This window comes from Hypanus sabinus, chromosome 31 (genome assembly GCF_030144855.1).
Source record: "Hypanus sabinus isolate sHypSab1 chromosome 31, sHypSab1.hap1, whole genome shotgun sequence".
In the NCBI taxonomy this organism is placed as follows: domain Eukaryota; kingdom Metazoa; phylum Chordata; class Chondrichthyes; order Myliobatiformes; family Dasyatidae; genus Hypanus; species Hypanus sabinus.
Window position 1 is genome coordinate 24,052,210 of NC_082736.1, and position 72,089 is coordinate 24,124,298.

General features: G+C 46.2%; 2 protein-coding genes across 4 annotated transcripts in view; both read left to right on the forward strand.

Annotated features, from left to right (window-relative positions):
- The first annotated feature begins 7,640 nt into the window (after positions 1 to 7,640).
- On the forward strand, positions 7,641 to 58,841 carry adssl (adenylosuccinate synthase, like). The gene is made up of 13 exons (XM_059955185.1): positions 7,641 to 7,878; positions 11,198 to 11,300; positions 12,849 to 12,917; positions 15,156 to 15,206; positions 16,150 to 16,216; positions 16,341 to 16,448; positions 36,635 to 36,716; positions 40,273 to 40,399; positions 53,409 to 53,563; positions 53,894 to 54,018; positions 55,832 to 55,929; positions 57,557 to 57,706; positions 58,174 to 58,841. Exons 1-13 carry the CDS (start codon positions 7,675 to 7,677, stop codon positions 58,224 to 58,226), a joined length of 1,392 nt encoding a protein of 463 aa, XP_059811168.1. The 5' UTR covers positions 7,641 to 7,674; the 3' UTR covers positions 58,227 to 58,841.
- Positions 58,842 to 67,269: 8,428 nt separating this feature from the next.
- Positions 67,270 to 72,089, forward strand: part of LOC132383965 (uncharacterized) — a 6,296-nt gene continuing 1,476 nt past the window's right edge. Inside the window, exons 1-2 of one of the 3 annotated variants that reach the window (XR_009508812.1) lie at positions 67,270 to 70,941; positions 71,890 to 72,089. The exon at positions 71,890 to 72,089 is cut by the window's right edge and continues 1,476 nt beyond it. Coding sequence is in view for 1 of the 3 variants with exons in the window: in XM_059955186.1 (XP_059811169.1) it covers positions 67,967 to 68,047; positions 68,120 to 69,034 (996 nt within the window). In the remaining 2 variants the exon portion in view is untranslated. The other 2 variants (XR_009508813.1, XM_059955186.1) reach the window with 2 other exon arrangements.

Below are 72,089 nucleotides of genomic sequence, written 5' to 3' on the forward strand. Positions count from 1 at the left end.
ACACCTTATATACCGGCTGGGTAGCCTCCAACCTGATGGCATGAACATTGACTTCTCTAACTTCCGTTAATGCCCCTCCTCCCCTTCTTACCCCATCCCTGATGTATTTAGTTTTTTTTCTCTCTCTCTGCCCATCACTCTGCCTATCTTCCATCTCCCTCTGGTGCTCCCCTCCCCCTTTCTTTCTCCCGAGGCCTCCCGTCCCAGGATCCTTTACCTTCTCCAGCTCTGTATCACTTTCGCCAATCACCTTTCCAGCTCTTAGCTTCATCTCACCCCCTCCGGTCTTCTCCTATCATTTTGCATTTTCCCCTCCCCCTCCTACTTTTAAATCTCTTACTATCTCTCCTTTCAGTGAGTCCTGACGAAGGGTCTCGGCCCGAAACGTCGACAGTGCTTCTCCCTGTAGATGCTGCCAGGCCTGCTGCGTTCCACCAGCATTTTGAATGGATACGACCCAATGGAAAAGTCAACCCCCCCCCAAACAGCGAGCATGTCAACAAGGAGTTCTGCCGCATGAAAATGGCGTCTGTCATTGTATACCCCACCCCCCCCATCCAGGCCATGCTCTCTTCTCGCTGTTACCATTAGGAACGAGGCACAGGAGCCTTAGCCACCCCCCCCCCGCCCCGTGCCACCTGATTCGGAAACTGCTATTCACCCCCGCTCCCCATAGTTTTGCAAACTCCTTTACAGTTCTGAAGGGAGATCACCAGCATTTCCCTTCCCCGAGGTTGCCCCGAGCCCCAGCATTTTCTGCTTCGGACTCTGATATCTCGCCCTGGGCTGCTCGGTTTGCTCTACCGCCACTGCTGTGTCCACAGTAGAAATCAGGGTGTCGCTTCATCAGCCCTGCCCTTACAGACAGCATCGTCCCCTCAGGGCTCAGATCTGCCCTCACAGACAGCATCGTCCCCTCAGGGCTCAGCCCTGCCCTTACAGACAGCATCGTCCCCTCAGGGCTCAGATCTGCCCTCACAGACAGCATCGTCCCCTCAGGGCTCAGAACTGCCCTCACAGACAGCATCGTCCCCTCAGGGCTCAGAACTGCCCTCACAGACAGCATCGTCCCCTCAGGGCTCAGAACTGCCCTTACAGACAGCATCGTGGTCTCAGGGCTCAGCCCTGCCCTTACAGACAGCATCGTCCCCTCAGGGCTCAGCCCTGCCCTTACAGACAGCATCGTCCCCTCAGGGCTCAGAACTGCCCTTACAGACAGCATCGTCCCCTCAGGGCTCAGCCCTGCCCTTACAGACAGCATCGTCCCCTCAGGGCTCAGCCCTGCCCTCACAGACAGCATCGTCCCCTCAGGGCTCAGCCCTGCCCTCACAGACAGCATCGTCCCCTCAGGGCTCAGCCCTGCCCTCACAGACAGCATCGTCCCCTCAGGGCTCAGCCCTGCCCTTACAGACAGCATTGTGCTCTCAGGGCTCAGAACTGCCCTCACAGACAGCATCGTCCCCTCAGGGCTCAGCCCTGCCCTTACAGACAGCATTGTGCTCTCAGGGCTCAGAACTGCCCTCACAGACAGCATCGTCCCCTCAGGGCTCAGAACTGCCCTCACAGACAGCATCGTCCCCTCAGGGCTCAGCCCTGCCCTCACAGACAGCATCGTCCCCTCAGGGCTCAGAACTGCCCTCACAGACAGCATCGTCCCCTCAGGGCTCAGCCCTGCCCTTACAGACAGCATCGTCCCCTCAGGGCTCAGAACTGCCCTCACAGACAGCATCGTCCCCTCAGGGCTCAGCCCTGCCCTCACAGACAGCATCGTCCCCTCAGGGCTCAGAACTGCCCTTACAGACAGCATCGTCCCCTCAGGGCTCAGAACTGCCCTCACAGACAGCATCGTCCCCTCAGGGCTCAGCCCTGCCCTCACAGACAGCATCGTCCCCTCAGGGCTCAGAACTGCCCTCACAGACAGCATCGTCCCCTCAGGGCTCAGCCCTGCCCTTACAGACAGCATCGTCCCCTCAGGGCTCAGAACTGCCCTTACAGACAGCATCGTCCCCTCAGGGCTCAGCCCTGCCCTCACAGACAGCATCGTCCCCTCAGGGCTCAGAACTGCCCTCACAGACAGCATCGTCCCCTCAGGGCTCAGCCCTGCCCTCACAGACAGCATCGTCCCCTCAAGGCTCAGCCCTGCCCTCACAGACAGCATCGTCCCCTCAGGGCTCAGAACTACCCTCACAGACAGCATCGTCCCCTCAGGGCTCAGCCCTGCCCTCACAGACAGCATCGTCCCCTCAGGGCTCAGAACTGCCCTCACAGACAGCATCGTCCCCTCAGGGCTCAGAACTGCCCTCACAGACAGCATCGTCCCCTCAGGGCTCAGAACTGCCCTCACAGACAGCATCGTCCCCTCAGGGCTCAGCCCTGCCCTCACAGACAGCATCGTCCCCTCAGGGCTCAGAACTGCCCTTACAGACAGCATCGTCCCCTCAGGGCACAGAACTGCCCTTACAGACAGCATCGTCCCCTCAGGGCACAGCCCTGCCCTTACAGACAGCATCGTCCCCTCAGGGCACAGCCCTGCCCTTACAGACAGCATCGTCCCCTCAGGGCTCAGCCCTGCCCTCACAGACAGCATCGTCCCCTCAGGGCTCAGAACTGCCCTTACAGACAGCATCGTCCCCTCAGGGCTCAGCCCTGCCCTTACAGACAGCATCGTCCCCTCAGGGCTCAGCCCTGCCCTCACAGACAGCATCGTCCCCTCAGGGCTCAGCCCTGCCCTCACAGACAGCATCGTCCCCTCAGGGCTCAGAACTGCCCTCACAGACAGCATCGTGCCCTCAGGGCTCAGAACTGCCCTTACAGACAGCATCGTCCCCTCAGGGCTCAGAACTGCCCTCACAGACAGCATCATCCCCTCAGGGCTCAGAACTGCCCTCACAGACAGCATCGTCCCCTCAGGGCTCAGCCCTGCCCTTACAGACAGCATCGTCCCCTCAGGGCTCAGAACTGCCCTTACAGACAGCATCGTGCCCTCAGGGCTCAGCCCTGCCCTCACAGACAGCATCGTCCCCTCAGGGCTCAGCCCTGCCCTCACAGACAGCATCATCCCCTCAGGGCTCAGAACTGCCCTTACAGACAGCATCGTCCCCTCAGGGCTCAGCCCTGCCCTCACAGACAGCATCGTCCCCTCAGGGCTCAGCCCTGCCCTCACAGACAGCATCGTCCCCTCAGGGCTCAGCCCTGCCCTTACAGACAGCATCGTCCCCTCAGGGCTCAGAACTGCCCTCACAGACAGCATCGTCCCCTCAGGGCTCAGCCCTGCCCTTACAGACAGCATCGTCCCCTCAGGGCTCAGAACTGCCCTCACAGACAGCATCGTCCCCTCAGGGCTCAGCCCTGCCCTTACAGACAGCATCGTCCCCTCAGGGCTCAGAACTGCCCTTACAGACAGCATCGTGGTCTCAGGGCTCAGAACTGCCCTTACAGACAGCATCGTCCCCTCAGGGCTCAGCCCTGCCCTCACAGACAGCATCGTCCCCTCAGGGCTCAGAACTGCCCTTACAGACAGCATCGTGCCCTCAGGGCTCAGCCCTGCCCTTACAGACAGCATCGTCCCCTCAGGGCTCAGAACTGCCCTTACAGACAGCATCGTGCCCTCAGGGCTCAGCCCTGCCCTCACAGACAGCATCGTCCCCTCAGGGCTCAGCCCTGCCCTCACAGACAGCATCGTCCCCTCAGGGCTCAGAACTGCCCTTACAGACAGCATCGTCCCCTCAGGGCTCAGCCCTGCCCTTACAGACAGCATCGTCCCCTCAGGGCTCAGAACTGCCCTCACAGACAGCATCGTCCCCTCAGGGCTCAGAACTGCCCTCACAGACAGCATCGTCCCCTCAGGGCTCAGAACTGCCCTTACAGACAGCATCGTCCCCTCAGGGCTCAGCCCTGCCCTCACAGACAGCATCGTCCCCTCAGGGCTCAGCCCTGCCCTCACAGACAGCATCGTCCCCTCAGGGCTCAGCCCTGCCCTTACAGACAGCATCGTGCCCTCAGGGCTCAGCCCTGCCCTCACAGACAGCATCGTCCCCTCAGGGCTCAGCCCTACCCTTACAGACAGCATCGTCCCCTCAGGGCTCAGCCCTGCCCTCACAGACAGCATCGTCCCCTCAGGGCTCAGCCCTGCCCTTACAGACAGCATCGTCCCCTCAGGGCTCAGAACTGCCCTCACAGACAGCATCGTCCCCTCAGGGCTCAGAACTGCCCTCACAGACAGCATCGTCCCCTCAGGGCTCAGCCCTGCCCTCACAGACAGCATCGTCCCCTCAGGGCTCAGAACTGCCCTCACAGACAGCATCGTCCCCTCAGGGCTCAGCCCTGCCCTCACAGACAGCATCGTCCCCTCAGGGCTCAGCCCTGCCCTCACAGACAGCATCGTCCCCTCAGGGCTCAGAACTGCCCTTACAGACAGCATCGTCCCCTCAGGGCTCAGAACTGCCCTTACAGACAGCATCGTCCCCTCAGGGCTCAGAACTGCCCTCACAGACAGCATCGTCCCCTCAGGGCTCAGAACTGCCCTTACAGACAGCATCGTCCCCTCAGGGCTCAGAACTGCCCTCACAGACAGCATCGTCCCCTCAGGGCTCAGAACTGCCCTCACAGACAGCATCGTCCCCTCAGGGCTCAGCCCTGCCCTTACAGACAGCATCGTCCCCTCAGGGCTCAGAACTGCCCTCACAGACAGCATCGTCCCCTCAGGGCTCAGAACTGCCCTTACAGACAGCATCGTCCCCTCAGGGCTCAGAACTGCCCTCACAGACAGCATCGTCCCCTCAGGGCTCAGCCCTGCCCTCACAGACAGCATCGTCCCCTCAGGGCTCAGAACTGCCCTCACAGACAGCATCGTCCCCTCAGGGCTCAGAACTGCCCTTACAGACAGCATCATCCCCTCAGGGCTCAGAACTGCCCTCACAGACAGCATCGTCCCCTCAGGGCTCAGAACTGCCCTTACAGACAGCATCGTCCCCTCAGGGCTCAGAACTGCCCTTACAGACAGCATCGTCCCCTCAGGGCTCAGCCCTGCCCTTACAGACAGCATCGTCCCCTCAGGGCTCAGAACTGCCCTTACAGACAGCATCGTCCCCTCAGGGCTCAGAACTGCCCTTACAGACAGCATCGTCCCCTCAGGGCTCAGCCCTGCCCTTACAGACAGCATCGTCCCCTCAGGGCTCAGAACTGCCCTCACAGACAGCATCGTCCCCTCAGGGCTCAGCCCTGCCCTCACAGACAGCATCGTCCCCTCAGGGCTCAGAACTGCCCTTACAGACAGCATCGTGCCCTCAGGGCTCAGCCCTGCCCTCACAGACAGCATCGTCCCCTCAGGGCTCAGAACTGCCCTTACAGACAGCATCGTCCCCTCAGGGCTCAGAACTGCCCTCACAGACAGCATCGTCCCCTCAGGGCTCAGCCCTGCCCTCACAGACAGCATCGTCCCCTCAGGGCTCAGCCCTGCCCTCACAGACAGCATCGTCCCCTCAGGGCTCAGCCCTGCCCTTACAGACAGCATCGTGCCCTCAGGGCTCAGAACTGCCCTCACAGACAGCATCGTCCCCTCAGGGCTCAGCCCTGCCCTCACAGACAGCATCGTCCCCTCAGGGCTCAGCCCTGCCCTCACAGACAGCATCGTGGTCTCAGGGCTCAGCCCTGCCCTTACAGACAACATCGTGGTCTCAGGGCTCTGCCCTGCCCTTACAGACAGCATCGTGCCCTCAGGGCTCAGCCCTGCCCTCACAGACAACATCGTGGTCTCAGGGCTCAGAACTGCCCTTACAGACAGCATCGTCCCCTCAGGGCTCAGCCCTGCCCTTACAGACAGCATCGTGGTCTCAGGGCTCAGAACTGCCCTTACAGACAGCATCATCCCCTCAGGGCTCAGCCCTGCCCTTACAGACAGCATCGTGGTCTCAGGGCTCAGAACTGCCCTCACAGACAGCATCGTCCCCTCAGGGCTCAGCCCTGCCCTTACAGACAGCATCGTCCCCTCAGGGCTCAGCCCTGCCCTTACAGACAGCATCGTGCTCTCTGGGCTCAGCAGATCCACATCTCTCTGGGTGAAAAAGTTTTCCTCAACTCCGTTTTAAATGGCCTACCCCTTATTCTTAAACTGTGGCCTCTGGTTCTGGACTCTCCCATCATCGGGAACATGTTTCCTACCTCTAGCGTGTCCAACCCCTTAATAATCTTACATGCTTCAATCAGATCCCCTCTCATTCTTCTAACTTCCATTGTATACAAGCCCAGTCGCTCCAATCTTTCAACATATGACTGTCCCGCCACCCCGGGAATTAACCTCGTGAACCTACGTTGCACTCCCTCAATAGCAAGAATGTCCTTCCTCAAATTTGGAGACCAAAACTGTACACAATACTCCAGGTGTGGTCTCACCATGGCCCTGTACAACTGCAGAAGGACCTCTTTGCTCCTATACTCAACTCCCCTTGTTGCCTGCTGTACCTGCATGCTTACCTTCAGTGACTGATGAACAAGGACACGTAGATCTTTCCCTTTTCCTAACCTGACACCGTTCAGATTAAACTGCATCTGCCATGCATCTGCCCACTCACCCAACCTGTCCAAGTCACCCTGCATTCTCCTAACATCCTCCTCATCTTTCACACTACCACCCAGCTTCAACAGTGTCTTTAAAAAGCCTTAGATAGGTGCATGGAGCTTAGAAAAATAGAGGACTATGCAATAGGGAAATTCTAGGCAGTCTCTAGGCTAGGTTACTTCTCTAGAAAATATATAAAGTATTTATATATATATTGCTCCATATTTATTCCAGTTTTTGCATTCTCTTGCGCTTGAATGTTCAGCCAGTTTGCTATAACACATTTACACCACACGCTGCAGCCACAAAGCTAACAGCATTGTGAAGGACCCCACGCACACCTCATACAAACTCTTCTCCCTCCTGCCATCTGGCAAAAGGTACCGAGGCATTCGGGCTCTCACGACCAGATTGTGCAACAGTTTCTTCCCCCAAGCCACCAGACTGCTCAATACCCAGAGTCTAGACAGACATCTACATCATTTATTATTACACTGTAATTTGTCTTCTGTGCCTATTGTCTTGTTTATTAATTACTGTACTGCCCTGAACTGTTTTATGCACTTTATGTAGTCCTCTGCCAGTCTGTAGTCTAGAGCAGTTTTTATGTTGTTTTATATAGTCTAGTTTAGCCTTCTGCTGTCTCACATAGTCTAGTGTGGTTTTGTGTTGTTTCATGTGGCACCAGGGTCCTGGAGGAACATTGTTTCGTTTTTACTGTGTACTGTGCCAGCAGTTTATGGTCGAAATGACAATAAACTTTACTTGACTTGGAAAAAGTAGGGAAGGAACCTATTAACGTTCCCCATTGCGGTGGGCAATTTTGAGACAATCCCTAAATCGTGCGGCGTGTTGGGCGGGTCAATGGGATGACGTAAAATGATCGACGCCGGGGTTAAACGTCCAATAAAGGGCACAGCTTGTGAAACAAAAGGTTATACGGTAGTTTCAGCGGGTCACTACATGGTCCGATTCCGAAGCGAACGAAAAATCAGATGCTGGTGTAATTTTAAGTCCGTTTTTTTAAGCGGGATGTCCGGGGTTGCTAGGGAACGCGGGCCTTCCGTTTCCGGTGGGGGGAGGGGCGGGCGCTTGGCGGTTAGCGTGGAGACGGTGTCATGGCGCTGATGCAGAACGGTTCGGGGCCGTGCAGCGAGGCCGGCGACAGCCCGCCCGGCGCCAAGCGCCTGCGGCCGGGCGAGCCCATCGCCGAGCCTGGGAACCGGGTGACGGTGGTGCTCGGCGCCCAGTGGGGAGACGAGGGCAAGGGCAAGGTGGTGGACCTGCTGGCCCAGGACGCCGAGCTGGTGTGCCGCTGCCAGGTGAGGGGTGGGCGGGCTTCTCCGCGGCATATATTATCATAATCGGGGCGGGTCGCGCGTGACGTCAGGCGGTCGTCATTTACATATCACTGGCTTCGGCCGGGTGAGTGGATGCAGCGCGCCTAATTTGCATAATTTATGCTATTTCCTCCTATTTATTGTATATTTTATACGGAGCCATTCCCCAGTGACCCGGATTAAATTTGCGCGCGCGTGTATGTCTGCATATATACTGTTACGTATATACGTGTGTGTGTGTGTATATATAAAATATATAGACCTGAATTGACTTTATTTCTTACATCCTTCACATACAAGAGTAAAAATCTTTACATATATATACGTATATATGTGTGTGTGTTACGCTTCCATCTAAATGTGCAATCAGTAATTTATAATAAATAGAACAGACAATGTACACTCAAATCAGCGTGTTGTCGTGTGGCCAAGTGATTAGGGTTCTTCCCTTGGACAGCATTGTGGAGAGGGAAGACTTGCAGTATGGCCAACTGCCAGTCTCCCATACAACCCTGTCCAGGCCTGCGCCCTGGAAACTCTGCAAGGTGAAAATCCATGGTCTATCAAGACTAACGGATGCCTACAAATTAGAGTAAATTAATCAATCTGATGGCCTGGTGGAAGAAGCTGTCCTGGAGCCTGTTGGTCCTGGCTTTTATGCTGCGGGACCGTTTCCCGGATGGCAGCAGTGGAATAGATTGTGGCTGGGATCCCCAGTGGTCCCACACACCTGTCTCTGTAAATGTCCTGAATAGTGGGAAGCTCACATCTACAGATGCGCTGGGCTGTCCGCACCACTCTCTGCAGAGTCCTGCGATTAAGGGAGGTACAGTTCCCGTACCGGGCAGTGATGCAGCCAGTCAGGATGCTCTCAATTGTGCCTCCGTAGAAAGTTCTCAGGTTTTGGGGCCCATACCAAACTTCTTCAACTGTCTGAGGTGAAAGAGACACTGTTGTGCCTTTTTCTCCACACAGCCGGTGTGTACAGACCACGTGAGATCCTCAGTGATACGTATGCTGAGGAACTTAAAGCTGTTCTCCCTCTCAACCCCAGATCCACTGATGTCAATAGGGGTTAGCCCGTCTCCATTCCTCCTGTAATCCAAAACCCGCTCTTTTGTTTTTGCAACATTGAGGTTGTTTTCTTGACACCACTGTGTCAGAGAGATGACTTCTTCCCTGTAGGTCACCTCGTTATTGTTTGAGATGAGGCCAATCAGCGTAGTGTCGTTGGCAAATCTAATTAGCAGATTGGAGCTGTGAGTGGTGACGCAGTCATGGGTATAGGAGGGGACTCAGTACACACACACACACACACACACACACAGACACACACACACACACACACACACACACACACACACACACACACACACACACACACACACACACACACACACACACACACACACTCTAATCGTTGGAAATCCAAGCAATACATGTAAAACTGGAGGAACTCATCAGGTCAGACAGCATCTATGGAAGTGAACAAACAGCCAACGCTTCAGGCCGAGACTGTCATTCAGGACTGAGGAGGAAGGTGAAAGAAGCCAGAGTAAAACAGGTTGGAGGGGGGGAAGGAGACTAGCTGGGGGATGTTAGGTGAAGCCAGGTGAGTGGGAAAGTTCGGGCTGGAGAGAAAGTAAAATCTGATCAGAGAGGAGAGTGGACTGTAGGAGAAAGGGAAGGAGGAGGGGAACGGGGGGGGGAGTGGAAGTGTCAGGCAGGTGAGAAGAAGGAAAAGGTCAAAGTGGTGAACTTGGGGGTGGGGGAGAGAATTTGTTCACCGGAAGGAGAAATCGATATTCGTAGTTGTGGGGGGTACCCAGGCATGGTGTTGCTCCATTCTGAAGGAGGCCTCATCTTGCCACAGGAGGAGGGGGAGGCCATGGATTGACACTCCCGAATGGGAATTAAAGTGCTCGGCCACCAGGAGGAGCGATATTAAAATGTTTGTATCTGATCATCTTTAGTAATGTTTGTAAATATCAGTATTTAAGTACATACATGTGTGTGTTTCTTAGTTCTTTAATTTTGTTTCTGTTGCTCATCTGATGCTATGTTCCTGCAATGCTGCCAGAAGAAAGATTTTAATTCCATCCGTGCATCCATTATTTGTGCAAATGGCAATGAACTTGATTTATAACGTTTTTGTGTGTGTGTGTGTGTGTGTGTATCTGTGTGTGTTTGTTTTTTGTTTTTGTCTCTGGTTTCCTGCCACATCCCTACAAGCTGTGGGTCGGGAGTTGCCCCAGTGTGTGCGTGAGATGTAAAATCTGAGTTGGTGGGAATGTGGGGTTGTTAAAATTTTGTTGGTGCAAATCAGTACAGACTGCACAGGCCAAAGGGCTTTCCTCGCGCTGTCTCTGGTACGAGTCAGTGCTCTGGGCAGGAATTCACCTGCTGTTAACAGAGAACTTGTAAAAGTCATTGGGAGCATTTCTTCTCTCCTGGACTCTTTTCCCCCCCAACACCCCATCCTTTCCAGTCCCAGTGAGGACCCTCAGCCCAAAACGATGGCTGTTTATTCCTCTCCATCGATGCTGCCCGATCTGCTGAGCTCCTCTTGAGAGTGCTGCTCTTAATTCAGGAGAAAACCCAGCAGGTGGCTGTGTTTTCTGTGGCTCCCCTAGTCTGTGTGGTACACTAAACAGACTTTGCATTGGGTGAAAAAGTCTCTGCCATGGGCGGCCCAGTCAGCCCTGTCCATCTGTTGTAAGTGCACACCTCTCGGTTCTGTGTTTTATTTAGCCCAACAAGCCATGCTGCCCAGCAACCCACCTATTTAACCCTAGCCTAGTCACAGCATCAGTTAACCTACTAACCAGTATGTCTTTGAGACTGCGGAAGGAAACTGGGACTCTGACCCTGAGATGTAATGGTCTCCCACTATCTGCTACGCTACCTTCTTGTACCACAGTGCTTTAGGAACAACTTCCATCAGATTTCCGAATGGACAAAGAACTCGCGAATGCCACTCACCACCTTTATTCTCCTTTTGCACTGCTGACTGTTCATACTTTTCCGATGATAATCTATAACACAGTTTGCGTTATTGGGCTGTATTTTTGCCGCAAAGCAACAGCTCCTCGACACACCAGGGATAATCTGATTCTGACGTTGCCTTACAGAATCACGAGGTGAACTTATTGTTTGGCAAGGTGGGACCAGGAGTCTTTTCTTGGGTCAGGGACTGAGTAAATTGGGCATGCGGGGAGTGCGCTCGTGATTAACAATCCCCTTGTATGTGCTTTTTCTCCTCTCTCCCCCCCCCCCCCACTGCCGTCCTGCCGAATCTCAGGGTGGAAACAATGCCGGGCACACGGTCGTGGTGGATTCGGTAGAGTACGACTTCCACCTCTTGCCCAGCGGCGTCATCAACAAGAATGCCACGTCCTTCATCGGTGAGTGTTTGCCGGCGAGCAGAGGGGAACAAGCAGTGGAGGGTGGCTAGGTCCCGTCTAACTCCTCCTTGACAGGAACACGGCTTCCTGTCACTTATGCATGGAGACGTGCGGCGAGACGCCTCGTCTATGCCAGTGACCAACACCGTCCGAGGAGCCTGCTTGGGGGCAGCCCGCAAGTCTCTCCATGCTTCCGGCGTCAACGTAGCACGCCCGCAGCTCACTATACCCAACCAAAGGCCAAAGTACATTTAGTATCAAAGTACGTATATGTTATACAACCTTGAGATTCGTCTCCTTACAGGCAGCCACGAAACAAAGAAACACAAAAGAACACGTTAAAAAAATCAGACCAGCAAACATCCTATGTGCGCAGAGAGAGAGAGAGAGAGAGAGAGAGATAAAACAAATCAGACTTAACCCTTTCTCTCCAATAGTTTTAATATTATTGAAATATTGTCTTAGTTGAAGATATCTGAAGTTTTGTTTCTCTAAGTGATACGTTTCTGTGAGTTGTTGAAAGGACTCCAAGCTCTTGATAGAGTATATTGTGCAGTATGAGGTGTCTACCATCCAGTTGTGCTGGAAGGAATTCTGTGTCATGTGCCACCCAACCTCGTATTCTTACATCTCTTTCAAAGGTTGGGTCTTTAAATTCTTTATGTCAGGTGTTTAGAGGGACTGTTGTCCACCCTGTCCGTTTACTTAAATGCTTCTTTGGGAGCGTTTTATCCCCCAGTAAAGATTGGAGAGGGATATTTGTTCTAAACCCTTCCTCTTTGCCTCACAATTAGGGTCGCACCAACAGCTCTGCTGCTCTATAAGTCTTCAAAGCAAATCCTGCTTTATCCTCAGGCAGCTGCAGTGTCTGAAATCTCATTCTTGGAGTCTGTTTTCCCCAAATAAATGTTGAAATCATTCTTTTCCATTCATTAAATTGCTTGAGAGGTACTTCAACAGGCCATGATTGAAAAAGAAAGAGCAATCTAGGTAATACATTCATCTTTATGGCTTCTATTCGATTATACAGATTCATTGGCAGCAGTGACCATCTATTTAAATCTGCCTTATCAGCTGTTATGGGAATATAATTATGTTCGCAGATATAGACAGGTATTTGCACTCCTGAGTATTTAATAATGTTACCTTTCCGTTTGAATTTACTCATTCTGTAAATCTTTTCTTGTAGTTGGTAATTAAAATTTAAAGTTCGGGTTTTATGTAAACTTAATTTACAGCCAGAGTAGGAACTGAATTCTTTCAGCAGGGATAATAATGTAGACAAACCTGCACTGGGATTGGTAAGAGTCACGAGAGTGTCACCCGCATATAAACGAATCTTATATTCTGTACCTATAACAGGACACCTGTTATAATCTTGTCTTCTCTAATTGCCTGGGCCAGCGGCTCGATAAAAAGAGTGAAAAGCGTGGGGCTTAGGGCCATAATCAACATATTAAAGAAATGTTTCAGTAAATATTAAGTAACAACGTTATTGTGAGCTTTGTATTGTGGAGTGTTGCTTTACTAATCCTCGTGTGTTTTCAGGCAATGGGGTGGTTATACACCTTCCTGGACTGTTCGAGGAAGCCGAGAAGAACCTTCGTAAGGGAAAAGGTACGCTTTTCTCTGTGTGTCGAGACATGAGATCAAGATTTTGAGGGGTGGAAAATCAAATAAGCCTGGAACAGGGTCATATTACATCATATGAAAATATTGAATAAATGGTCTCCATATCTTTTCAAATTTAATAGAAGTATCAAATACACCACTTCTAATTTTTTCTAAATTTAAACATAACATAGTTTGAGAAAACCAATGAAATACAGTGGGAGGATTAATTTCCTTCCAATTCAGTAAAATAGATCTAGCCATCAGAGTGAGAAATGCAATCATTCGACAGGTGGAAGAAGATAAATGCAGTAAGTCCATCATTGGTAAACCAAAAATTGCGGTAATAGGATGGGGTTGTAAATCGATGTTCAATACTGCAGAGATAAGATCAAAAATATCTTTCCAATATTTTTTCAAAAGCGGACATGACCAAAACATATGAGTTAAAGACATCTTATTTATGTTGAGAGGTTTGGAGTTGATGACACTGATGATTATGTATTCTTGTGAGATATTATAGACAGCCCTTTTTCTTTTTCTAGTTTTTCTTTCTTTTTTTCTTTTTTTGCTTTCTTTTTCTTTATTAGCTATTAGATTAGTAGTTTAGTTATTTTTGTATAATATATTTTTTCTTTTTTCTGTGTTTTTTTTATATTATATATTATGAAATACCTAGATTTACCTTGTTCATACATACACTGTATGGTTCATGTTTTGGGAAAACTCATTTATATTGTAATCATTGCTTATGTATTCTTTCATGTGCAATGGGAATTTGTATGTTTGTAATCCCTTTATTAATATATCAATTGTATTTTGTTCATGTTATTAATGATAATAAAAAGATTGAAAAAGATTTTGAGGGGTATAGATAGGATAAATGCAAGCAGGCATTTTCCACTGAGCAACATGCTCACAAACTGCAGGAGGAACTCAGAAAGCCAGGCAGCGTCTCCGGAGGGGGATAAATAGTCGTTTTTCCAGGCTGAAAGCCTTCATCGGGGCCACGGCCGTTCCCTTCCACGGATGCCGCCTGACCTACTGAGCTCCTCCACTTTGTGTGCGGTCACTCGATTTCCCACATCTGCGGAATCTCTCGTGTTTATACTCACCGAGGCTTTTGTCCTCCAGGAACGCAAAACGACAAAGCACATTTGTATCGCTGATTTAGAAACAAGCCAGGGAATTAAACTGCACATAGTTCCTCGATCTATTGTGTGGTTTGGTCCCGTGCCAGATAGTGCAGCTTCTAAATGCTCCAGTGGCGAGTCTATCTTTTATTCTCCCTCCGCCAGATGTCGTGTTTCTAAGGGGAACAAATAGAAAGATAAAATACAACCAGCCAGTGGTTTTCTTCTCTGTGCGTTCGAATCCAAGTCTGAATCTGCGGCTGGAGACATGAGAAGTCATACTGTCTTGGAGTTAGAGCAGGGGAGTCCACGGACCCCTCAGCTGATGCAGGGGTTCACGGCATAAAAAAGGTTGGGAAGCACTGGGTTAGAGGACTGCACGTGGAGGGAAGAATGAGGTTCATTGTGTTGAGTTCTGTGTTGTTCATTGATCAGATGGTTCAATTTAATGTCTGAGAATGTATACAGTACAGAACCAGAAATTCTTACTCTTCACAGACAGCCACGAAACAAAGAATCCCATAGAATGAAGACTAGGAACATCAGAACCCCGAAGTCCCCCTCCCTCCTCACGCACAAACAGCAGAAGTGTTGACCCCCCCCCCCCCACTCCACAGAGACCGTGATCTAGAGTCCATCCAAAACTACAGTTCATAACCTGGCACTTCGGTATCCAAGGCAGGCTCTCTCTCTCTCCGGCGAGGGAGAGAGAAGTCGCTCCCGCAATGAGAGCGGAGACCAGCGACGCGCTCCGACGTTACTACCTTCCGTGTCGCTTCTCCGAGCTCCCCCTCCAATCCCCCCAACTCGGGGACCGATGGGTTTCCACTGGCCGTCGGACAAGAGAGAGGTCACTTGAGCGTGGCCTTCTGACCTGTGTGGTGTGTGGTCAGTGGCGATAGCACATGCACGAGCTACGTTAGCTCCAGAACGTGTGGCGATACTTGCGGGCTCTCCCCCAGTACACCCTTGGGTGTGTTGGTCGTTAATGTAAACGATGCATTTCACTGTATTTAACGGTGTATACATGTTGCAAATAATCTTGTGTCAACTGAGAGGGATTGGCTGCAGTCCTAAAAAACCTGTTTGTTGTCTTGCTACCTCCCCACAGGTCTGGAAGGCTGGGAATCGAGGACAGTGATCTCGGACAGAGCCCACATCGGTGAGTTGGAGTAACTACGTTTGAGGGTTGTGTGGCTGGGTGGCAGTATTCATTTTCTCTTCATCGGAGTGGTCTTTGACCTAGAGGCGTTTAGCATTGTTCCTGCAGATGCTTTTCCACGGGAAAGCTGCGGCGTTGGTGATTGCTGGCCACCGGTTATTAAGTGCTGGGCGTCCGACCCCTTCCTTTCCCTGAGCCTTTCCCAGGACGTGTTTGTCGGTGCTCCCACCTCATGATTCCTGTGGCTGGACTGGGCCTAGGACACCTGGGAAGATGGATGCTGTTTGCAGTAATGGGAGAGACTGTTCTTCCCGTGAGGCAATTCTGAGTTAGATCTGGGCTGCTCTCCTCCTGCACCGTTCCTGTTGCCATCTTCCATAGGAGCAGAATTAGGCCGTCCACCCCATCAAGTCTGTGCTCCACCGTTCCATCGAGGCTGACTGCTTATTCTTCTCAACCCTGTTCCCACTCCCTAATCAGCCTCACTTCAAAGGCGCGTGTACATTGAAAATGCGTCGTTTTTGTCAATGACCAACACAGCCTGCAAAGGTCTAACTAATTAGAGAGGCATTTCTTGCAACACCGGTCAGGCAAACAGCACACATCTGAGCACAGGATTCTCTAATACTATTCAGATCATCAAGTCCACTCCGCTATTCCATCATGGCTGACCTATTATCCGTCTCTGCCTTCTCCCTCACGAATCCAGAACCTATCACCCTCTCTCCGCTTTAAGTACACCCAATGACTTGACCTCTGCAGCCATCTACGGCAGTGAATTCCACAGATTCATCAGCCCCCACCCCCCCGGCGAAAGAAATTCCTCCCCATAAAAAAGGAAACAAGAGCTCGGCCCAAGTGAGGGGATGGAGTGGACAAGAGTTGGGCTCAGCGATGACTTCTTAGTAACAAGCTCCTGTGGGCACTCTCCTCTGGTTTGCAGTGTTTGACTTCCACCAGGCAGTGGACGGGGCGCAGGAACAGCAGCGGCAGGAACAGGCTGGCAAAAAGTGAGTTCGCGCCCGCCCGAGCGCCTTGGTGCCTTTTTTAACCGGGGGACGCGGGAGTCTCCGTTCAGCCGCCCTGGCCCAGGCCACCTCTAACGCTTCTCTTCCCTCCCTCCCCCGCCGTCAGCCTGGGAACCACGAAGAAAGGGATCGGCCCGGTGTACGCTTCGAAAGCCTCCCGCACTGGCCTGCGCATCTGCGACCTGCTCGCGGACTTCGACGAGTTCACGAAGCGGTGAGTGGGGCGGGGGCGGAGCGACGAGTTGGTAACCAGGCTAGCAACCGGGTGCGCAGCTTGCTGTCGTCAGGGGAAAATGCGGCTGGTTTATTAAACCAGCCTGCTCCTTTACAGCCAGTTACTCCTGTCAGGGAATTGCCACCCCTCCTCTTGCCCACCACCCTCACTTCTACAGTTGTGTCACAACTCAGATCGAACTTATTCCTGGGATGTGGATGTCAGCGTTGTTCACCCCTACGGGTCCTCTCTAGCTTACCAGCACAGTCCGTAAATTGAACTGTTTGCGCAGCCAGGTGTGGTTGCCAAAGGCAACATTTCGTTAAATCTGGGCATCTCTCCATGATGCAGTGATGCTCTCTCAAACCAAATTCCCACACGGCACAAGATCCCTGCAGCTGCCGGCTAATCCAACCCACGGGCTTCCCAGCTGTCCGTCGCACAGGAGGGCTGTGAGTAAGTGGTGTGTTCGTAACTTGGGGAGGATTTGTATCAGAACATAGAACTGGCCCTTCGCCCCACGATGCTCTTAACCTACTCTGAGATCAATCTGACTCTTCCCTCCCACGATCCTCTCCATTTTTCTATCATCCCTGTGTTTATCTAAGAGTTCCTGAAGCACTTCCCCCACCCCCAGTATCTGCCTCTGCTCCCACCCCTGGTGGCAGGGTATTCCATGCACCCACCCACCCACCCACCACACTCTGTAGGAAAAAACCTTACCTCTGACGTCCCCCCCCACCACCATACAGGTGGCCCCTGCTTTTCGAACGTTCGCTTTACGATAGCTCGCTGTTACGAAAGATCTGTTTTCGCTGACCAAAGAGGATTTTCGCTTTTACGAAAAAAAGACGCCCGCTTTATACGTGTTTTTACCCCGAGAAACACTACAAAGACCGTGAACCCTTGTGCGGGCAGTTGTTTCCGCTTGCGTATTCTGGCTTCTGCCGACCTCGCCCCCCCCAGTCCTGATGAAGGGTGTCAGCCTGAAACATCGGCTTTTAAATAGACGCTGCCGGACCTGCTGAGTTGCTCCCTCACGTTGCTCCGGATCTGCAGAGTCTCCTGTGTTTCGTACTTTACCCTTCCCGGCTGAGCCTCTGAACTAGCCTCACTGGCAAGGGCCTGGCACTGTGCTTCTCAGCCCTGGAAGGTCGTTTCCCCCACCACCACCATCCAGCAGTATCTTGTTGCTGAGAGGAATGGTGTCAGGGCAGTCTTGCATTACCTGCTCGCTTGCTCGCTCAGTCTTTTCCCAGTGGCCGCCCATCCTGGGTGTAACCACTTCACTTTAACTGCTGTCGGAATTAGGTTCACTGTCGTTGGTAACTGTTGTGAGATTCGATGCCTTTGCAACAAATGCAGCAGTACATTGCATTGTGTAATAGCAGAGAATGAAAAACATATATCAGTAGATATATATATATATATATATCTGTATGTAATTAGTTTTGCTACAATAAGTGTATAGGACACTGGAAAAATGTTGAATTTCCCTTCCGGGATGAATAAAGTATCTATCTATCTATCTATCTATCTATCTATCTATTAAATAGTTAAATAAGCAGTGGGGTAGTGTTCATGGGTTCAATGTCCATTCAAGAATTGGATGGCAGAGGGGAAGAAGCTGTTCCTGAATCGCTGAGTGTGTGTCTTCAGGTTTCTGTCCCTCCTCCCTGATGGCAGAGGGGAAGAAGCTGTTCCTGAATCGTTGAGTGTGTGTCTTCAGGTTTCTGTCCCTCCTCCCTGATGGCAGAGGGGAAGAAGCTGTTCCTGAATCGCTGAGTGTGTGTCTTCAGGCTCCTGTACCTCCTCCCTGATGGTGGCAATGAGAAGAGGGCATGTCCTGGATGATGGGTGATGGACGCTGCCTTTCTGAGGCACTGCTCCTTGAAGATGTTCTGGGTACGAAGGAGGTTGATGCCCATGATGGAGCTGACTGAGTTCACAACTCTCTGCGGCTTATTTTGATTCTGTGCAGAAGGCGTGCCTGCCCATCCCGGATGGTGATACAGCCCGTCAGAACGCTCTCCACTGTATATCTGTAGAAGTTTGCCGGTGTTTTTGGTGACAAACCAAATCTCCTCCAACTTCTAATGAAGTATAGCTGCTGTCATGCCTTCTTTGTAACTACCTCTATATGCAGGGACCTCAATACGAGGTCTGATCCTCAGCATTCCAGCCGAGTTTAATTTTGACCCTGTCCAGTTCCAGTTCCTTCACACGGTGAGTCAGGAGCCGCAGCTGGGCACACTCCCTGCGGATGAAGTCACTGAGGACACTGGTAGTCTCTCTCTTTCCAGTCATTGCTCAAATTGCCATCCCAGCCACTCGAAGGAAGTCCTTGGCCACTCTTAACTAAAGCGTCATCGTTGGTACTCAGCCACGGCACTCACATCTCAAGCAAGGCCACTTCCCAAAAATGGACTCTTCCTTTCCATACCAACATAGAAAAACTGTTTTTTTATACAAGCTGTCGGCTCCTCCCCTCTGCTGCTGTGGCACTATAACTGGAAAAATGAGCTCTTAATTGAAAAACATTTCTTAAATGGCTGCTGGCTCCTCCCTTCTGTTCTGGCTGCTGCAACCAGGAAGAAAGAAAGGTCCCTCATGGGACATTCCTCAAGAGGATTAAGGTGCATGGGATCCATAATCGGTCGGTAGGATTCAGAATTAACCTGCTCACAGATGACAGGGTGGTGGCCGGTAGGACTGATTTTGGCGGGAGGTTTGTTCCACAGGGATCTCTGCTGTTCGTCGTGTATAAATGACCTAGAGGAACACACAGATTGGTGGGGGTGTTTAAGTTCTCAGACGATACAAAGCTTGCTGGTGTGTGGGTGGTTGCCAAAAGATACAGTAGGATATCGATCCACTGCCAATATGGGCGGAGAAGTGGCAGGTGGAGTTTAATCCAGGCACCCTTAAGGATCTTGAAATTCAAGATTTCAAGGCTGCAAAGGTTGAAAGGTTGATCAAGAAAGTGTACGACGAGGGGACATCACGTGATGACGTAGGATCGAGACGTGGAAATCCAGCTTTCCTGTAAAAAACTAGTAAAGTAATGTTTAAGTGAAGAAAGGTTAGTGAATACTTTCTAAAAAAAATTACTTATAAACTGCTCAGGATTGTCTTTAGATATGCCTCCTAAACAGAAGCCGAAGAAAACTACTACTTTGAAAACAGCACAAGTTTGAAAAGAACCAAGGCGGGCCACCACAATGGAGCCTCGGACTCAAGTGCATTTTACCTCCGGCGATACAGAACAGAACAGGGAACTGCGGCAACGTCAACAGTCTCCAAGAAGGAGCAACAGGAACTGCGCGTTCGTGAAGGAAGGGGCATGCGCAAACATGAGCAATTCAAACTGCAAATCCCAGCTACGATCAGAAGTGAAAGTGAACCCAAGATGGATTTGGATTCTCTGGACCACACAGATGAAGATGAGGAGGCAGAAGAAGAAGAACAACAGGAAGAGGTTGGAGGTGGAAGATCTGGAGACATAAGAAAAGCTTTGGTGCAAATAATGCATGAATTAAAAGAATTAAAAACATTAGAAGTAATAAAAGAAGATATTAAAAATATGAAGACTATGTTTGATAAAGTGGTGAAAAAACAGGAGAAAATGGACAAGAAAGTTTAAAAAGTTGGAAGAAATAACGGGAGACACCATTGACAGAGTGCATAAAATTGGATGATAATATTCTTGCCTGGACATCAGAAAGAAAACAGTTGTTGGAAAAAGTGGATGTGCTTGAAAATTTTAGCAGATCAAATAATATTAAGATTGTTGGTCTTAAAGAAGGTATAGAGGGAGAGGATCCAATAAAAAATTTTCAAAAATGGATCCCGGAAAATTTGGAAATGGAAGAAGGAAGCCAGTTAATTGAAATCGAAAGGGCTCATAGAGCCTTAAGACCAAAACGTCAACTTGATCAAAACCCATGATCAATCTTGATAAAAATGCTTAAGATATCAGGATAAAGAAAAGATCCTGAAGGCGGCTGCCCAATGTGCCAGAAAGAGAAACGAGCCATTGATGATAGAAGGGAAAACAGTTCTTTTCTATCTTGATAGAAGTTATGACCTTTTGAAGAGAAAGAAGGAATTTAACCCAGCAAAAAAAGTCTTATGGGAAAAGGGTTATAAATTTAAAAGCTAAAGATTTAAAAGTGAAACGGATTAAAGATGAAGACGGGGACAGTGAATGGAGTTGATGGACATTTAAGGACAGAAGAATATTTAAATATACTTTTAATTATATGATATGGGGGAGAAAGGTAAAAATTTGAGAAATATTAATCGAGAGTAGTGATTTTTTTTTCTTCTCTTATATATACTTTAAGTTACGGGGGAGCTGGGGGAACTTCAGATCGATCGCTACGGGATTCACGTGTATAATCATGGCGATTGCCATGACCCGTACAACGGAGGGGGATAATGTGTTTTTTTTCATTCACAACATTAGTAGGGGGGGTATTTTGTTTTTTTTTATAATCTATTTTTCTTTTTCTTTCTTTGCCTGGACGATCGGGGGGGGGGGGGGTGCGGGAGAGACACATAGCAACATGGAGAATTTATTTTTAATTCCCCAAGGTACTACAAGAGTTGAAATGTATATTATTATAGACTAATTTACTGAATTTTTAAAGTTTTAACGTTAATGGACTGGTGAAGAGAAAAAGAATTTTAACATACATTAAGAAAATGAAAATAAATATAGCTTTTTTACAAGAAACACGAGTCAGCTGGAGACGCTCATGGAGTGAGTACTGTTTTGAATTCGCTCCATAACCTTTACTTTTTTTAACCTTTGATCACCCTTATTCAGCTTATTTTTACCTATACCGAAAGTTTCTTTGTTAATTTTTTTTTGGATTTACTGCCAAGAGTTTGTTGTGAACTTTTGAAGATATGCAAACAGAAATGTCTCTCAGGTCTAAGGGATGGGATCCCGGACGCAATCCGAACGGTAACGGAAAAAAGCAGGCTCCGCCACAACAAACTCAATTAACTTTTGAATTGTTTATGGAGGTTTTGGATAAAAAATTTGCTGAACTACAACAATTTTTTAAAGAAGATATAAAGGCTTTTCAAGAGTACATGGTTAAGACGGATTTAGTAATTAAACAGCAACAAGCTCTTATTGCGTCTCTGCAAGAAGATGCTCGGAAGTGAGATTTGACTATTGAAAAACTGCAACAGGATTTAATTTCGACCATTAAGCTGATGGAAGCCCTTAAAGCCAAGAGTGATGATTTTGAGAATCGGTCTAGAAGACAGAACTTACGTATACTTGGTCTTCCAGACGGCATAGAAAAAGATGACCCTTCGAAATATTTTGCTCAACTTTTAAAAGAAGCGTTTCCGACGATTTTCCCGAATAACCCCCCTTTATTGGATCGGGCACATAGAATTCGGCGTCGATCACCGAGTGTTACAGACAAACCTTCGGTGGTAATTGTCGGGTTCCATTATGTACATGACAAAGAACAAATTATAAGAGCAGCTCGTCGAGCAGGAATGATTAAATTCAAAGAATTTTGCTTCCGCTTGGTCGAAGACTTTATTCCTGACCTTTTAAAAAGAAGGCTTCTTTTTAAACCGTTGATGGCTGAATGTTATGAGAAAAATCTGAAACCTGCGCTTCTAAACCCTGCGAAGCTCCGAATTTCTCCGTCGAATGCTCCACGACAGATTTTCATTTCAACTTCAGAAGCGAGAAAATATCTGGAGGAGAACTTCCCTACTGCTACAGACACCAGTCTCTAATAAATGAACGATTCTGATCATGTAAGATGGTTCTCGATCTCTTAAACCAGAATTAAAATCTGGTTATTGGTGTAGGTTCATCCTATACTATGTACTTAAGTTAAAGTGTGTTTGCGTCATATTAATTGTTTTGCCTTATACACTTTAATCATTTAACTACATACTTGTCCATTAACTTTGTTCCTTCGAAGGTATATTTTTAATTCTTTGAAGGTGAATTTTTCTTTGATTAAGATGGTGGTTTTTTGAAAAAGATTTTTGGTTTTGCTTAAGATGGCGTTATGTTTTTATTTTTTTCGCAACTTCCCTACAATGCATCGCTTATCATAGCTTAAATATTTTTTGTTTTGGCTGGGCTAGAGCCCGATTTATAATATTTTTTTTAGTGATTATATTTTTATTCTTTTTACAACTAACTATACTTAGAAATATGGTTTTTATTATAGCGATTTTAATTTTTAAAGTTGGGGTGATTCTTTTATATATATCCTTTATATATGGAGTGTTCTTCAGCTGACATGGGCGTAGGATTAGTTTTACTTTTTCTCTTTTTAAGCCATATTTTGGTTTTTTCTCTTTTTCTTGGGGGGTGGGGGGATGGTCTGTTTTCTAATTCTATTTTTTTTTGTACCAGTTTGTGTTAGTTTTTTTAGTTGGGCTGTTTTTGAACTTCAAATATGTCTGTGTTGTCGTCACTTCCGGGTCTTCTTATTACTTTTGTTCCTCTTCCGGGTGCATGAGTTTATGTTGGTTAACCCTTTCTATACCAAAGGGTTGATTATAGAATTATGGCTCAGACCATTAATTTTGCGTCTTGGAATACTAATGGTTTAAATCATCCAATTAAACGAAAGAAGATTTTCAAAGTATTCCAAAGACTTAATGCTCATATCATTTTTGTACAAGAAACTCATGTGAGGAAGGAGGACAAATTTCGTTTTCTTAGATTTTGGCGGGGTCAACAGTATCACGCAAATTCGAATGCTAAAGTAAAAGGAGTTTCAATTTTTATTGACTCCTCTATTTCATTTGTTCAACATGATATTTTTTCGGATCCGAATGGCATATTTTTGTTAATTACGGGTTTACTTTGTAATAAAAAAGGTTGCTTTGGTTAATGTTTATGCTCCAAATGTGGATTGTCCTGACTTTTTTAAGTCTTTATTTACTTCTTTACCCAATCTAAACAAATATAAGTTAATAATGGGTGGTGACTTTAATTGTTGTTTAAATCCTCTGATGGATAAATCTTTATCTATTCAGACTTTTCCTAATAAGTCGGCCACTTGTATTAACTCTTTTTTGACTGACAATGGAGTTTTTGATATTTGGAGATTCCGGCATCCTAATGACAAAGAGTTTTCTTTTTTCTCACATGTTTATCACTCTTATTCAAGAATTGATTATTTTTTTGTAGACTCTTGTTTTATTCCATTGGTAATCGGTTGTAACTATGATATTATAGCTATCTCTGATCATGCTCCATTATTACTTTCTATGAAATTTACGGATACAGCTTCTAATGCTAGACAATGGCGATTTGACTCTACCTTGTTGCAAGACTCTGACTTTATAAAATTTATGGAGGAGCAGATCGACTTCTTCTTTTCAACTAATTCTACAGATGATATTTCATGCGGAACACTTTGGGACACTTTTAAAGCGTATATACGTGGACAGATTATTTCTTATTCTGTTGGTTTGAGGAAACGTATTAAGATGGAAACTCTTTTATTGGTTGATAAAATTAAAGAGATTGATAAGAAATATTCGATTGCTCCTAGTAAGGAGCTTTACAAACAAAGGGTTGAACTTCAAATGGAACATAGTTTATTACTTACATCCTCGATTGAAAATCAATTAATGAAAACTAAATCTGATTTTTATATACATAGTGATAAATCTGGTAAACTGTTAGCTAGTCAATTGAAGAATGCTTTGGTTAAACGTCAAATCACTAAGATTGGTCAGCAGAATGGGAATCTAACAGTTAATCATGATGAGATAAATAAGGCATTTCAAGATTTCTATACCTCCCTGTATCAATCTGAATTTCCTCAAGATCATAATACCATGTCTGATTTTCTTGGGAAATTAAATTTTCCAAGATTATCATCTGATGATCTTTTGATATTGGATACTCCTATTACGGATGTAGAAATTAAGGGGGTTATTTCCTCAATGAATTCTGGGAAAGCACCGGGTCCAGATGGTTATACAGCTGAATTTTTAAAATTTTTTTCTGCTACTCTTTCCTCTTGGTTAGGTAAGGTTTTTGAGGAAGCCATTAGATTGGGGAATTTGCCACAATCTTTTTATAGAGCTTCCATTTCTCTAATATTGAAGAAAGATAAAGACCCTACTAACTGTGCTTCTTATAGACCTATATCTTTATTGAATGTAGACTCCAAGATTTTTTCCAAGTTACTGGCATCTAGATTGGAGAAGGTATTACCCAAAATTATTTCAGATGATCAAGCTGGTTTTATTAAAAATCGTTATTCTTTTTTTAACATTAGGAGATTGTTGAATATTGTTTATACTCCCTCACATGACACTTCAGAATGCGTGATTTCATTAGATGCGGAGAAAGCATTTGATAGAGTTGAATGGCCTTACTTATTTAATGTGTTGGAGAAGTTTAATTTTAGTCCGATATTTATATCATGGATCAAATTGATTTATCATACTCCAGTAGCCTCAGTGTTTACCAATAATCAAAGATCTCCCTTTTTTCGCCTATTTCGGGGCACTAGACAAGGATGTCCTTTTAGTCCATTACTATTTAACATTGCCTTAGAACCTTTGGCAATTGCCATCAGACAATCATAGGATATTTTGGGTATTAATCGTGGGACAGATATTCATAAGTTATCTTTGTATGCAGATGATTTATTACTATTCATTTCTAACCCGGAGAAATCCATCCCAGCAGTTTTATCATTATTGGCTCAATTTAGTGAGTTTTCTGGGTATAAGTTAAATCTTAATAAAAGTGAATTGTTTCCGTTGAATAAACGGGTCCCAATTTATGGAAATTTACCTTTTAAATTAGTTAATGACTCTTTTACTTATTTAGGGATCAAAATCACAAAAAACCATAAAGATTTATTTAGATTTAATTTTTTACCCTTAATTGATCAGATTAAAGGTTTGTTTACTAAATGGTCACCTTTATCTTTATCCCTAATAGGTAGGATTAATGCTATTAAGATGGTTATTTTACCTAAGTTTTTATATATTTTTCAAGCGATACCAATTTTTATCCCGAAATCTTTTTTTACTAATGTTGACTCTAAAATTTCTTCATATATATGGCAGAATAAAAATCCCAGGTTAGGTAAAACATATTTACAGAAGACAAAAAAGGAAGGTGGGTTAGCATTACCTAATTTCAGATTTTACTATTGGGCAGTTAATATTAGATATTTGTTATGTTGGTTGAAAGATGGGGGTGGATCTTTTGGCCCTTGTTGGGTGAGCTTAGAAACTAAATCGGTATCAGCTTATGCTCTGGGTTCTATTTTAGGGACTTTTCTCCCTTTTGCTCTTTCTAAATTGCCGAAACGAATTGACAACCTGATAGTTAAACATACTTTGCGTATATGGTTTCAATTTCGGAGATTTTTTGGGTTGACTCAATTCGTTTTAAATAGTTCTATTATATCTAATTGTTTTTTTCACCCTTCCATTATAGATCAAGCTTATTCGGCTTGGAAAACTAAGGGATTACTAAGATTTTCTGATTTATTTTTGGACAATTGTTTCATGTCTTTTGAGCAATTATCCAACAAATATAACTTGCCTAGATTTCATTTTTTTAGGTATTTACAGATTAGACATTTTTTAAGTTCTGTACTCTCTACGTTTCCAAATTTTGTGCCTTCAGATATCTTGGAGAGTTTATTTGAATTAGACCCTTTTCAAAAAGGGCTTATTTCTAAACTTTATAATATAATTATGAAGATACGTTCAGAGCCTCTTTATAAGACTAAAAAGGATTGGGAAAGAGAGCTTAGTCTTAGTATTTCTAGTGAGAATTGGGATAAAATTCTTCAATTAGTTAATACATCATCATTATGTGCCAAACATTCATTAATACAATTTAAGGTCGTACATAAGGCCCATATGTCCAAGGATAAATTAGCTCATTTTTACTCTCATATTAGTCCTATTTGTGATAGATGTCATTCTGAAATTGCGTCTTTAACTCATATGTTTTGGTCGTGTTCATTTTTGGAGAAATATTGGAAAGATATTTTTGATATTATTTCTGCGGTTTTGAATACCGATTTACAACCTCATCCTATTACCGCAATTTTTGGTTTACCAATGTTAGACTCACTGCATTTATCTTCTTCTGCCTGTTGAATGATTGCATTTCTAACTCTGATGGCTAGAAGATCTATATTGTTGAATTGGAAAGAAATTAATCCTCCCACTGTATTTAATTGGTTCTCTCAAACTATGTTATGTTTAAATTTAGAAAAAATTAGAAGTGATACTTTTGAGACTTCTATTAAATTTGAAAAGTTATGGAGACCATTTATTCAACATTTTCATATGATGTAATATGACCCTGTGCCAAGTTTATTTGATTTCCCAGCTTTCAGCTTATGTATTTTGAGAGGACCGGAAGTGACGGCATTGATGAATACTTATTTTTGTGAGATATTATAAACAGCCCCCTTTTTTTTCTCTCTCTTTTTTTTTGCTTCTTTTTTCTTCTATATTACTTATTAGTTATAGTTATTAGATTAGATTAGCTAGTTTTGCATTATATAATTTTTTTTTGTTTTTTTTTCTTTTTTTCTGTTTTCTTTATATCATACATTATGAAATATTTAGACTTACTATGTTCATACATATATTTTATGGCTTATGTCTTGGTAAACTCATTTATATTGTAACTATTATGTATGTTTTTTTTTCATATGTAATGGAATTTGTATGTTGGTAATTTTTTTATCAATATATCATTTGTATTCTGTCCATATTACTAATATTAATAAAAAGATTTAGAAAGAAAGAAAGAAAGAAACACATTTAACAGAGATAGAACACCAGAAATTAAAGAGACTTTGGGTCGGAAATGTTATTGCAGCTTCATTTAATTCAAAAGCGAGGGGAGTTGCAATTTTGGTTAATAAATCTTTACCAATTAAAATACAAAATGTATTAATTGATTCTGCGGGGAGATATGTAATTATATATTGTCAAATCTTTTCAGAACTATGGACTCTTATGAATATTTATGCACCAAGTGAAAACAATGTAAAATTTATAAAAGAAGCCTTTTTGAATTTGGCTGCCACACACGATAAAATATTAATAGGTGGAGACTTTAACTTTTGTCTAGACCCAGTTTTAGATAGGTCAACAAAGGTTGTTACAAAATCAAAAGTAGCAAAACTAACTTTATCATTGATGAAAGATTTAAATTTGATTGGTATATGGAGAAGAATTAATCCAAAAGAAAGAGATTATTCATTTTATTCAAATAGACATAAAACTTACTCAAGGATAGATTTTTTCCTATTATCAATGAATATTCAATACTGAGTGAAAAGTATGGAATATAAAGCAAGAATATTGTCAGATCATTCCCCCTTGATAATGACCATGATAATGATGGATAAGGAGGAATCGATTTACAGATGGAGATTTAGTTCAATATTATTAAAATGTAAAGATTTTTGTGATTTTTATGGAAAAACAGATTCAGTTTTTTTTTAGATACAAATTTACATTCAGTTGATGATAAATTTATATTATGGGAAGCGATGAAGGCATATTTGAGGGGCCAGATAATAAGTTATACTTCTAAAATTAAGAAGGAATATATGGTAGAAATAGATCAATTGGAAAAAGAGATTACAAAATTAGAAAAAGAATCTCAAAGATATATGACAGAAGAAAAACAAAAGCAACTTGTTAATAAGAAGCTACAATATAATACACTTCAGACATACTGAACAGAAAAAGCAATTATGAGAACTAAACAGAGATATTATGAACTAGGTGAAAGATCACACAAGATTCTTGCTTGGCAGTTAAAAACAGACCAAGCTTCCAAAATGATAAATACAATTAGAACAAGTGTAAATAAAATTACTTATAAACCTTTAGAAATTAATGAAACTTTTAAAAGTTTTTATTCTGAATTATATCAATCTGAATCACAAAATGATATTGTTGAGATAGAAAGGTTTTTATTACAAATAGCTCTCCCAAAATTGAATTCGGAAGAACAGAAGGGATTAGATATGCCTTTAATATTAAAAGAGGTCGAAGAAGCTTTAGGATCACTTCAGAGTAATAAATCTCCAGGAGAAGATGGTTTTCCACCCGAATTTTATGAAATATTTAAAGATTTATTAATTCCTCCTTTTATGGAGCTAATATAGCAAGCGGAAAGAATGCATAATCTTCCAGAATCTTTTTTGACAGCTATTTTAATAGTATTGCCAAAAAAAGATAGACATCTTTTAAAGCCAACATCATATAGACCTATTTCTTTGTTGAACTCGGACTGTAAAATAATAGCAAAGATTTTATCTAGTAGATTATCTAAATACTTAACAAAATTAATACAAATGGATCAAACAGGATTTATCAAAAATAGACAATCATCGAATAATGTAACTCAGTTACAGCATAATTCATCTGGCACAAAAGAGGGAGGAAATGAGTGTGGCAGTTGCTTTGGATGCAGAAAAAGCATTTGATGATTGGAATGGGATTTTTTATTTCAGGTATTGGAAAAATATGGATTAGGAGTATCTTTTATAAATTGGATTAAAACTTTAAATACTATTCCCAAAGCTAAAGTATTAACAAATGGCCAAATTTCAACATCATTTCAGTTAACAAGGTCAACTAGACAAGGTTGTCCATTATCACCTGCTTTATTTGTGTTGGCGATAGAACCATTAACTGGATTAATTAGAACTGATTCAGATATTATGGGTTTCAGAGTTAATCAGGAGGAATATAAGATTAACTTATTTGCTGACAATGTTCTGCTTTATCTAACAAACCCATTGTACGCCTTGCGTAAATTCTAGATTGGAAGAACATGGGAAAGTATCAGGGTACAAAATAAATTGGGATAAAAGTGAAATTCTACCCCTTACTAAAGGAGACTATAGTCAATGTTGATTAATAACTCAATTTAGATGGCCGATAAATGGTATAAAGTATTTAGGTATAAGCATTGATAATGATATAAATAATTTATATAAATTAAATTATTTGCCATTATTGAAAAAATTCAAGATCTTGATAAATGGATGATGTTACCAATAACGTTATTAGGTAGAGTCAATGCTGTAAAAATGAATATATTCCCTAGATCACAATATTTATTCCAAATACTACCAATACAATTACCGCAGAAGTTTTTTCAAGAGTTAAATAAATGTGTGAGAAATTTCCTTTGGAAAGGTAAGATGTCAAGAATATCGTTGGAAAAGTTGACATGGAAATTTGACCTAGGAGGGTTACAATGACCAAATTTTAAGAATTATTACAAAGCACATCAACTTAGATTTATTGCATTTTTTTTTGATCAAGATAAACCGGCATGGATTAGAATAGAGTTAAATAAGATAGGAGAAAATATACCAGAAGATTTTATATATAAATGGGAATCTAATTGGATACGGGAAAAGAAAGAATCTCCTATATTAAAACATTTGATTGATTTATGGAATAAGATAAATGTTGATGATGAGATAAAGAAATCTTTATTAGCAAAGAAACCTTTAATTCAAAATAAACATTCCTTTTACAATGGATAACCAACTTTTATATAACTGGTTTCAAAAAGGGATTAGATATATAGGAGACTGTTTTGAAGGAGGTAAATTAATGTCATTTGATCAATTAAAGAATAAATACAAAATATCAAATAACACTCTTTTTTGTTATTTCCAATTAAGGGCTTATTTAAGAGATAAACTGGGTCAAACAATGTTAATGCCGAAACCTAATGAAATAGAAACTTTAATTCAAAAAGGAAACATTTTAAAAATTATTTCTTGTATGTATAGTTTGATTCAAAAACAGGCAATTAAACAAGAAATTCATAAGTCAAGACAAAAATGGGAAACTGATTTGAATATTAAAATTGATGAAACAAGTTGGTCAAGACTATGTCTTGACAGTATGACAAATACAACAAATGTTTGACTAAGATTAGTACAATATAATTTTTTACATCAATTATATATTACACCACAAAAGAAATAGATTAAACCCAAATTTATCTGATCAATGTTTTCAATGTAATCAGGAAATTGGTACTTTTTTACATTCTACTTGGTCTTGTTTTAAAATTCATCCTGTTTGGACAAATTTAAGAGTTTTACTGGAACAAATTATTGGAACACAACTTCCACATAACCCAATATTATTTTTACTAGGTGATATTGAAGGGATAAAACCGAAACCCAAATTGAACAACTATCAGAAAGAATTCATAAAATTTGCATTGGCAGTAGCCAAAAAGGCTATTGCAGTTACTTGGAAATCGGATTCATACTTAATTATAGATTGTTGGAAGAATGAAATTTTCAGCTGCATTCCACTTGAAAAAAATACTTATAATTTAAGAAATAAATATATGTCTGAAAATTTGACACCCTTATTTACAAAAGATAGGATTAAATATATAGGTGCTCCGAAGATAAAATTATTGGTCACCTGGGGAAAGAAATAAATATATATATTAAAGCTATTTTGAACTCCATGGAGCATGTGGGGGTCTTCCAATATCCAGGTACTCTTTCTTTCTTTTTTCTAATTTTTTTTTTCTCTTTTTCATATATAGGGACATGTTGGAGGGGAGGGGGGGATGGCTGATATTATTTCTTTCTATTCTGTAACCTATTTGAAAATTCAATTAAAATTATTTTTAAAAAGGTGTACGACGTGCTTGCCATTATTTGTCAAGGCACTGAGTTTGAGTTAGGGAGTTGCGTTGAAGCTTTGTAAAACTTTAGTTGGGCCACTGGGTGGCGGGTTAGAGATGCGTCCCTACCAAAGGAAGTGTAAGGCCCTCCGCTAGCCTGCAGGTCACCCTTGGGCGAGGTGTAGCACCTGCTTAGCTCCCTCCCCCCCAATCAGGGTCATGTGAAGCCACGGGATCAGGTGGTGGGTGGTCGTACGAGCAGCCGGTGCATATCACAAGCCCTGGTTTTGTGACCACCGACGGCAGGCAGACAATCTCTGAAGAGCGTTGATAATGCCTGGGGGTGGGGGTGGGGGTCACTGCCCCAGAAGAAGGCAATGACAAGCCATTTCTGTAGAATTTGCCAAGATCAGTTGTGGTGAAGACCATGACCGTCCACGTCATACAACACAACACATGATGATGAGTTAGGCCACGTCCAGAGGATTGATTTTGATTCTGGCCCCCCCATTACAGGGAGGCTCAGGAGAGCATCAGAGGGCGTTAGGTTACTAGACTCAGGTTGTTTTCTCTGGAACGGTAGAGGCTGAAGAGATACTTGATTGTGAGGCATAGACAGCTGACATTTTCTTCCCCCCAGGGGGCATGTATTTAAGATGAGAGGAGGCAAGTTCAAAGGAGGTGGTTTATTTTTTAGCACCCCCTGCCAGGGCTGATGGCGGAGGCAAACAGGTTGAGAGGCATTTAAGGGGTTCTTAGGCATGTGACCGTGCAGAGAATGGAGGGATGTGGACATTGTGTTGGCAGAGGGGATTAGTTTGGCTCAGTGAGTCGGGCACAATGTGGTAGGTTCTGTGTGCTGTGCTGGTCCAGATTCCACACAGACAATGCCGGAGGCTGCTATCGAACCTGCGTCTCTGGAGGTGTGAGGCGGTGGATCCAGTTGCACCATCGTGCGGCTGTCTTTGTTCACAGTCCTGTCATTTCACCAGTGGCCGGGAATCTCTCCTTTGCCCTATAACTCTCATCTCTCTCATGGTGGTGAGCAGGTAACCACTGCTTGTTTTAAACAGCCCACTTGCTTTACAGATGTGCTCTAGCGAGGGGAGTCTGCTGACCCTGTCTCCGTTTGACCCACCAACATGGCTGACTCTCAGCAGCCCAGTCAGTGTGAGGGCAATTCAGGAAGGAGACTTGCCTGTGTGATACCTGCTTTATTAGGCTTGATATCTAATCAGCCAATCATGTGGCAGCAACTCAATGCATTAAAAAGCATGCAGACGTAGTCAAGAGGTTCAGTTGGCGTTCAGACCAATTAGAAGAAATGTGATCTGAGTGACTTTGACAGTGGAGTGATAGTCGGTGCCAGATGGGGTGGTTTGAGTATCTCAGAAACTGCTGATCTCCTGGGATTTTCACACACAACAGTCTCTAGAATTTACAGAGAATGGTGCGAGAAACAAAAAATAAAAACCCAGTGGGCGAAAGCGCCTTGTTCATGAGAGAGAGGTCAGAGGAGAACGACCAGACTGGTAGAAGCTGACAGGAAGGCGACAGTAACTCAAATATCCACACGTTACGACAGCGGTGTGCACAAGAGCATCTCTGAACGCACAACATGTCGAACCTTGAAGTGGACGGGCTGTGACGGCAGAACTCTAACGTGCACTCAGTGGCCACTTGATTAGGTACAGGAGGTACCTGATCGTGGCCACTGTGTGTGTGAAGTTATACATAGAACTACTGCACAGTAAAAGCCTTTTAGCCTACGATGCGCTGACCTTTCGACCTACTCTTAAGATCAATCTAACCCAGGCATGGGCAAACTACGGCCTGCGGGCCATATGCAGCCCGTTAAGCTTTTTAATCCGGCCCGCAGAACTTGATGAAATTATATTAATAAACCTTGTTAACGTTTTTTCCCCGCAATTCTGGCGTTTTCCCAATAGATGACGCACTCTATATACATTTGTGGCGACCCATTTCCTGGCACATCCGAACCGGCTCACAATTAGCCAGCGTTCCGGCGAAGGGAGATAGCCTGCGGGGATTTGCGAACACAGAGCTTTGGAGCCTCTGCGCCACGGGGGGGGGGGGGGGGCAGGTTGAGGGAGGCTTAAAAGTGAGGCTGGGGATTTCGAATAAAGTTTTTTTCTTCGACTGCAGTTACCGACTCCGTGTCATAATTTTAGCGCTGCATGTAGCACACCGCTACACATTGACCTTTGTTGAGGTGCAGCATATTACTCCACATTTGCGCTTTACTCTTTGTTCGGCTCGACCTATTTGTGTGAACAGGCGTTCAGCGTCATGAACATCAACAAAGCCAGCCACAGATCCAAGTTAACTGACCAACACCTCAGATCCATCCTGAGAAACGCCACAACAAAACTAAATCCAGACTTTGATGCACTGGCTAAAATGGAAGACCAACAACACTGTTCCCACTGAAATTAAAAATAAGTTTCTTTGTTGTGTTATGTAAAAAATGCATTTGAAAATATTTTTTTCAATAAGCCTTACATGTTACATGTCATTTCTGTTAAGTGATGGACATGAGTAGTGCGCAGGTGCACGTACGTTCTCAAAATAAAAAATAACTCGCTCTGTATACTGGCGCTCTCTCACTGTTCTGTCTTTGTGCTGGTCGTTGTTGAGTTTTGGCACAGGGGACAATTGAATAAGAAGGAGCAGGACAAGTAGACCTGCATCTCCTACCGTTTTTGAAATAAAGGCAGTCAGGAGGAGAGTGATGATGATAATGTCTTGAAGGATAACAGAATTTTCAGTGCTTTAAAATAATAACTGTTACTATTAAAAAAAGCTGTATTTTATTCATTTCAGTGTTTTAAAAGTCATTTCAATAAATAGCTAAATACCATGGGACTTCAAAGACAGATATTTTATTGTAATGCATTTGTTCATTTTCAATTGAAATTAAAGCACATGTTTTCTACATATCCCATGATATTTTATTTTCTCTTATGAGGTGTATTACCAAAACACTCCATCCATCTGCTCCTGGTCCGGCCCCCCTGTCAAATTTTAGAACCCTTTGTGGCCCACAAGTCAAAAAGTTTGCCCACCCCTGATCTAACCCTTCCCTCCTATGTATCCCTCCTGTTTTCTATCATCTATTTAGGAGTGGGTTGAGTTGTTCTCCGAATTTACTTGCAAGTGTTTTGTCACTGTACGGGCAGACGTGGTCGTGGCAGTGCTGATTGTGTGGTGTGTCCTGCGAACGCTTGGCTTTCACGTAATGGATACCATTGTGGAAACCCACTTGTGATGCGAGGAGATCTCGCCGCTGCTTGGCTGTGTGGCGAACTCGGTGCATTGCGGTCTGGAATCGTGCCCTCGTCGGCTCATGAATAGGATCAAGGTCGATGCGTTTGTTTACAGATTTGTTTCCTGAAAACCACGCTTCGTGTTTTCTTGCGCCATGATCACTGATGCCCGGTGGAATTTGTAGAGACCACGGAGAGCTGGTCTTGCCACTTGACAACCAGTTGATTGGATCCTTGTAGATAGTTATCCCTCAGCTTGGCCGCCGTAATATTTGCATTGGATTTTGTCGACCCTGTTGGGTCCAGTAACTCAATTCGTTCATAATGTACCACTGTCCCTGGCATGCCATTTCACACACTCACCACTCTCTGACAAGGAAGCATCTACCTCGGACATCCTCTGCCTCTCCCCCCCTCCAATACTTTCCTCCAATCGCCCTCTGCTTGCCAGTCTGTGAGCTACATTGGCAAAGGATCTGTTACTGGAATGTGTTAAGTTCTGGTATTGCAGGGGATCTGCCTCAGGTGCAAGTCTGTGGGGTTGCTGAACTGCCTCAAGAGGTGGTACCAAGGCTCTGTTCTATCACATCAATAGTGTGGAGCCCTCAGCTCCATTTGAAGTGTTCCTCACCCCATGTTTAGTGACTACCCAGAAATAAAATGGTCTGATGTTACCGCTGTTGCTGGGATACTGCAGAGGCTGCTAGATCAGTGGTTGTCCAGATTAACTTTGCACTGAGTAATAATGTCACTGTTTATTATTCCCTAGAGCATAGGAGGGCTATGGCGTGACAGTGTAGAGGTTTATAAAATCACGAAGCTTATCGATGAAGTGTCGTTGCCGATTAACCGGACTCTGAAAACTCACACTCGCTCCTCAGTCGCACTTCATTTGGAACACAAGAAAACCCGCGGATGCCGGAGGTCCAAAGCAACACGCTCAAAATACTGCGGCGTTTCGAGCCGGGGCCGGAAGGGAAGGAGGGGAATATTCCAGAATAAGAAGGTGGAGGGGGGGGGAAAGGATGAAGTACAAGGGGGCAGGTGATAGGTGAAACCAGGAGGGGGAGGTGTAAGGAGCTTGGAAGTTGATTTGTGAAAGAGATGGAGAAGGGGGAATCTGACAGGAGGGGACAGAAGGCCATGGAAGAAAGAAAAGGGGGAGGAGTACCGAGGTGGGGTGAGAGGGGGAAACGGGGACGGGGACGGGGTGAAGGATGGGGGTGCAGCTACCGGAAGTTCAAGAGATTGATGTTCGTGCGGTCAGGTTGCAGGCGACCTGAACAGAATATAAGGTGCTGCTCCTGCACCCCGAGTGGTGCCTCAGCGAAGCGGCCTCCCAATCCGTATTTGTCTCGTGCCGCCCGGCCCCTCCGAACACAGAAACGGCGTTTGTATATAGAATGGACTAGGAGCTAAGGACATTGACCTCTCATAATCTTATAAAGATCTCTCCTCAGCCTCCGGCACTCTGAAGAAAATAGAGTGCAATGCAGATCAGACCGTTACACGGAGTATTGTGAAGAGTAGAGTGATTACTATTGAAATAGTGGGTAGACCAGCCAGGAGCTACTTGCAATAAGTCCCAGTCCCGTCCCCCCCCCCCCCCCACCACCCCCAATCACCTGCCTGCTTGTAGTCCTTCCCCATCCTCCCACCTTCTTTCCCTCTTTCTTGTCCTGATGAAGGGTCTTGGTCCGAAACATCGACTGTCTATTCCTCTCCATAAATGTTGCCTGACCTGCTGACTTCCTCCCAACATCTTGTGTGTGTTGCTCTGGATTTGCAGCATCTACAGAATCTTTTATGGTTAAATGTTGCTGTTGTAACAAAATAATTGCCCATTTGGGAGATTTAAAGTACTTATTATGATTTTCAGAGCCAGGCTCTGGTGCCATCTTGCATCACCCTTCTATTCTGTTTTGCTTCCATCTTTTGCTCCATATACATCATCAAACTGTTACTTGTGTCTTAGAAATGAAAATGCTGCAATTTTTGAAACACGAGCTACCTCCAGCATATTCTCAGCTTCCACTTTATTAGGTACATCTGTAATGCAAATATCCAGTCAGCCAATCACGTGGCAGAAACTTAATGTGTGCAGACATGGTCAAGAGGGTAGTGGTTGCTCAGGCCGAGCGTCAGAATGGGGAGGAAATGTGATCTAGGTGTGTCGTGCCTTTAACTCTGTTCCTTCTGTCCGCATTCTGCAGCTTCAGGGTGCTTGCCAACCAGTACAAATCCATGTACCCCATGCTGATCATCGACATCGAAGGGGAGCTCGAAAAACTGAAGGTGAGTGGAGACTGGGTGGAACCATGACGGGCAGAGCCGGGGGGGTAACTTGGATCATAAGCTGAATTAGGCCATTCGGCACATCAAGTCTACTCGCCACTCCATCGCGGCTGATCTGTTACCCCTCTCAACCCTGTTGTCCTGCCTTCTCCTGACGACTTTGCTAATCAAGGGCCTGTCATTCTCCCATTTGGATATACACATTGACTGGGGCTTCCACAGTTGTCTGGGGCAACGAATTCCAGTTTCACCACGGTCTGGCCAAAGAAATTCCTCCTCATCCATGTTGTGAGGGACGGCCTTGTATTCTGAGACCCCTTCACTACTGGAAACATCTTTTCCATGTTCTCTCTATCTAGGCCTTTGAAAATTCTAAAGGGTTTCAGTGAGATTATCCTCCCTTCCCCCCCCTTTTATTCTTTTAAATTCCAGCAAGTACAGGCCCAGAGCCTTCAAATGTTCCTCATACGTTAACCCTTCCATTCTTGGAATAATGCTTGTGAATCATCTGCAATGTCAGCCCATCCTTTCTTAGCTAAGGGGCCCAAAACTGTCCACGGTACTCCCAAGTGTGGTCCAACCAGTACCAATAGAACCTCAGGTTCTTCTCTATATCCGTATTTAGAGATTAATTACTAGCTTGATTTGTCACGTTTATCAATGCATCATCGACCAACACAGGCCAAGGCTTGTGCCGGGGGAAGCCTGCTAGTGTTGCAACACTTCCGGGCCAATATAGCACGTCTCCAGCTATTAACCCTGGCCTTTCCGAGGCTTTGGAAGGCGGGAGGAAACAGGAACACCTGGAGAATGCCAACCGATCGTGGGGAGAACTCCTCAGAGACAGCAGCGGGAATCGATCCCCAGTCGGTGATCGGCGAGTGATTGTGCTAACCACTTCCTTCCGGTGGCGCCCTACTCTTTACTATCGCTCTTCTGTCTGCCAGGTTCAAGGAAAACTCACCCCATGGAGCGCTCTCCTCAGAACGCTGCCCTCCGTGATTTCACTTTTAACGTGGAGGAGGCCGTTTGGCCCATCTCGACCATGCTGTTTGGGCTAATCCTACCTTTTACCGCAGGTAAAATGGCCTTGGGGATTAGCGCTTCAAATGGGAGAACCCCCCCCCCCCCCCCCCATCCCCACCCCCAGAACCACCAATGGTGACAGCTTCAGGTGGCGATTGTCAGAAAGCCCAACAATGACGGTCTCAGGCAGTGATTCCCAGAATCCCCAGTGATGAAGATTTAGGTATTTGGGGGTCTGTCAAGGGAACTGTGGCTGAACTGAGGGAGCTAAATTGCTAGCTTGAGTATCATTGAACAGAGAAGGTGCAGGGCGATATGATGGAGCTGCCTCATAAAGTGATTCAGGCAGGCGAGTAAGGTGGCAACATCAGGAGAGAAGTGAGGAAACCCTTTTATTCCCATCAGTCTGACTATCAGTGGTGTATTCTGTCCGAGTAGGGATGATAGATGAATCTGGCATGTTCCCTTCGATCCTCGTCAATTTTTATGGATGCACCATGGAAGGGATCCTATCTGGATGCATTGTGATTTGGGATCTTATCTACTCTCAGCTTCTCATTTAATCCCCCTCCCCTACCCGCACCTCCTTCCCCCTCAGCTCTCTCCTGCCCGTTATGCCACAGGCATTTAGGGTACAATGAAGGTCCTTCATCTCTGTCTTGCACACAGATACAGAATAATTCTTCATTGTTGTTTTCCTAGCGACAGAGTTGTTTGCCCTGAGCTGAAGCCCCCACCCCCCGGAACCTGGAGGACTGGTGGACCACTCTTAGTCTGACCTCTGCCCTTTGAACTGTTTAACATGGGTGACCCTACCAAGAGCCAAAGCATAAAGCCCGGACTCCAGCCAAGATAGCTCTCAGGGTCATTGAGGAACGCAAGCCTCCAAATCCTACGAAAAGGTTGTGGTCCTCTTGGAGTTTCCCCCTCACCTATCACCTGCCAGCTTGTACTCCTCCCCACCCGCTTATTCTGGCTTCTTCCCTTCCTTCCTTGAACGTGACTGCAAGAAATTTCAGAGGGTTGTGGACACGGCTCTGCACATGGCCGAATCCAGCCTCTCCTCCGTGGTCTCTCTCTGCACTTCCTCTGCCTCGGCAAAGCAGCCAGCTCAATCGAGGACCCCAGCACCTCAGACGGTCTTCTCCCCCTTCCATCAGGCAGAAGGTACAAAAGACTTGAAAGCATGTCCCACCAGGCTGAAAGACAGCTTCCACCCCATTGCTATAGGACTGTTTTCTCAAGTTTTCAGAACACTAGTGCAATAAGATAGATTCTGCTCCCAATCTACCTCGTCGTTGCCCTCACTCCTTAATGTCTGCCTGTGCTGCATTTTCTCTGTAACACTTTAATCTGCATTCTGATATTAATTTCCCTTGTATGACCTCAGTGCTCTGTTGTAATGAAAAGCAAAAGATGTGAAATACCCGGTTTCCTTGGGCTGCGTAAACCTCAGGAAGACACACTCCATCCCGTCAAATCCGTGAGATTGGGACGGCTCTCCCACCCCAAACCCCGGTTTGTGTGGCTGCTGAGTGATTTGCTACCCCTGTCACAACTTGGTGCCAATAAACGACAGACGGCACATTGCATACGATTAAACTTCAGAGAAGATTCACTAGAATGATTCCGGGAATGAGAGGGTTAACATATGAGGAATGTTTGACCGCTCTTGGACTGCACTCTTTGGAGTTTAGAAGAACGACGGGGGACCTCATAGAAACATTTTGAATGTTGAAAGGCATGGACAGAGTGGATGTGGCAAAGTTGTTTCCCATGGTGGGGGAGTCCAGTATGAGAGGACATGACTTGAGGATTGCAGGGTGCCCATTCAGAACAGAGATGCGAAGAAATAATTTTAGCCAGAGGGTGGTGAATCTATGGAATTTGTTGCCATGGGTGGCAGTGGAGGCCAAGTCACTGGGTATATTTAAGGCAGAGATTGATAGGTATCTGAGTAGTCAGGGCATCAAAAGTTATGGTGAGAAGGCGGGGGAATGGGACTAAAGGGGAGATTGGATCAGTTCATGATGAAATGGCGGAGCAGACTCGATGGGCCAAATGGCCGACATCTGCTCCTTTGTGTTATGGTCTAAACTAATTATATTTATGAATCTTAACTAAAGGGTTAGCAAAGAAAAAGAGGAAAAAAACAAAAAGTGCCCAAATTGGAGCTCAACTCTTCCCAAAATTCATATTCACCAATCCTTGGTCAACCTTGGCACCCAGCTCCATCCAATCAGGCCCCCACTGGGCTGAATCCTGCCACAACCAGTTCCCTCCTGTGCCTTCTCTCTTCATCTGCTGCCGAATGAAGACCCCAGCTCACACCGGGTCAGGCACACAACACAAAAGCCCACTCCCCTGATTGGACAGCTCACGTTCCAAAGCACCCGTTATCTCAAACCGTGACCCAAACACTGCAGTTACAGAAAGACCATTACGTTAATAGTGAAAGCTTTTCCGGGCTGTTATACTTACGTCGAAAACGAACAATATATAATTTATTTTGCCTGACCGCTTCCTGTAGATCTACGCAGAGCGCGTGCGGCCGTTGGTGAAAGATGGCGTGTACTTCATGTACAAGGCCCTGCACGGACCGCCCAAGAGGATCCTCGTGGAAGGTGCAAATGCCACGCTTCTGGACATCGACTTTGGTGAGTCTCGGCCCTGTGTGAAACGCTCTGCTCCTGCACGAGGGGTTGTTGGCAGCTGCCAACCCATCAAATCCCCTCCCAAGCAGCTGCTGGCCCTGAGTACCGCAAAGCCCACGTCAGGCAGAAGTACTCGGCAATGCGGACTGAGAACCGAGGGAAGCCGAGAGGTCAAACTGACGGGAGTACTCGTACCGCGGAGTCTGTACAGGAAGGAGACTATGTTGTGCTGTGGGGAAAAATGTGCGGCATGAGTCAGGGTGGTGTCGAAGGTTAAGGGGAGAATGGGGTTGAGAGGGACACTGACCCTGGGGAAAAATCTATGACCGTCCACCATAAGACATAGGAGCTCATTTAGGTCATTCCAACCAATTTCATTATGGCTGATTTATCATCCTTCTCAATCCCATTCTCCTGCCTTCTCCCCAAAACCTTACCCATCGACCTCAGCTTTAAATATACCCAATGACTTTACAGCCATCTTTGGCCATGAGTTCCACTGATTCGCCATCCTCTGGGTAAAGAAGTTTCTCCTCATCTCGGTTCTGAAGGGACTGTATCCTCTGGTCCTGGTCTCCCCACTCCAGGAACCATGCTCTCCATGTGCACCCTATCTTGGCGTTTCAACATTCGATCGGCTTTATTCCTCTAAACCCGGGGTTCCCAACAAATACAGCTAAGCAAGTTGGGTTGGGAACTTTCTTGTGAACTGCCTCTGGACCCTGTCCAATGCCAGCACATCCTTTCTGAAGGTGGCCTGGATGTGAATATTGACAGGAAGATTAGTGAGTTTGCTGATGATAAGGGGTTTTGTTGATAATGCATTGCAAAAGAGATCTTGATAAGTTAGGGACGTGGGCTGGGGAATGGCAAATGGATTTCAACTTAGATCAGTGTAGGGCAATGCATTTTGGACACTCCAACCGGGCTAGAGCCCTCAAAGGTTCACTTATTATCAAAGTTTATGCCGAAAACAACTCTGAGATCTGTCTTATCCGGGTAGCCACAATATAAAGAACAAGTGTGGAAGTCTTTCAAAGGGGAATATCGACCACACCCCCGCGCAAAAAAGAGAAACAAAAACTCGCAAAACCCCAAACCCTCCCTCACATAAAAAAGCTAACAGATCACATTTCACGGAAATGGCAGCAAGGACATCAAACACCAAACCTTCTCCTTTGTACAAGGAAGCTCCACACAGTATGGCTGTGGAGGGCAGGGCATTGATGTGTGCTGTGGAACGGAGGGACCTGGGAGCGCAGGTTGATAGTTCGCTGAAGGTGGCCGTGCTGGTGGACAAGGTGGTGAAAAAGCTTGCTGGGTTCCATCAGTCAAGGCATCCAGATTAGGAGTTAGGGGCATTATATTGCAGTTGTACAAGTCATTGTTGAGCCACACTTTGGACTACTGGGACACACACAAAAGGCTGGAGGAACTCAGCAGGTCAGGCAGCACCTATGGAAGGTGAATAAACAGTCGAGATTTTGGGCCGAGACCCTTTGTCGGGACCGAAAAGGAAGGGGGAAGATGCCAGAATAAAAAGATACGGAGGGGAGGGAGGGGAAGGAGGCTGGCTGGATGGTGACGGGTGAAACCAGGTGGGTGGGAAAGGTTGAGTGCTGGAGAAGAAAGAATCCGATAGGAGAGGAGAGTGGACCAGAGGAGGAGGGGACCCAGAAGGGAGTGAGGAGAAGTAAAAGGTCAGAGTGGGACAATAAAGGAGAGGGGGGGGGGGTTGGTGTGGTGGAATTTTTTTTAACCGGAAGGAGAAATCGATGTTCATGTCATCAGTTTGGAGGGTACCCAGACGAAATACTCCTCATTCATTTCATTTTCATTTTTCAATCTTTTTATTGATTTTCAAATAAAGAATATACAAATCAGAGGAGGAGTTTAGCAAACAGATAATATAAAAGACATATAAACAGTGATAATAAAAACAGAAAGTATATAATGTCAAAATCGAATAGGTAAAATATTATGCTGTTATGTATACAATAGTCAAAAAAAACTACAGCTCCTCATAGCAATCGTAAAAAAAAAGATTGGAAATTTTATTGATAAAGGAAAAAAAAACCCCACTAACTAATCTGAAACAAAAAAAAAAGAGAAAGAAAACAAGAAAAAGAAATATTGGGGAGTCCAATTGAGGATAAAATTTTAAAAAGAGAGAGAGAAAAAAAACATCCTTCCAGTCATCTCCGAACCTTCACGGAAAAGGATTTTCCACAAAGAGGATAAAGAAAAATAAATTAAATCATGTGAAAATATCGAATAAAGGGTCGCCAGACTTGTTCAAAATTAAAGGATGTATCAAATGTCCGGCTCCTAATTCTCTCCAAGTTTAGACATGGCGTAATGGAGGAGAGCCAATAGAAAACAGTGGGTGGATTAGATTCTTTCCAGTGTAGCAAAATAGCTCTCCTAGCCAGTAAAGTTGAAAAAGCTATCACATGTTGGGCAGAAGGAGACACTTTGCTTGCTTCCTCTGGAATTTCCCAAAAATTGCTGTAAGTGGATTAGGTTGAACATCCACATCTATAACTTTAGATAATATTCCAAACACATCCCTCCAAAAATTATTTAACCTTACACATGACCAAAACATATGTCTTCTGTGTTACATCTGTCACAAATAGGGCTTATATTAGAAAAAATATGCGCCAATTTATCTTTGGACATATGGGCCCTGTGTACTATCTTAAACTGAATTAAGATATGGTGTGTGCCGATAGCTGAGTTATTGACTAAATAATAAATTTTACTCCAATGATTATCTGAAAGTGAATGTTGAAGTTCCACTTCCCAGGTGTGTTGAAACCTATCATTAGGTGACATGCGAGCATTCATTAACTGTTTATAAATTATAGCTATTAATCGTTTTTGAAAAGGTTTAAACTGAAAAATAGCATGCCAAATTTAAAGAGCAGGCCGAGGGGTAATTCGGTAAAAAATCACGTAAAAATTTCCTAATCTGAAAAAATGTGTATTGGAGATATTGTAGCGGTGTGCTACACGCAGCGCTAAAATTACGACACGGAGTCGGTAACTGCAGTCGAAGGAAAAAACTTTATTCGAAATCCTCAGCCTCACTTTTAAGCCTCCCTCAACCTGCCCCCCATGGCACAGAGGCTCCAAAGCTCTGTGCTCGCAAACCCCCGTAGGCTGTCTAATTGTGAGCCGGTTTGGATGTGCCAGGAAATGGGTCGTCACAATATCATATTTATCCATTAACTGTGAAAAAGACATTAAACAGTCTTGTAAAAACAAATCTAAAAAAAGTTTTTATTCCCTTAATTTTCCATGTTAAAAAAGCCTTATCCAAAGTTGATGGCTTAAAAAAGAAATTAGAAAAAATCATTTAATTCAAAAAATCTACAAAATTAAGAACAAATTTTTAAAGCATGTTTAACCATAGGGTTAAGAGCTTGTCTACCTATTCTGGAGAGCGAAAACGGAAGAGGAGCTCCTAATAAAGAAGCTAACGAAAACCCCATTACTGAATTTTCCACCAACTGTAACCATGAAGGGCGATCTTGGTCATCTATATCACGTCCAAAAAGTAATATAACGAATATTAATTGCCCAATAATAAAATCTAAAGTTTGGTAAAGCCAATCCTCCATCTTTTTTTGATTTTTGCAATAAAAGTTTATTCACTCTAGAGTTTTTATTATTCCAATCATAAGACAAAATCAGAGAATCTATTTTATCAAAAAATGTTTCAGAACAAAAGAGGGAACTGCTTGAAATATATATAAAAATTTTGGTAGAATAACCATTTATTCGACCTATCAATGACATTGACATAGGTGACCATTTAGAAGGAGCCTGTTGAGTATATTCAACTAAAGGGAAGAAATTATACCTATATAGGTCTTTAAAATTTTTAGTAATTTTGATACGAAGGTAAGTAAAATGTTTTTTGACAATATAAAAAGGTATTTGATCATAATAATCAGGATAATTATTAATAATGTAACCCCCTGGGTCGCCTCAGGCTTGCTCAGCTCATTTCGTCTAGGGAGAGCAGCCTTCGGCCCCGCCAAACTGGATAATCAGCAGGTGTGGATGCTGTGTGATGTCCCCGCCTCGCCCAAAAACAGACAGTACACCATAAGCGATTAAATGAGTACAATTTATAAAGGTTACTATAACTGATTAATAACGATACAATATATATGAAGAGAAAAAAAATAAAGATAAGGCGCCAAACTTATCAAAGTCCAAACCACTTCGTGCACAACCGTTGGAGCTCAATTTCTGAAGTCTTCTGGCCACCATTCGATCCCCTCCGAACTCCTCAACTCGCAGCTCAGGACCCTCCGAACTCCTCGACTCGCAGCTCAGGACCCTCCGAGTGGTCAACCAAGCACATCTAGCTTCATCCCCCCTCCTCGGAGTACCTCCCGGCTTCGGACCCCCCTTTGGGGTCCGATCCTCGCCCAGCTTACAGCATTGCGTCCTCTCTCTCAACCCCCTCGCGCCGATCTGCCCAAAAGCCCGTCAACAAAAGCTTACAGACTCAGAAGAAAGAACATTAATCCCCATTTGGTTTACAAAGGAATACCATTCTCGTTATCAGTAAATTAGCATTCCTGCTAGTTAACAAAAAGAAGAAACCCTCTTTACACTCTCCCTCCACCAAATAAAAGTCATGTCCTCATGACTACTAAATAACTCGCCACCTTTCCTGCCAACACACCGTAACATCTCCTCCCCACACAGTAAACCTCACGCCCTGTTTTTCAGGCGCTACTTAGGCCAACTATCTGGGAGTTCCCTAACCCTTCTGAGACCTCCGTACCCCCTCACCTAAACCCTTCAGGCTTGGACACAACTGGGGATACCTTGGGCCCACTACCAACTCCTCTCAACCTCTCACTCATGCCCCACACTGCACACAGCTAACCCTCCCCGCTACACCTGACTCAATGGGAGAAGGGCCAAAGGTCTCTTCCTCAATCGAGGGAAAGTCAGCAAAAGGCAGCATGTACCACACATCCAGCACGATATCCATCGAATCTGTATTCTTCCTCATTTCTGTGATCGGTAGCTGCTGTTTGATCTTCTCCAAACGGAAACACGTGGCCTGCACTGCTCCCGCAGTCTCTTCAGCCTCCTGTTCAGTATTCACTGCACTTCTCTCCAGCTTTTTCTTCCTCATGACTTCTTCCAGATCAACTTTCAGGTTTTGCACTTCATTTGAACTGTCGATGGTCATCTTCAGGTTCCCTTCAAGCTTCCGCTTCTCTCTTCTGAGACTTGTCTGTAATTTCTTCACCTCCCCAAACTCCCCTCTCCAGGTTCTCAGTTTGCTATTACCCTCAGTCAGACAACTTTCTTCATTCTCTCCAACTTGTAAGTCTTCCGACTGGTTCCAGATCGCTTTCTCCCGTCTCTCCGTCTTCATTTCAAACTTGATTCCGTAGAGACAGTCACTCACGAGCTGCGACCTTCGCCAGCCCTGGCACGTGTCCTGAAAACACTTTAACTCTGTAGTTCTCAGCTGCTCCTGCAACGACCTCACTTCATATTCTCCTGAGGCAAATCCAAATACCAAGAGATCATCCACATACACCAAAACTCCAAACGCCTCCACATCCCCTATGGTCTTCCACCTGCCCCGCAGGAAGGTTGCAAGGGCTCCAGATATGCCCTGTGGCATCTTTTCGGACCCGAAGACTCCTAGGGAAGTTATAACGGCCGTCTTCTCCTTGTCGGCCCCACTTATCGGGATCTGGCAACATCCACTCCTCAGTCCAGCACCTTAAACCACTTCACACCACTCAGACAGGCCATCGCCTCTCTGGCCCTCAGGGCCATATTCTGGTCACTGACAGTGCGCCTCTTCAACGCAATATAATCCACACACACGCTGCCTACGTCTTCCACGGCTTCAGGGGCCAGTCGCCGCAACCTCTCTCTCTCCGAGGTGTCTTCAGCAGTCAACTCCCCTCCCTTGTGGTATTTCGCAACGTCCACGAAGAGGGTCTCACCCTCAGATACTTCCCCCAGGCCGTACCACCACTGGCTCTTGTTTGAATTCGGTATCAGCCCAATGCTGCTACACACATCTGCACAAGCAGCTCGAAACTCTGGGTGCATCGACAATGCCTCCAAACAGCGCTCACCCACCTCCTCCGGGCAGGCACCCAAGCGCACCAGCAGGATTTTGGTTCTCTCTAGAACAGAAACGCTGCCCGTCTCAACAGGATCCGGACACATCAGCATTAACGATTCATGAACCTCAGTCTCCTCCACATTTGCCTCTAAGAACTCCATTTTCACTGACCAACAACCGTTGTCTGGATAATCAACGGCACTGGTACCCCGAATCTCCGGTGTCCTCAATGTCGTCAAGGGTAAATGCTTCCAATAACGGTTATGAAACAAACTGTACAGCAACTTCACTGGCGCCCCGGTGCCGAGGATGGCTTTAACTTGACTTCCATCCATCCGTAACAACACCTGTGCGCATGGCCCCTCTAAGCCTTCAGGAATAGAGTCTGTTCCTTTCAGGAGTTCCTTGGTACATTGCTGGGAACGTGCTCCCCCAGAGACCCCAAGCCGTTCCCCCACTGGGCCTCCTCTAAGTTTCCCGACACCTCTCAAATCAACGGAACAACTGATCCCCTTGACAGATCCCCTTGGCACCACAAGCAATTTATCTGCCCCCCTAGGCAAAAAGGGATACCCTAAAAACTTCCCACCAATCTCCTGCCACAGATATGATAAGCACCCCCCCCCCCCCCCCCAGCTGCGGCATTTGACTTCCAGTCGAACCACACACATTTTCCCACACTTTCCCAGAACTGGCAGCGGTCACTTCGAGGTAATTGCACCTGACAGTTCTAACAAAGTCACCAGCCCGCCTACTCAAACTTTCAACCCGTCCCTGTCGCTTTTCCTCAGCCAAGCACTGCCACTCACCCAACAACTGAGGGGTCCGCTCCGCCCCTTTAGGGCTGGACATTATTCCAATAACTGGGCGGAGCTCACCACTGCTGAAACATCCCAACCTGTCACTCCTCAATCTCCAAACAGTACAGACAACCCATGGTCCCACCACCATTTCATCAGTGCTAGTCGGAACTCTAACAACGACCTCTGGGCTACCAACAGCAGCCACCCCACCCAACACACACGCAGCAATAACCAGCAATCGCACACCCACAAAGGCACACCAGCTCTTCACCGCAGACACAATTTAAATAGGGTGATCACACAGCTTCCACAGAAATCAACCCTGGACGAGCACCCCACAATGTAACCCCCGGGTCGCCTCAGGCTCGCTCAGCTCATTTCGTCTAGGGGGAGCAGCCTTCGGCCCCGCCAAACTGGGTAATCAGCTGGTATGGATGCTGTGTGATGTCCCCGCCTCGCCCAAAACCAGACAGTACACCATAAGCGATTAAATGAGTACAATTTATAAAGGTTACTATAACTGATTAATAACGATACAGTATATATGAAGAAAAAAAATAAAGATAAGGCGCCAAACTTATCAAAGTCCAAACCACTTCGTGCACAACCGTTGGAGCTCAATTTCTGAAGTCTTCTGGCCACCATTTGATCCCCTCCGAACTCCTCAACTCGCAGCTCAGGACCCTCCGAACTCCTCGACTCGCAGCTCAGGACCCTCCGATCTCCTCGACTCGCAGCTCAGGACCCTCCGAACTCCTCGACTCGCAGCTCAGGACCCTCCGAGTGGTCAACCGAGCACATCTAGCTTCATCCCCCCCCCCCCCCTCCTCGGAGTACCTCCCGGCTTCGGACCCCCCTTTGGGGTCCGGTCCTCGCCCAGCTTACAGCATTGCGTCCTCTCTCTCGACCCCCTCGCGCCGATCTGCCCAAAAGCCCGTCAACAAAAGCTTACAGACTCAGAAGAAAGAACATTAATCCCCATTTGGTTTACAAAGGAATACCATTCTCATTATCAGTAAATTAGCATTCCTGCTAGTTAACAAAAAGAAGAAACCCTCTTTACAATAGGAAATAATTCACTTATGTAAGTTAAGTTTATATCCAGAAAAAATAACAAATATCATAAATATAGATAACATAAAAGGAATAGATTTCCTAGGATTTGAGATGTAAACTAATAACTCATCCGCGTATAACAAAACCTTATGTAATTTATCCCCTCTCTTAATACCCTGCACAGAATTAGAATCCCTAAGAGCAATAGCAAGTGGTTCTAAAGCCAAATTAAATAATAAAGTAGTAAGGGGGCAACCCTGACGGGTACCTCTTTATAATCTAAAGTAAGGAGGCTTTAGATTATTAATTAAAACCTCAATTTAATCCAGGAAATAAATCCTGGACCAAAATTAAACCTCTTCAAAACCTGGAATAGTTAAGGCCACTCCACCCTATCAAAGGTTTTCTCTGCATCCAAAGATACAATACATTCAGATTCTTTGGCTGAGGGGGAATAAACGATATTTAACAATCTTCGAATATTAAAATGTGAGTAGCTATTTTTTATAAATCCTGTTTGAGATAACATCAGGCAAGATATTCTCAAGCCTATTTGCTAGGATCTTAGAGAGGATTTTAAAATCTACATTCAGTAAAGAAATAGGTATATAGGATACACATTCCAGTAGGTCTTTTCTTTTTTTGGAATCAATGAAATTAATGCCTCAAAAAGTTTTAGGAAGGTTCCCAGAGGAAGTAGAATCGGTAAACGTTTGATGAAGATATGGTATAAGCATTTCATGAAAAGTCTTGTAAAATTCTACCGTATAACCATCAGGTCCCGGAGCTTTACCTAATTGCATTCAGGATATAGCCTCGGCTATCTCCTCTTGTTTAATAGGTGCATCTAACATATCAACATCTTGAATCGAAATTTGAGGTATGTTTAACCTGTGCAAAAATCTATTCATAGTAATAGTACTATCAGAGAATTCAGATTTACAAAGATTAGAATAAAAGTCCATAAATATCTTATTAATTTCATAAGGATCTAAAGTTTCTGTTCTATCTGGTCGACGAATTTTTAAAATCTGTCTTCTGACCATCCCAGCCTTTAACTGATACGCTAAAAGTTTAGCAGATTTTTCCCCATGTATATAAAATAAACTTTTAGATTTAAAAATTTGCTGTTCAGTGGGAAAGGTCAGAAGCAAATCATACTGTGATTGAAGTTCGACCCTTTCTTTATATAGGTCTTCAGTAGGTTTAACTGAATACACTTTATCTATCTGTTTAATTTTATTAATAAGCACTGACAATTCCACTTTAGTTTTCTTTTTCAAGGATGCTGAATATGAGATTACCTGTCCCCTAAGAAAAGATTTCAAATTGTCTCATGTAACCAGATTTGACATTCCTTCAGTTGTATTAAATTCAAAAAATATAGAAATTTGCTCCTTAATAAAATTAACAAAAGCTGGATCCTGTAACAATACGGGGTTCAATCTCCACTGTGAGATTTTCAAAAATCTATCCGAAAGCTTGAGGGTTAACTTTAAAGGCGTGTGTCTGAAAGCACAATGATGTCATATGCACATTCAACAACGGAGTTTAACACGTATATCTAAAAAAAAGTAATCAATTTGAGAATACTTGTGATGGACGTGTGAGAAAAAAGAGAAATCTTTATCATTGGGGTGTTTATATCTCCAAATATCGACAATATTCTAATAAAAAGGAGTTAATACAAGCTGCCGCTTTATTTGGAAGCGACGGATTGGTTGATGACTTGTCAATCACCGGATTTAAACAACAATTAAAGTCACCACCCATGATCAGCTATATTCATTGAGATTTAGTAACTGAAATAAGTTTCTTAAAAAAATCAGAATTATCTACATCAGGTGCGTATATACACACACCAGAGCTACCTTTTGCTCGCATAATAAACCAGTAACAATTAAATATCTCCCAATCAAATCAGTAGTAGTATTAAGGTGTACAAAAGGGATTTTGGGGCTAAGAAATATAGAAACGCCTCTTGTTTTACTATCCGACAGCGAGTGAAATAAAGGCCCTTTCCAAAAGCGAAAAAATCTGTCCTCATCCTGTTTTCGTATGTGATTTTCTTGCGCAAAAATAATATCAGCATTAAGTGTTTTTAATTTCTTAAAAATCTTTTTACGCTTAATGGGGTGATTGACGCCGTTCCAATTCCAAGATATTATATAGATTTTAATAACATCCATGTTTAAAATTGAATTTAATATTATATAAAAGAAATGTTACGCAAGTACAGATTAAACCAAAAGGCGCGGGTACAACCAGAAGGAATGACGCATTTACGAAAGAGAAATCCATCAAAAGAACTGCCCAATCAAGAAAAGAACCTATCCAATAGACCCCTCCCCCCTCCCGCCACCCAATAGATAGAAACTAAAGAACCAATAGGCTGGTCCCATGCTGACTAATAGCCCTTAACCCTGTTCTCATTTTTGCAGCTCCGTATAATAAAAATAAAGCAAAAATCCCACGGAAAATAGCCATAATAAAAGGCACAAACAGAATTCAACTACTATAATGTTATGTCTAACATTAATAAAATCATAATCAACAACGGCCATCTTAGAATCAGCTAAAGTAACTTAAACACATATTCAAAAAAAGCAATAAATCCGAGGGAATAATATTACAAACAATATTCTTTCTCTCAAAAAAGAAAAGTAAATGAGTATATATATATAACAGACCTAAAACTATAAGTATTGAAACAAATAGAAGAAATAAAAAGAGTAACACAGAACAGGTCCTACACAGGCCATTAAAGTTCAATACTATAAAGATTCCCTACAAGACAGTTATATATGTACTAATTATTAATAAGTTAAAAAATTATATCAGCCACGACCCATACCAGCAAATATAAAGGTATAGAATGTACTTAACTCAGAAGCTCCATAAACAACTCATACAGCAAATACTTCAAAATTGCCTATTGAGTAATCGGAATAACTTTATTATTTTATTCAGTAGGCTTAACTTTAAGATTTTTAATATACTCCCATCCCTCCTGAGGAGAGTTGATTCTCAATGATTGAGATTTTTCAGGAAAAATTATCAGCTTTGCTGGAAAGCGAAGGGAGGGGTTTAAATCTAATTTATACATTTCACTCTTAACTTCTCGATATTTCTTTCTTTCGGCAAAGATCTCAGGAGGATAGTCTTTGACTATACGAATCTGTGTTGAATTAAAGAATAATTTCCACTTCTTTTTGGCTTCTCGAAGAATAGCTTCTTTAGTCGTACAATAATGCAAAGAAACTGCTCGATGACGTAATTTGGATGAAAATGAAATGTCGAGAAAATGGAATTCTGTGAGCTGTCAATTAAGGGGCTAGCTTTGAGGGTCTCATTGAAAAGTGAGTACAACATATCTGAAAAGAATTTTAACAGATCACCAGCTTCAGTATTTTCAGGCAGTCCCAGAATACGCAGATTCCTCCGTCGCCCTCTACTATCTAAATCAACCATTCATTTCTTCGTTTAGATAGTTCCAAGGTAATTTCATTGATTTTCTTTTCCATCGAAGATACCTTCATGCCTTGATCTTTAATAGTTTGCTTGAATAGATCATGCTCAGTCTCAATTCAGGTTGTAGACTGCTGAAGTTTTTCAAAGAGTCTTGAATCGTAGAAATAACTTTTTCAAGCTTCCCGTTTGAACCGGCCAGCTTATTAAGCGATCTGAATTCCGACTTCATGTCTTGTATTGAAGAAAATATTCCTGCTAGTGTAACAGATTCCTCCGTTTTCTTGGTTTCCTCCGTTTGCTCCATTTCAGGAAAAGTCTTGCCGCTTCTCAGTTCAATACCAAAACGACTTTTTTCGGCCATTGTAATTAAGTCGTAGATCCTTCAGTAGACGTAATAAATCATCAAAACTAAAAAGGATCTGTTAGTGGGATATAAAATATATTAAAAGATAGGGAGCCGCTAGGAATGTGACTTACTCCATATGCTACAAAATGGAGAAAATCAATACTCCGCCACGCTGAGGGTGGCCACATCTTGGCGCAAGAGGAGAGCATAGACGAGACGTTTTGGAACGGGAATGGGAATTAAAGTGTTTAGCCATGGGGAAGTCCTGCTTGTGGCCAATGGTGTGGAAGTGTTCAACGGTTGGTTTACTGTGTTCCGAGGTACAGTGAGAAGGTTTGTTTCTGCATGCCATGCATACAGATCACTTCAGCACGTCGTAGAAGGGAAAAGCACTAACAGAATGTAGGACAAACTGCTTCTCTCCCCTTGGCGTTACGGGGGCTACAAAGGAAAGAGCCGCCAGGACCGTCACAGAGCGAGCCTCCAGATGGCTGTGGATCTGGAGGTGTGACCCGTGGACCAATACTGCTGGGACGCAAGCCGGGGCCTCCTGATCAACCCTGGCTGCTGTGTCTGATGTTGAAAGACCCCCACCCCACCCCCGTGGTTACATCACTGACGGTGTGTCCCAGCGCACCCAACGGTGTACCTCACCATCTGCAGTTCCAGAGAAAGCGCAGTGAAATCAGGCGTGAGGGCCACCCTATACAACCGTCCGATAACTGGGTAGAAGGTCTTTCTGAAATATAAAGCCGTTGCCTCAGTCCTCCATCAAAGATCCTCACCGGGCCCTGCCGCAGCTCCCGTCGGGCGAGAGGCCTAGAGGCGTGAAGCCCCACACCCCCAGGTCCAGGAGCAGCCACTTCCCCTCAACCATTCCATGTTTGAACCTGATCATTACCTCCGTACAATCTTTTTTTGTCCTAATTGTGTTCATTTTTGTGAAAGTAGTGTGTGTATCTTCTTGTGGCCGCTGCGAGTGTTCCGTCGCGCCTGTGTGTACAGGGGGTCATGCAGGTGACAGTAAACCCGGCTTGGGTGAGTGTAACCTGGCAGCCCGAGGTCAGTTGGTGTGGCGTTTGCTACTGTGCCTCTGACTGGTGAAGGTTGTTCACAGCTCCAGGGTGAAGGCAGGAGAGTGGGGTTAGGGAAAGAAATAAAATCTGCCAGGACTGATGGGCCGAACGGCCTGGCTCCCCTCCTCTGTTGCAGGTACCTACCCTTTTGTGACCTCTTCAAACTGCACGGTCGGCGGCGTCTGCACGGGGCTGGGGATCCCTCCTCGCAACGTGGGCGCGGTCTACGGCGTGGTGAAGGCCTACACAACCCGGGTGGGAGTCGGCGCCTTCCCCACAGAGCAGAACAACGTGAGTGCCTGCTCCCGCGGATCGAAGGTCCGTTCGCCACGTGTACGTCGGAAGCGTACCCCCCGATGGGCGTCACCTTACATTTACAAACAGCACAATGCTCGGTAGAACAACACGGAACCTACCACAGCAAAGCAAGGCTCCCACCCACGTGCACGGTCCTCCAACCCCAGCCTCCCACCTTCAGACTCGCAGACATCGGGCCTGGACTTCTACTCATTTGATCGACCGATCGTCCCCACGACACTCTCCCCACCGCCCCGTCCCATCCCCCTTCACCCCCCCCCCCCCCCCCCCCCCCGGCTTGACCGCACTGTGTCTTGTTTCCAGGAGATAGGCAACCTCCTGCAGACGCGAGGCCGGGAGTTCGGGGTGACCACGGGCCGCAGGAGGCGGTGTGGCTGGCTGGACCTGGTGCTGGTGAAATACGCCCACATGATCAACGGCTTCACGGCGTAAGTCCGCGCGCAGCCTATCCTATCTTCGGTCCGTGTTTCCCTTCCACTTCCCCTCGGCTCTTCCCACAGCTCCCTTTGTGTCGGATCATCCCTTCTGGAGTAACCCCATCTCGTTGCACTCCGCTCCTGGTGCCCTGCTCACCACTGACCCATCTACCCTCAGTATTAAGGGACACCAGCTACGGAACGTCCTGGTAACCTCGCCCTCCTTTCCCTTTTGGAACACTCCTTAAAACCACTTTATTTGGGTCTCAAGGTTGGATGTCTCCTTGTGTCTTTTGCTGTCAAGAGTCAAGTACCTTTCTTGTCAGAGAATGTATGAGTTATATAACCTTGAGATTTGCTTGCTCATAGGTAGCCACAAAGCAAGAAACCAGAAAGATCCCAATTAAAGAAAAAGATAATAAAAATAAAAGACCAACCCTTGATGCGCAAGACAAAGAAAGAAAACACATCATGCAAACAATTGAAGTGAACAACAGCATTCTGATCCAAGACGGAGTCCTCAGGTCCGAACCCTGGAGCAGGCCCAAAGCCTTGCTTGTCAGTTCATTCTATTAGCAGGCACGGCGCGCAGCAGCCGGGGGAGTCTTCATAGCCTCAGCACCGCAGAGAGAGGAGTGAACATCGCAGAGAACGAGCAAAATCGGCTCTCGTCCCAGATCCTGACACCCAGTCCTTCCAGCACTTGAATTGACCCGATGACGGGACAGCGCCCTGGAGAGAGGAGTTCACAGAACATAGTGCAGTACAGGGCACTGTGATCTACCAGTCTCTCAACCTACTCCTTGATCGATTTAACCCTTCCCTCCGACACAGCCCATAACCCTCCGTTTTCATACATCCCTGTGTCTTTAAGAGTCTATGTATCAGCCTCTCCCAGAACCCCAGCAGTACATTGTTCCAACCTACTCTCAGATCGATCTATCTCTTCCCTCCTACGTAGCCCTCCGATGATTGATTGGGATAGAGCATGGGGTGGACCCTTCCAGCCCTGCGACCCATGTTGCCCAGCAACCCCCGACGTAACCCTCACCTATTCACAGGATGATTTACAATTACCCCACCAACCGGCATGTCATTGGACTGTGGGAGGAAACCCACGCGGTCATGCAGACTCCTCACGGACAGCGGCAGGAGTTGAACCCGGGTCACCTGCTCTGTAAACCGCTGCTGCTAGCCAGTACGCTGCCGCGTTGTGTAGCGGATGGACGAATAAATAGAGAGAGAAAAAGAGAAGCTACCCACAACATTGTGTTGCTCCCCGTTCACCTCAAGCGGAGGTGGGGTCCAGACCCCAGAGTGTATCGAAGCAATTGAACTCAACGTTGTGATCTCGATTTGGGCCGGATTGTAAACGTCAGGGTAATGGGACCTGAGGCGAGGGATGGTCCAGTCCACACTGCTGCTTCAGTTCAGAACCCTACTTACCGTCTGCATGAAGTGTTTTTTCCCTCTCTGAACGTTGGGTCTTCCTGGAAGTCCAAAAAGATATTTACGGGCATGATGTATTTCTTTCTCTGCACATTGGTTTGACGGCCATATATTTTACACAGGGTCTCTTTTGGGTCTCTTTGCTTTGCGGCTGCCTGTAGAGAGAGAAATCTCAGGGTTGTATAAAGTACCCCTACTTCGATAATCAATGTACTTTGAATGAAGTTCCTGTGAGTTTACTGGCTCAGGGTCCTGGGTTGTGAGTTACTGCGATGGGTTATGGGTGTCAGACCTGTTCCCAGGTGACGCACTGTGAAGTGATTATTACTTTTACATCCTCTACCGTCCCCGTTCCCCTTCCCCACCACCACCCCAGGCTCGCTCTGACCAAGCTGGATATCCTGGACACGCTTCAGGAAATAAAGATTGGAGTGGGATACAAGCTGGAGCGGAAGACCATCCCGTACTTCCCAGGTAAGTGTGTGTGTGTGAGAGATGACTTTCCTGTGCCTGGGGTTTGGGGATTTTCCCCCGGAGTTCTGCAATCCCAGTGACCAGCTTTACGTCTCGGAAATAGTCTCCGCACTGTTCACTACACACCCGTTTCTTTTTATTCACCCCACCCCCGATTTCTGCCCCTCGCCCTCTCACGGAGGGACGATTACCCCCCACCCCCGACCACACACGTCACTGGGTTGTGAGGAGGAGCCTGAGCCCTTGTTGGAACTCCACGTGGTTGCGTTGGAGGTGGAATCACCCACCCCATTGACATTCATCTCCTTCCCAACCCGTTCACTGAAAACTTCACATCTTTAGGACAGAGATCCTTCATCGATCAGGGCGTGAAGGCAAGAGACTGGGGCTGACAGGGAAAACAGATGAATAAATGGCAGAGCAGACTTGATGGGCCAAATGGCCTAATTCTGCTCCCATCTCTTACGGTCTTATGATGCGATTGCGACCTCGGCTCTGTGTTCCCAGCCGTCCCAGGAAGCCTTTTGGGTCCTTTTATATCGCCAATAGATCTCCCTCTGCCTTAGCCCACAAAGTCTCCGTGCCAATGCCTTTTGAGGAAAGGCCCCGGAACCGAGGAGCTCATTCGGTCAGCGGCTGCAGAGTCCCCTGAGCTGCTTGAACTGGCCATTGGAAAGGCAGCACGGAGATGCTCTCGCCTGCATTCTGGCTAGCAGTCACAGGACAGTAGGTTGCGGTACAGGCCCTTCAGCCCACGATAATGTGCTAGCCTATGTAAATCTCTGTCACCTCGGGATAACTTCACTCAGTTCATTGCCGGGCTGGAACTGACTCCACAACCTGCAGACTCACTTTCAAGGACTTTACAACTCATGTCCTCGGTGTTATTTATTTGCACGATTTGTCCCCAAGTACAGCACAGAAATGGGCCCTTCAGCCCATCTAGTTGGTGCTGTCTACTCCCACCGAGCTGCTCCATACCCTTCCCATCCACGAAGCTATCCAAATTTCCCTTAAGCGTTGAAATCGAGCTCGCATGCGCTGGCAACTCAAGAATTTCAAGCTGCTGACCGCTCCCCCAGGCCCGTTCACCTTCCGTCCCCATTAAGTCAGCTCTTTTCAGTTTTACTGCTGCTGTGTGAGAGGTGGTGGATCCTGGCACTGCTCAGCCAGGTGCCCTGTCACACTCCTGTATGCCAACTCATCACCACCCACGAGAAAGTCTGCCGATGCTGGAAATCCTGAGCAACGCACACAAAGTGCTGGAGGAACTCAGCAGGCCGGGCAGCGTCTCCGGGAGGGGGGGGTGCGTGGAAGTACAGTCGACATTTCGGGCCGCGACCCTTGGGCGGGACTGGAGTAAAAAAGATGAGACGTAGATCTGAGGGAGGGGAGAGAGAAACAGGAGGTGACAGTTGAAACCGGGAGGGAGAGAGATGAGTAAAGAGCTGGGAAGTTGATTGGGGACCACCTATGTGATCCGTCTGACGACTGTGGTTGGCAGATCTGTAGCTGACGTCCGAGCCAGTCAGTCATGTGTACGCGGGGTAGAGCGGGCAGCCTCGTGCCTGTGTTTCGCTCCCCCCAGCCCGAAGTGACCTAACTGGCCTCCTGTCTTCCACTCCAGCCAACCAGGAGGAGCTAAATAAAGTCCAGGTGGAGTACGTGACGCTGCCGGGCTGGAACGAGAGTACCGAGAGCGTGCGTTCCCTCGGCAAGCTGCCTGAGAACGCCAGGAAGTACGTGGAGTTCATCGAGGACCACGTCGGCGTGCCGGGTGAGTCCGGGGACCGGTAGAGCGCACATTCCCGACCCCTCCCCGCTCCGGCCCCTCGTGCCTTCTCCGGGCGCGGGGTTAGAACGAGGAACAATCGGGAAGTGGCAGGACTTGGAGCCTGCAGTGCGAGGGCCAGGGGAGTCGGTTGGGTTGTGGGATGGGAAGGGGTGTCAGCAGCTGAGGGGAGTGGAGATGGTACCGAGGTGGAGGAGCGGGGTAGGGTGGGGCTGAGACCAGACCCTCAGCCATCCCAGGACTGGGCACGTCACACCGAAAGCTTCTGAGCCCAACGGCTGAGGTACAGTGTAGCCAGCTGCTCGTGCTGGGGAGGAGGGTGCGAAATCAGGCCCCGCCCACTCCCCTTCGATGGGCTGAATGGCCACAGTCGCCCTACCCCAGGGACACATGCTGGGAGTGGGTGAGGACTGTCCACATTCTGACTCGCCCTCTTGCTTTTTCCCCTCCAGTTAAGTGGATCGGAATCGGCAAATCCCGGGAGTCCATGATCCAGCTGTTCTGAAGACACCTGGAGTACAGAGACCCTCGCCCCCCACCCTTCCTCACTCCTCACCCCTGGCAACCCTCCTCTGCAAGACTGCTGCTGCAGAGAAGTGGCCGATGGAAAGCCAGTCTGTCTCAGTGCCAGGTTGTCGATGGTGACGGCCAAGGTCCCCCGGAAAGCATTGGACACTTCAAAGCATCCAAGAAAGAGAGACCTCTGTGTAATCAGGGGTATATTTTTATAACTTATTTTTTCAAATAATCAAAGCAATCTTTGTCAGAGTATCTTTAGATTTCAAAAATCACACTCGTGATGTGGCAGAAGTATTAGCGATCTCTCACGCAAAACGCTGGAGGAACTCAGCAGGTCGGGCCGCGTCTGTGGAGAGGAATGAACAGTCGATGTTTCTTCAGGGCTTCAGTTCAAAACGTTGACGGTTTATTCCCCGCTGTCGATGCCGCCCGACCTGCTGAGTTCTCCATCGTTTTTTGTGTGTGTGTGTGTTGCTCAAGATTTCCAGCACCTGGGAAATCCCTTGTGTCCGTTGTGGAGTTCGCTCACTCCACTGAGGTGTTGAGTTGTGTTTGCATCGCTGTAGAGAACAGCTACACTCCCCCCCTCCCCTTTGTTTTTCTCTCTCTCTCTCTCTCTCCCTCCCTCCCCCTGTTAGAGAGAGGGGGAATCGGCCAGGGGTTCCTGCTCCCCGTCACTGTCCGGTTACCCCTGGGTTAGAGAGAAGGGGAATCAGCCAGGGTTCCTGTTCCCCATCACTGACTGGATACCCCTGGGGTTAGAGAGAGGGGGAATCAGCCAGGGGTCCCACTCCCCGTCACTGTCCGGTCACCCCTGGGTTAGAGAGGGGGAATCGGCCAGGGGTCCCGCTCCCCGTCACTGACCGGTCACCCCTGGGTTAGAGAGAGGGGGAATCAGCCAGGGTTCCTGTTCCCCATCACTGACTGGACACCCCTGGGGTTAGAGAGAGGGGGAATCAGCCAGGGGTCCCACTCCCCGTCACTGTCCGGTCACCCCTGGGTTAGAGAGAGGGGGAATCAGCCAGGGGTCCTGCTCCCCATCACTGACTGGTCACCCCTGGGGTTAGAGAGAGGGGGAATCGGCCAGGGGTCCTGTTCCCCGTCGCTGACCAGTCATCCCTGGGTCAGAGGGAAGTGTGTGGGGGTAAGGGAGGGTTCCCGATCCTGGTCTCTATTTCAGCAGGTTTATGTTGCTGCTGACTCCAGCAGCTGAAGATATCCGTGTCAGTGTTGTTCTCTCCTCTCTTCCAAGTCCCAGCCCCTGAATCTGCCGACAGCTTACTGGCCCCTGAATCTCGAGTTGCCCAGGACACGGTGGTCAGATGATTAAAATGCCAGGCAGGTCAGCCAGCTTCTAGCGTTCCTGACCCCCAGTGCTCCCAGGATGAACTCCCCGAGAAGCCCCAGTTAGCAACCTCCTCAGCTGGGAGGTGACACCTTCCCTTCCACCTGTCTGCTGCCTGGTTGTGGCATGACAGCAGGGGGAGCCTCTCGCTTGTATTGCTGCTAAGTGCCAGTATTTTCCGCCTCCCTGGGGAGGCCTGGTCTGCTGTGCCATCGCCCTTCTGCGGAAATGGGATGCCTCGGGTCAGACAGACTGGTCGGGGGTTCCCGCGGTTGGCTGACTGCCAGGACCCTCTGCTGAAGTTGGCAGGAGTGAAACCACGGAGGGTGCATAACACAGTTAAACCTCAGGAACTAATTTGCCCCTCATGGAGGCCAATTCTGTGCATTCCACAGGAGACGCAGGCGGCCTGAGACGGCGAGCTGTATCCCACACTCAGTGCACTGAGATTTATTAAAATGGCGGACGATCCCTTTACGTTTCCGAGATCTTCATTACTAGAACACTGGGAATCCTTCAGCGATGCTGACCGCCACTGGTGCTCAGGTCCATTCGGAACCATTCTGTTTATTCGCGAAGAAGCTGCTCAAGTTGCCACGGGCTGATGCTCAATTGCGCCGCCTGTTGGCCAGAGTCAGCAACTGCGCCACAACGGGGAGGGGAATCTGACTGCCGGCATTTCCACCAGTTGGATCACTCAGTGGGGAGAACCCTTTCTCCCGGGTGCTCCGCTTCCCAACGACTGTAAATTGCACCCCCCCCCCCCGGTGTGTGGGTGAAGGGAAGAGTCTGAGAGGGGAATCGACTGAAGAAAGGGAGAAACATTAGCACAACACTGATACAGCCCCGGTGAACTGGCTTCCGATCTGCCGCGGTCCGTAAGGAATTCTAAATGAAAAATAAAGTTGGTGTTGTGAACTCACTCGATGGGCCAAAGGGCCTGTTTCCGTGTTGCCTGCCTCTCTAAGGCGTGCTCCGGGTAATGGACAGAAGGCATCCTGGCCCATAGGACAGAATTAAGCTGTTCAGCCACGGATTCTGCCCCACCATGGCTGATTTATGACCCTCTCAACCCCGATTCTTCTGCCTTCTTCCTGTAGGCCCAGGACACAAGAACATGTCCCTTTAGAACAGAGATGGGCAGGAATTTCTTCAGCCGGAGGGTGGTGAATCTGTGGAATTCATTGCCTCAGATGGCTGTGGGTATATTTAAAGCGGAGGTTGGTAGGCTCTTGATAGTAAGGGAGGAAAAGGTTATGTAATATAAACCGGTTATAAATCAGTGCATTTATTATACACATTAACACCTCTACATGTGCTTGAAGCGTGTGCCAGACCTTCCTCTTTAACCCTCAAAGTTCAAAGTAAATGTGTTCTCATGAACCTCCTCTGAACCCTCTCTAACATCAGCACGTTCTTTCTTAATTAAGGGGCCCAAAACTGCTCACAAAACTCCCAGTGAATCCTCACCAGTGCATTACAAAGACTCAGCATCACGTCCTTGCGTTTATATTCTAGTCCTCTCAAAATTAATGCCAATGTTGCATTTGCCTTCCTCACCACTGACTCACCTCGCAAATTAACCTTAAGGAATCCTGCACAGGGACTCCCAAGTCCCTTTGCACCTCAGAGTTTTGAATTTTCTCCCCATTTAGCAGTTAGTCTACTCTTTTTTTCTTTCTACCAATCTGCATGACCATACACTTCCCGGCGCTGTATTCCATCTGCCAGCTCTTTACCCATTCTCCTAAAGCAGCCTTCCTGCTTCCTCAACACTACCTGCACCTCCACCTGTCTGCATCGGCCACAAACTTGGCCGCAAAGCCATCAACTCCACCATCCAAATCATTGACATATGTAGAAAGAAGGGGTCTCACACCAACACTGCCATCAGATCAGGCCCCCTTTATTCCCACTCTCTGCCTCATGCCAATCAGCCGATGCTTTAATCCCTGCTCGTATCTTTCCTGTAATACCATGGGCTTTCTTTAAGCAACATCATGTGCGGCGCCTTGCCAAAGGCCTTCTGAAAATCCAAGTACACAACATTCACCGACTCTCCTTTGTCTATCCCGCTTGTTATTTCCTCAAAAGAATACCAACGGATTTGTCAGGCAAGATTTTCTTGGGGAAACCATGCTGGCTTCGGCCTATTTTACCGTGTGCCTCCAGGTTCCCATGATAACCTATAATTTCCTTTCTTCTGCCTTCCTCCCCTTTTGAAGAGTGGAGTGACAATCTGCAACTTTCCAGTCCTCCTGAACTATTTCTGAGTCAAATGATTCTTAAAAGATCATTACTATTGTGTTTATGATCTATTCAGCTACCTCTTTCAAAACCCTGGGGTGTACACCATCTGGTCCAAGTGACTTATCTACCTTCAGAACTTCCAGCTTCCAAAACCCCTTCTCCCTAGTAATAGCAACTGCTTTCACATCTTCCCTCTAACACTCTCGAACTTTCAAACTTCCTGCATACTACTAGTGTCTTCCACAGTGATGACTGATGCAAGATGCATATTCAGTTCATCCTCCATTTCCTTGTCCCACCGATCCGATATCTATTCTGGCCTCTCTTTTTATACATCTGAAAAACTTTCAGCAGCTTCTTCAACATTGTTTGCTAACTTATCTATATAGTTCATCTTTTCCTCCCTTATGTTCTTTTAGTAAACTTCTGTTGGTTTTCAAAAGCTACCCAATCCTCTAACTTCCCACTTTTCTATTGTCTTTGACTTCCCTTCTCAGCCACAGTTGCGTCATCCACCTTTAGAATATTAATTCTTCTTTGGGATGCATCTATTTTATGCCTTTCGAATTGCTCCCAGAATCTCCAGCCATTTCTGCTCTCCTAGTGTTCTCTTCCAATCAATTTTGGCCAGTTCCTCTTGTGGCTCTGTAATTCCAAGTACATGTTCAGTATAGCACTATGGGCCAAAGGGCCTGTATTGTGCTAAAGGTTTTCTATGTTTCTACTTCCCTTTACTCGACTGTAATACATGTACATCTGACTTTAGCTTCTCTGTCTCGAATTGCAGGGTGAATCCTGTATCATGTTGTAATCGCTGCCTCCTAGGGGTCCCTTTTCCTTTGTCAGAATCACCGGCACGTGACATGAAATTTGTTAACTTAGCACCAGCGGTTCAATGCAATGCATAAGCCAGAAGAAGAAAAAAGAATAATAATAAGTAAATCAGTTACAGTATACGTATATCGAATAGATTTAAAATCATGCAAAAAATACAAATAATATATATTTTAAAAGTCAGGTAGTGTTCACAGGTTCAATATCCATTTAGGAATCGGACGGCAGAGGGGAAGGAGCTGTTCCTGAATCGTTGAGTGTGTGCCTTCAGGCTTCTGTACCTCCTACCTAATGGTAACAGTGAGAAAAGGGCATGTCCTGGGTGCTGGTAGTCCATAATAATGGACGCTGCCTTTCTGAGACACCGCTCCCTGAAGATGTCCTGGGTACCTTCTAGGCTAGTACCCAAGATGGAGCTGACTGGATTTACAATGCTCTCCGCTGTACATCTATAGATGTTTTTGAGTGTATTTGGTGACGTACCAAATCTCTTCAAACTCCTGATGAAGTATAGACTCTGTCTTACCTTCTTTATAACTGCATCGATATGTTGGGACCAGGTTAGATCCTCAGAGATCTTGACACCCAGGAACTTGAAGTTGCTCACTCTCTCCACTTCCAATCCCTCTATATCCCCAATCCCTTTAAAGGTTGAATAGGTTAGGACTTTATTCCCTGGAGTGTAGGAGAATGAGGGGTGATTTGATAGAGGTATATAAAATGATGATGGGTATAGATAGAGGGAATGCAAACAGGCTTTTTCCACTGAGGCCAGGGGAGAAAAAACCAGAGGACATGGGTTAAGGGTGAAGGGGGAAAAGTTTAAAGGGAACATTAGGAGGGGGCTTCTTCACACAGAGAGTGGTGGGAGTGTGGAATGAGCTGCCAGATGAAGTGGTAAATGCGGGCTCACTTTTACCAGTTAAGAAAAACCTGGATAGGTACATGGAAGAGAGGTGTATGGAGGGATATGGGCCAGGTGCAGGTCAGTGGGACTAGGCAGAAAAATGGTTCGGACAGCCAAGAAGGGCTGAAAGGCCTGTTTCTGTGCTGTAATGTTCTGTGGTTCTATATTGGTATGGGTTCCTTCGTCTTGCCCTTCCTGAAGTTCACAATCAGCTCTTTCATCTTACTGACGTTGAGTGCCAGGTTGTTGGCATATCTCGCTCCTGTACGCCCTCTCATCTCTATCTGAGATTCTACCAACAATGGCTGTATTGTCAGCAAATTTATAGATGGTATTTGAGCTCATGGGTATAGAGAGAGTAGAGCAGTGGGCTAAGCACACACCCCCGAGGTGTGCCAGTGATGATCGTCAGCTCCGTGCTGTTCTGCTGAACATTGTGGATACACTATGTTGACGCTGGAATGTGTGGCCACACTTGCGGGTTGCCCCCTACACCCCAGCACACCCTTGGGCTGTTAATACTTTTCACCTGACCCAAGAGCAATTGCGAAGAAAGCCCGGCGTCGCCTCTACTTCCTCAGGAGTGGCATCCAAAACTGACAAACCTCTACAGATGTGCGGTGGGGCCTGGTGTGGAAGTGCCAGTCCCTTTGAAAGGAGGCTGGCGGATAGGAGATTTTGTGGGGAAGATCGGGTATCTCGGATGGTATGTTGCTTCCCTGGTTCCGGGGTCCGAGACATCTCAGATCGGATGCAGGTTATTCTTGAGAGGGAGGGCAAGAATCCAGATGTTGTGGTCCACGTAGGGACCAATGACGTGGGTAGGATGAGTGAGGGGGTCCTACGTAGGGAGTTCAGGGAGTTAGGTGCGAAGCTGAAGAGCAGGACCTCCAGGGTAACAATCTCAGGATTGCTACCTGTGCCACGTACGAGTGAGGCAAGGAACAGAAAGGTTATAAAGATTAATACATGGCTGAGAGGATGGTGCAGGAGGGAGGGTTTCAGGTTTGTAGATAATTGGGCTTTGTTGCAGGGAAGGTGGGATCTGTTCTGAAGGGACGGTTTACACCTGAACTGGAGCAGTACTAATATTCTTGCAGGGAAGTTTGCTAGTGCTTCTTGGGGGGGGGGGTTTGAACTAAATTTGCAGGGGGCAGGGATCCAGAATGTGAGGGAGGATAGCGAGAGGAAGAATAAAGGACAGGTGGGGACTACACGGTTCCAGAATATTAAGTGTGTAGTAGAGGAAGGTGGGGCGGTACAAGTGATAAGGAGGACTCATGTACAGAGGGATGGTCTGATGGAACATGGAGTTAAATGTGTTGAAAGAATAAGTAAATTTTAGGAAGGACAACCAAATTCTAGGGGCGTATAGCCCGATGGGAGTTTGGGGAGCTGGGTTAAGCACAATAGGCAGCGATTCAAACAGAGAGAGGAGAAATGGGCTAAAAATTCTATATCTGAATGCACGAAGTGTCAGAAATAAGGCCGATGAGCTTGAAGCCCAGGTGCGAATGGGTAACTATGATGTTGTTGGGATAACGGAGACATGGCTGCAGGGAGATCAGACCTGGGAAATGAATGTACAAGGGTATACGTGCTATTGTAGGGACAGAAATGTGGGCAGAGGGGGTGGGGTGGCTCTGTTGGTGAGGAATGAGATTCAGTCCTTTGCAAGGGGGGACATAGGATCATAAGTAGAGTCTGTGTGGATAGAACTGAGGAACAGTAAGGGCAAAAGGACCCAAATGGGTGTTGTCTACAGGCCACCAAACAGTAGCATGGATATTGGGTGCAAGTTGAATAGGGAGTTAACATTGGCATGTGGCAAAGGTAATGTCGCAGTAGTTATGGGGGATTTCAACATGCAGGTGAACTGGGAGAATCAGGTTGGTGCTGGACCCCAGGATAGGGAGTTTGTAGAGTGCCTACGGGATGCATTCTTGGAACAGCTTGTACGAGAGCCGACCAGGGACAAGGCTATTCTGGATTTAGTGTTATGTAATGAACAGGATTTGATAAGCAATCTCGCAGTAAAGGAGCCATTAGGAGGTAGTGATCACAATACGATGTTTTTATCTGCAATTTGAGAAGGATAAGGGCAGCTCGGAGGTGTCAGTGTTGCAGTTGAACAGGGGAAACTATGGAGCCATGAGGGAGGAGCTGGCCAAAGTTGACTGGACGGATAGGCTAGCAGAAAAGACAGTGGAACAGCAATGGCAGGTATTCTTGGGAATAATGCACAAGGTGCAAAATCAGTTCATCCCCCAGAGAAGGAAGGATTCAAAGGGGGGAAAGGGGCCATAGTGGTTGACAAAGGAAGTCAGAGATTGCATAGCATTAAATAAAAGGAAATATGACAGAGCTAAGGTGAGTGGAGGACAGATGATTGGGAAGTTTTTAAGGAACAACAGAACTTAACTAAAAAGACAATACGGGGAGAAAAAATGAGGTACGAATGCAAGCTAGCCGGGAATATAAAGGAAGATAGCAAAAGCTTTTTTAGGTATGTGAAGAGAAAGAAGATAGTTAAGAACAATGTTGGGCCCTTGAAGAATGAATTGGGTGAAATTATTATGGGAAACAGAGAAATGGCAGAAGAATTTAATGAGTACTTTAGATCTGTTTTCACTAAGGAAGACACAAGCAATCTCCCAGATGTATGGATGGGCCAAGGACATAGGGTAACAGAGGAAATGAAACAGATTGACATTCGGAAGGAAACGGTGATGAGAAGACTGATGGGACTGAAGGCTGACAAATCCCCAGGTCCAGATGGTCTGCACCCTAGAGTGCTAAAGGAGGTGGCCCTGGAAATTGCAGATGCATTGGTAATCATTTTCCAATGTTCCTTAGATTCAGGATCAGTTCCTGAGGATTGGAGAATGGCTAATGTTATCCCACTTTTTAAGAAAGGAGGGAGGGAGAAAACAGAGAACTACCGACCTGTCAGCCTGACATCGGTGGTGGGAAAGATGCTAGAATTCATTATTAAGGATGAAATAGTGGCATATCTAGATAGCAGTGATAGGATCGGGCCAAGCCAGCACGGATTTACCAAGGGTAAATCACGCTTGACTAATCTGTTGGAGTTTTTCGAGGATGTAACCAGGAAGTTAGACGGGGGGAGATCCAGTGGATGTAGTGTACCTCGATTTTCAGAAGGCATTTGATAAGGTCCCACATAGAAGATTGGTGGGTAAAATCAAAGCTCAGGGCATCAGGGGGAAGGCATTGACATGGATAGAAAACTGGTTGGCAGATAGAAAGCAAAGGGTAGCGGTCAATGGGTGTTTCTCGGAATGGCGGGTGGTGACTAGTGGGGTGCCATAGGGCTCAGTATTGGGACCCCAGCTGTTTACCATTTACATTTACGATTTAGATGAAGGCATTGAGAATAACATCAACAAATTTGCTGATGATACTAAGCTGGGTGGCAGTGTGACGTGATGAGGATGTTAGGAGAATTCAGGGTGACTTGGATAGGCTGGGTGAGTGGGTAGATACTTGGCAGATGGTGTTTAATGTGAATAAGGGTGAGGTTATCCACTTTGGGAGTAAGAACAGGAAGGCAGATTATTATCTGAATGGTGTAGAGTTGGGTAAGGGAGAAATACAAAGAGATCTCGGAGTCCTTGTTCATCAGTCACTGAAGGTGAATGAGCAAGTGCAGCAGGCAGTGAAGAAGGCTAATGGAATGTTGGCCTTTATTACAAAGGGAATTGAGTGCAAGAGCAAGGAAATCCTCTTGCATTTGTACAGAGCCCTGGTGAGACCATACCTGGAGTATTGTGTACAGTTTTGGTCTCCAGGGTTAAGGAAGGACATCCTGGCTGTAGAGGAAGTGCGGTGTAGATGCACGAGGTTAATTCCTGGGATGTCTGGACTGTCTTACGCAGAAAGGTTAGAGAGACTGAGCTTGTACACGCTGGAATTAAGGAGATTGAGAGGGGATCTGATTGAAACATATAAGATTATTGAGGGATTGGACAAGATAGAGGCAGGAAATATGTTCCAGATGCTGGGAGAGTCCAGTACCAGAGGGCATGGTTTGAGAATAAGGGGTAGGTTATTTAGGACAGAGTTAAGGAAAAACTTATTTTCCCAGAGAGTTGTGGGGGTCTGGAATGCACTGCCTCGGAAGGTAGTGGAGGCCAATTCTCTGGATGCTTTCAAGAAGGAGCTAGATAGGTATCTTATGGATAGGGGAATCAAGGGATATGGGGACAAGGCAGGGACTGGGTATTGATAGTAATTGATCAGCCATGATCTCAAAATGGCGGTGCAGGCTCGAAGGGCCGAATGGTCTACTTCTGCACCTATTGTCTATTGTCTAAAAGGCCGTGGACCCCGCCCAGTAAATCACGGGTAAAGCCCTCCCCACATCTACATGAAACTCTGTCAGAAGAAAGCAGCGTCCATCAGAGATCCCATCACCCAGGCCGTGCTCTCTTCTCACTGCTGCCATCAGGTAGAAGGTACAGGAGCCTCAGGACTCTCACACCACCAGGTTCAGGAACAGTTACCACCCCTCAACCATCAGGTAGAAGGTACAGGAGCCTCAGGACTCGCACCATCAGGTTCAGGAACAGTTACTATCCCTCAATCATCAGGAAGGAGATACAGGAGCCTCAGGACTCGCACCAACAGGTTCAGGAACAATTACCACCCCTCAACCATCAGGGAGGAGGTACAGGAGCCTCAGGACTCACACCAACAGGTTCAGGAACAGTTACCACCCCTCAACCATCAGGAAGGAGGTACAGGAGCCTCAGGACTCACACCACCAGGTTCAGGGACAGTTACCACCCCTCAACCGTCAGGTAGAAGGTACAGGAGCCTCAGGACTCACACCACCCGGTTCAGGAACAATTACCACCCCTCAACCATCAGGAAGGAGGTACAGGAGCCTCAGGACTCACACCACCAGGTTCAGGAACAGTTACCACCCCTCGACCATCAGAAAGGAGGTACAGGAGCCTCAGGACTCGCACCACCAGGTTCAGGAACAGTTACCACCCCTCAACCGTCAGGTAGAAGGTACAGGAGCCTCAGGACTCGCACCACCAGGTTTAGGAACAGTTACTATCCCCTCAACCATCAGGTAGAAGGTACAGGAGCCTCAGGACCCGCACCACCAGGTTCAGGGACAGTTACCACCCCTCAACCATCAGGTAGAAGGTACAGGAGCCTCAGGACTCACACCACCAGGTTCAGGAACAGTTACCACCCCTCAACCATCAGGAAGGAGGTACAGGAGCCTCAGGACTCACACCACCAGGTTCAGGGACAGTTACCACCCCTCAACCATCAGGAAGGAGGTACAGGAGCCTCAGGACTCACACCACCAGGTTCAGGAACAGTTACCACCCCTCGACCATCAGAAAGGAGGTACAGGAGCCTCAGGACTCGCACCACCAGGTTCAGGAACAGTTACCACCCCTCAACCGTCAGGTAGAAGGTACAGGAGCCTCAGGACTCGCACCACCAGGTTCAGGAACAGTTACTATCCCTCAATCATCAGGTAGAAGATACAGGAGCCTCAGGACTCACACCACCAGGTTCAGGAACAGTTACCACCCCTCAACCATCAGGTAGAAGGTACAGGAGCCTCAGGACTCGCACCACCAGGTTCAGGAACAGTTACCACCCCTCAACCATCAGGCTCCTGAACAAAAGGGAATAACTACACTTGCCCGTCTACTGAGATGTTCCCACAACCAATGATCTCACTTTAAGGACTCTTTATCTCACTATCTCGTTATTTATTGCTATTTATTTATATTTGCATTTGCACAGTTCGTTGTCTTCAGCACTCTGGCTGATCTTTCACTGATCCTGTTTACAAAGTACGCCCGCGGGGAAATGATGTACTCTGATAATAACATTTACTTTGAAACAAACTTTGTCACTTTTAGAGCAGGTCGCGTGACCTCGACCAATCACCAGCGAAATCAACAAAAGCGGCAGCCAATCCCGTTACAGCTGGTAAGAGAAGTCCCGCCCCCCCCCCACCCAACAGAGCGGCGCTCCCTCTGGACCCTTCCGGGGAAGAGGCGCTCCCTCGACAGCCTGCTCTCCGCCGCTGGATCTCTGCAGGAGGGAGGCCCGGGAGGGGCGGCGGCGGCGGCGGCTCCGTGTGTCACCGCTGAGGAATGAAAGGAGCCCGGGTGATTTTGCAACGGTCTCTGGGGGGGGTTGGGAGAGCCATTCCACCTCACCCCGTCCGGCTGCCGGTGAGTCAGACGAACTGGGGGAAAGTTCGGGCGAGTTCCACCTGCCCAGGGATTCCCTGCGGCCCGGTCGTCGCTGCCAAATATGGGCATGTGCGTCATCCACTGGGCGTCTGATGTAATGAGGGCACTCATGGTAAAGTCACGGTCTTCCTGTTGTAATCAACAGTTGCAATGTAATGTGATTACAAACACGGTGAATTTAGATTTGGGGCAGGATTACACCATTTCAATAGGAAGATTACAACACATTTCTTCCTCTGTGTGTGTGTGTGTGTGTGTATATATATATATAAATAAAAAAAACGAGAATTTTTCTCAAATATCTGGATAGGCTTTTTCCATTGAGAGTAGGGGAGATTCAAACAAGAGGACATGAGTTGGGAGTTAATGGGCAAAAGTTTAGTGATAACACGAGGGGGAACTTCCTTACTCAGAGAGTGGTAGCTGTGTGGAATGAGCTTCCAGAAGTGGTAGAGGCAGGTTCGATATTGTCATTTAAGGTAAAATTGGATAGGTGTATGGACAGGAAAGGAATGGAGGGTTATGGGCTGAGTGCAGGTTGGCAGGACTAGGTGAGAGTAAGCGTTCGGCACGGACTAGAAGGGCCGAGATGGCCTGTTTCCATGCTGTAATTGTTACATGGTTATATCTATATTAATAACAATTCCACATAAAAGGTAAAATAAACATGAGCAAGATCGTATTAACCGAATACCTTAGAATAAAGAAAAAGACAATTGATTCTCCTCTTATCCATAAAAAGAAAGAAAATAAAGAAACTTCTATAATTTTTATATACGTTAAACCCCCCACAACTGGGCAGCTCAGACTGACAGTGAAAGGAAAAGAAAAAAGAGAAACTTTCTGATCAAATCCAACGGTTCGAGAAGGTGAATGGAGGGGCCCAACTTCACATTTCATCCTCTGTCCTTTCAGCCTGTTCCTGTCCCTTACCGCCCCTTGAAGAGTGCAGCGACAAACACCGGGGGCCCTCCCGGGATACAGCCATGGAGGTATTCCGTGACCACTGGGGGTAAACACCATCCTCAAGAGAGATGGGAACAATTTAGTTTGTGTTGGTCATTGTTACGGTCCACACTTCTGATGTAGAAACTGATTTGCAGTAAAGGTAAGAATAGTGGTTACTCTCTGAGGGTGGGGGGGGAAGATCACCGAGTCTGTCTTATTACAGCGTGGAATAGGCTCTTCGAGCCATGCCGCCCAGCGACCCCCCTCGATTTAATCCTAGTCTAATCATGGGGCAATTTACCGTGACCAATCAACTGGCCAACAGGTATGTCTTTGGACTGCGGGAGGAAACCGGAGTACCCGAAGGCAACCCACGCGGTCACGGGGAGAGCATACAAACTCCTCACAGGCAGCGGCGGACATTGAACCCGGGTCGCTGGTATTATCAAGTGCTCACGCTTCTGTGATGCCCCATTTTAAAGACCCCTTATGTTCAGAACAAATTTTCCACGTTCTCCCTGGAGAAAGACGACCCTCCGCCCTGTGGCGAACCTGTCAGGTCTCGGACATTTCACACAAACTCCCACGGATATAAAAGCTGCAGACATTGGTGGAGTAGTGATGGGAATAGTAAAAACCTAATGGGCCGAACTGCCTGATCCTAGTCTTGTATCTGATGGAAACACTCAGCAGGCCGGACAGTGGACGTGTGGGAGAGTGAAGCAGTTAATATTTTGGGTTTAAAAGTGGGAGGGAGAGAAAAAAAACAGGCCATTCAGCCCACAGATTCTGTACTGACCAACAATCAGGCGTTGACACTGATAGTGTTCTACTCCCATTCCCGCCACCTCCACCCAATCCTACCCCTCACCCACGTACTAAGGGCAATTAACCCACCCACCCCGCACGCCGGTAGGATGTGGGAGCAACTACAGGGCCAATGGCAGGGTTCTTTGCAGTACTGCTGAACGGGGGATCCTCTGGGCCCACGCCCATAAATCCCTCAGAGCTGCCACGCAAGTTGTTAGGGTCAAGGCGTAGGAGAGGGGCTAGGCCATTCCATCGCGGCTGATTTATTATGACCCCCTCAACCCTGTTCTGCCCCCAGAAACTGGAATTACGCCAAGAACCAACCTAAGAAGGCACGACAGCGCCTGTATCTCACTGGGAGTTGGAGGGGGCTTGGTAGGCCAACCAAGGCTCTCGTGGACTTCTGCAGGTGTACCGTCACGGAGCGCCCTCTCACGGGTCGCATCGCTGACCACTCAAGAAAAGTGCAGGAACTTGTGAACTCAGCCAATTCCCTCG

Excerpts from the sequence above, each read along its gene's own strand:
- adssl (XM_059955185.1), top strand. The coding sequence starts at position 7,675 with ATGGCGCTGATGCAGAACGGTTCGGGGCCGTGCAGCGAGGCCGGCGAC. Across the intron at positions 12,918-15,155 it reads GAACCTTCGTAAGGGAAAAG|GTCTGGAAGGCTGGGAATCG; the intron begins GTACGCTTTTCT and ends ACCTCCCCACAG. Across the intron at positions 55,930-57,556 it reads GACCATCCCGTACTTCCCAG|CCAACCAGGAGGAGCTAAAT; the intron begins GTAAGTGTGTGT and ends CTTCCACTCCAG.